Here is a 72,089-nt window from a genome sequence, read left to right as displayed (position 1 = left end):
TGAGAGAGCTCATGCAAACAACTTCCATAAGCGAGTACGTGAAGAATTTCACTAAACTCATTCTGCAAATTCCGAACTTAGCAAGCGATGACTTGTTATTCACTTTCATCGATGGACTTCAAGATTGGGCAAGACGGGAATTGCAGTGACGTCAAGTCCAAGACATCGATGAAGCTATCGCGGTGGCTAAATCCTTAAATGATTATAGGACAGAAGCCACAAAGGCAAGGGGCATCAGCTTCCAACTGAATGAAGACCATGGATATCGGGACAAGGGAAAGCAAGTTGCTGCCGCTGACCGCGATTCTAGAGAACAAGGAAACAAGGCGTACTGGCACGCCCGGTACACCCAAAGGAAGAAGGAAGCTGGTCCCTGTAATGGTTGTTACATCTGCAAGGATACTAGTCATGGGTACAAGGATTACCCTTCTTTGAAGAAACTCGGTGCCATAATTACGGTCGAGCGGAAGATAACAGTGGAAAGAATCCAAGCAGATGAACAAGCCAAAGAACAACCACCAGCTATAGCTCATCTTGGCAACATGATACTGGGCGCAGTAGTAGCCGAAAAGCCTGCTTTGAAGCAAGCCGCCCAAGGGAAGCATGACATTGTCAAACTGGTTCACGCGTTAAGCAACGATGTGATTGGCAAGGAGCCCCAATCAAGGGAGCCAGGATCACTATTCGTGGATGCACAATTTAACGGACAATCTGTCCGTATCATGGTAGACACCGGAGCGACACACAATTTTGTGTCCGAAGCAAAGGCTAATTCATTTGGCCTTTTGTTCGGTCCTAGCAGTTCTGTACTGAAGACAGTAAACGCCAAACCCACCAATGTGAAAGGGATTGCCCGCAATATGCAGCTCAACTTAGGAGCTTGGCAGGGGAACGTGAGTTTCTTTATCGCTTCCCTGGACGTATTTGACTTGGTACTCGGGTTGGACTATTGGGATGCAGTGAAGGCATTCATATGCCCATTTCTCAACCAAATCTACATTTATGACCCAAGGGGTCCATGTGTGGTACCGACAGTTCGGGTGCCGCAAGTTGTTAGTCTCTTGTCCACGATTCAAATTGTGAAAGGCTTCAAGGAAAAGGGAGCACCGGTTTTGGCAGTCGGGACAGAGACTAAGGAGGTCAAGATGGACAAAGCCTTGACTCCTTGTGAACAACGAATCATTAAGGGTAAGGACTTCATTCCGTGGGAGAAGCCGCCTGCCATGGGTCCGTACATGGTACCTCCAAAGTTGGAGGATTCAAGGAAGTAACCTGAAAAGTTGCTTGGGTCGAGGCATGTCAGTCCGTTAAATGCACCTTGTAGAGACAAGGGTGATATGGAGCAGAGGCAATCCAGGAGACCAAATATTTTCGTAACCCCTCTGGTCGTCGACAAGGAAGTAAAGACCATTATCAACCATCGGGTGATACAAGGAGTAGGTTGGGGCAATTCAAGTGCCCAATTTCTTGTCCGTTAGAAGGGGCAACCGCCAGAGGGGGCATCCTGGGAAAAATATGAGGCATTAGAGCCGTTCGAAGATCAAGTTCACGACTACTTGAACCGTTGTGGCGCCGCGGTCGTCGCCATTTCAAGTGGGGGAGAGTGCACCGACCCGCATATTTTTCGCCCAAATTTGCCGCCTAAAGGGCTGGAACACGAGCCAAACTTGGCTGACAAAGACCAGAAGGTATTTGTACATGGAGGCAACAATCCGACAGGCTGTCCGGGCCCTCCTAGAGGCCACATTCTGCCAGCAAAGTCACATGCAACACAACTGGGCAGGACCACAGTCTGCCGGGACAATCATGGAAGCATCTCACTGCCAGCAAGGGCATGTGCTGCACAGCTGGGTAGGGCCACATCCTGTCTAGGTGAACATGGGAGCAACAATCTGCCAGCAGGAACTGGCAAGTCAATTGGCACATGGGCTGCCAACACCTTCCTGGAAATCACATGAAGCTAGCACAAAGCAGTGCACCATAGTTGGGCGGGTCCACGGTCAGCCTAACTGCGTGTGGACATTTTCTGTATATATAGGAATGCTTAGGCCTTGTTAGAAGACAGATCAAATTTCCTTGTATTTCCTTCTTTTGTACATGAATTAAATCCCGAAAATTGGCCTTGGCCTCCCATCTTTGTGAGTCTTTCATTTCGTTATCCCTCCAACCTTTGAGTTTGTGTGATTGCCTTGGTCCAAAGCACGATATTGTGCTTGTTTGTTGGTTAGGGCTGAAGCAAGAGTAGTAGTCAGGCTATCTTGCTGCCCTCACGGGTTACCAGAAAAACGACCCCGTAAAAGTTAGTCATTTGCTCCTAATTGGACCGTGACAATTGTATATATTCAATTATTAATTTAGAGATTTAAGTGTCTTTCCTTATGAAAGCAGATTTAATGCAATCACGGCTTGATTTATTGGTCGTCGGGCATTCTCACGATACGAGTAAACCCTAGGTGAAAAATCAGTAGGACTTAAGAGGAGGACAAACTAATGGGCAAATTAGCATCTCTTATATATCGGTAAAAGACCTGATCAAGCAACAGTATTCCTCAGCAACAATTATACCAGAAAATGTGAATTAGTAAAATTATCTGCAGTAAGTCATATAAAGACCAATTAAAACAAAGACCTTAACATTTTGATAAATTTGTATACTTGTGAAAGTTATTTAAAAATAATGTTCAATAGTTGAAGAAGATACGGTATGTTGCAATAGCAAGGTTAGCAAACAACTAAACTATCTGCAAAATGATTAAATGTCTTAGCAGAGAAAACCAACATGATGGCAAGATCGCACTAAAATTCTTTAATTCTGTTTCTACTCATAATATTGTGTATCCTTAATTATTTTGTTTTGAAATCAAATCTGGCATTCCCCTTTCCCCATTAGATCTGCATGTAATCAGAGAAAGCCATCAATTGACTTTCATAACTCAGTATAATTACTACAAGCAAAAAATAGACTTTATAATTCTGTGGGCCAACTGTGTTTGATTTGTACACTAATGGTGATACCTTTCTATGTTTATACAACTCCTTTCTTTTTTCATTGGCCGAATTGCCTAATAAACATTTATATTTGTACCATTTTAATATTTCGGCCTCTCCACTCTACGAGTTTTCACCTCATTTTTTCCTTTACCGATTTCTTTTAACAACTATGGTTGCTTGCTAGGAGTATTTGCTAACTCATAATGGTACCTTTTTTATGGACTAACTACAATTTGTAAAGCTATTAAGTACAATTATTTGCAAATTGCAACCAAATACGTTATATGTATCATAATAGTTTGACATGCAAGTTGGTTTGTCACGAAAATAGTGTGATTCACTTTTTCTCTATATATTTTTATCAAACATAAGTAAGTATTTTCTCTCTATTAAGTTCTATTTATTCTTTTATTGAAAAGTTGGTTTGTTACATGCTTTAACTTGGTTCTAGAAGTTCTAATTTTTATGATAGGAGTCCTCCCATCATAGTTATATGGTTAGTAGTGATCCTATTCTCCCATCATGTTAAATAAGATTGAATTTTGACTAGGATTTGGGAGAAGGACTAGTCCTCGTTCTATGTAAATATTTTTTGAATGATTATACACAAAGTAGGAGTTAATGTCAAACCTCAAGCATCACATATTAGTATATATAGCTTAAGTGCATTAGAAAGTTAAAAGCTGCAAATAAAATGTTGTAGAAAAGAAAGAATTATATTAGGCACAAATTTAATACATTAGTGGTCAGCAAACTCAGTCAACAATTCAATCGAAAAGAATATATTAGAGTTTATTTTAAGACACGAAAAGCATTACATTGTCAGCAAATTCAGTCAACAATTCAATTGAATAGTAACAACATAAGATAAGGGCGTTTAACAACATAGACAAAGATAATTATTATAACATAAAGAGATCTAAAAACAAGTAAAACAATTAATTGAAGACCTCAAATGGGACACAAAGGACACACATTCATACTTGATATTTGATAGAGTACTTACCTTTGTATAGGAATCTTTTACCCATTTCCCCACAAAACACTATACTACAGTCTTCTTGTATAAATAAAGTACAATAGAAAAGCTAACACTAACTCATGTGCTTCCAACTATTGTTCCATCTTTTCATGCCCTCACCCACCCACCCACCCACCTACCCCTTAACCCCTTGAAGGTGTGGTCATATAAGATCCCAGCCATTGATCAAGTGGGTCCTACAAATAAATTAAATAATTTTAATCAATGGTTAAAGTGATGTTTTAGGATAAACCAAGATATACTAGCCAATCCTCCAGCCATGTGAAAAGTGGAGTTACTCAATCTGATGTAATACTTTTAAATTATTGAAGGATATAGGGATATGATATGATAGAATAGAAGCATTAATAGTTCACAAAACCCAAAAAAGGTTTTTTTATTTATTAATAGACATAAAATAGTTATATACAATAACATAATATCATTACTTTCTAGTTTCTACATAATTAAATTATTAAGGGGTTGTTTGGTTAGGAAATAAATTATTTCAGGATTAGTTATCCCGAAATTGTTATCCCACCTTTTCACAGGGATAACTATTACAATCCCAGAATAAGTATTCTCATAATTAGTTATATCGTAATTTTATCCCAAACAAACAGGGGATAAACTCATTTTAAATTTAATACGGAAATTAAATATTCCCTATACCTTGTATCAAATAAGCCTAAGAGGAAAAGAGACAATAATTGGAATGTTAGACAATACCAGAGTCTTACTCCACATAAAATAACTCTAGAAATGGACTATTTTTTTTCAACTCTAGAAATGGACCAAGAAAAGAATGGAACTCATAGAGCAGCCTTAATTAAAATATGAGAAGAATAAGTATAGAAAAAAAAGTTTTAGATATTCAAGAAAATCAAATTGATTTTTAGCAAAAGTACAAGAAAAGAGTCCAAAAGACATAAAAACTAGTATCTTAAAAGAAGAAAATGTAGGGCAAAATTTTTACTAGTAGTTGTACCACCTGACAAACCCCTACCCTAAATTCTAGGGTTTATAGGGTAATGCACAATAACATGTAAATACAAGAATGTTGGCCAAAAGGCAGAATGAAGGAGCCTTGAAAGGGGAATTATCATCATATTCATCATACCCTTAATGGGACACAAAGAGAATGGAGTGATTGGACCACAAAAGACCAATGGAATAAAGTGCAATTACATGGATCAATTTTGGCTTACACATTTCTAGACAAATACTTACTTGCACCCTATATATATTTACATAAGATAATATCAACTTATATGATTAAGTGAGTTAGTAATATATATTATATCATCAACAATAACAATAACATAGGTGTAATTTCATAAGTGAACATTGAAGATGATAGGTGTAATTTCATAAGTAATATTGAAGATGATAGTGTGTACACAAACTTAAATACTGAAGATGATAGTGTGTACACAGACCTTATTTATACTTTTGTGAAGATACAGAGGCTATTTTTGAAAATTCTCGACTCAAGAAATATGAAAAAAAGGGAGATATCAACACAATATATATATATATATATATATATATATATATTAATTATAATTAAGTAATAATAATCTATTAACTAGCACATATTATACATATATTTATTTGATATAAACAACAGGTATAGATAAGTTTTTACCCATTTGAAGAAAGAAAAAAGTGCCTTAGAACTTAGGGCATCAGGCATTACATTCCAAAGGAGTAGGATATATGGTGACATTTAGGGGCTCAAAGCATTATGTGACTCTCCCAAGAAGGAATTATCCATTAAAATACATGAAAAAAATAGATAAATTTGTGTGCCATTTTTTGGAAATTGTATCAAGAAAAAGAAAAAGCAAATAATGTGTTGTTTTCAATTCTTTGGGTAAGTGAAACTTTTGGTTTTGGTACCACTAGTGAAAAGCACTGCCCATGACTATGGAGGAAATTATTTGGATTTGAAAGCTAATCATTCAATTTAATTGACTATGTCGCGCTTATAAAATGAGACAGGTCAAGTTTATATTTTCGTGAATAACTGATAAAATTGATAGTTACGTTTTTGAAATAAATAGTAGGTAATTTGTGATAGACCCGATAGGTCAACTAGAGTTTTAACCCATAATTCTGTTTTTCGAGACCTCAAATAGCTCCTTTTAGACTTTTCTCAATTTGCATGCGCAGTCCTTATCTTTTTCCGGAAGACTTTTATGTGAAAAATTAATTAAAATATGAATTTGTGTCTTAAAAGTTTATTTGAGTTGATTTCGATCAATGTTTTGAGCAAACGGACCCGATTCTGTATTTTGACGGTCTCGGTGGGTCCGTATCCTGATTTTGGGACTTGGGCGTGTGCCCGAAATCGAATTTGGAGGTCCCTAGCTAGAGTTATCGCAATTTGCTAAAAATTTAAAGTTTAAAGGTTTAGAGAATTTATGAATTTGACCGAAATTTGACTTTGTTGCTATCGGGTCCGAATTCTGGTTCCGGAGCTTGGTATAGGTTCATTACTATATTTATGACTTGTCTATAAATTTTGGTGCAAAACAGAGTTGATTTGACGTGATTCGGACGTCCGGTTATTAAAATAAAAATTCTTAAATTTCATTGAAAATTTCATTTGTTTTGGTATCTCGTTCGTAATTCTAGGTGTTATTTTTGGTATTTTGATCGCTCGAGTGAATTCGTATTATATTTTGGACTTGTGTACATGTTTGGTTTGGAGCCCTGAGGGCTCGGGTGAGTTTCGGATAGGCTACGGGATAAATTTGTACTTAAAATCATAGCTCATGTATTTTTCCTTCTGGTTTCTATTGCAGATCTCGCATTTGCGAGATCTAGCTCGCATTTGCGGGCTTCATATTTACGAAAAAGACTTTGCATTTGCAAATATGGGCTAGGGGCTGGTTTCTCGCATTTTCGAGTACTCTGCCGCATTTGCGATAGAGGCAGGTTCATAATTGCGAACTACCGGAGGGAAGCTAATTCGCATTTGCGATCACTTTGGTCGCATTTGCGGTAAGGCCAGTTCGTATTTGCAAACAAATCATCGCAAATGCGATAATAACAGAGGTGTGGGTTATTTCACATTTACGAAGATAATCTCGTATTTGTAGGGTTCACAATTGCGAACCCCATGTCGCAATTGCGACATCTGCTCCTGGTCAAAAGCTGAGTTAGACGAGATTTTGGTTCATTCTTTCAAAACCCTTAGAGGCGATTTTCCCAATAACGTTTCTTCCTCAATTCATTGGTAAGTGACTCTAACCTACTTTCTTTCAATTACCCACTACATTTCATAATATTCAAACTTAAATCTAGGATTTTTATGGTAGAAATTGGAGATTTGAGTATAATTAGAATTTTTTATAAAATTGGAATTTAGACCTCGAATTGAAGTCGGATTTCGAAATAAATTACATAACTGGACTCAGGGGTGAATGGGTAATCGGGTTTTGGTCCGAATTTCGGGTTTTGACCAAGCGGGGCTCAGGTTGACTTTTTGTTGACTTTTCAATAATGACCTAAATTGAACCTCTTTCATTCCTAGGTAGTTCCTAGGGCTTATTTTGAATCGTTTGGTCAATAATTTGCTAGATTTGGTTGGTTCGGAGGCTTGTTGGAAAGGCAAAGTCGTGGTTGGACTTTGAGTCGATTGCGGAGCGAGGTAAGTATTGTGGTTAATCTTGTCTTGAGGGATTAAGACTTGTTTGCCTATTTGCTACGTGTTTAAATGTGTGGGTACAATATATATGTGAGGTGACGAGTACCTATGCGTTGTTGTTGGGTTAAAGCATGCAGGTGAGACTTGTTTGCTTGTATTTATTGTCTTCTTTGATTATGATATTCATGTTTAGACTAGTTTATTACTTAATTGATCGTTATTTCTGCATTTATGAACTATTTGTGATGATTGAGCGTTTTTTTGGAAGCTGAGGTTTGGTATTTTGAAATCGTTGTTGACGTAAAGTTTATTCTTGCTTATTCTATCTCCCAAATATTTATATTCATTGCTACACAGGGAGAGTGTTAAAGCACGAAGAGTGATACCTTGTCGTTTATTGCTTAATTTACTGATTAATACATGGTGGAAAAGAGAGTTAAAGCACGAAGGGTGATGTCGTGCCGCATTTATCGTTTCATAGAGAGGTTAAAAGTAAAAACACGAAGGGTGATGCCGTGCCAATATTATTATTTCATGGTAAGGTTGAAAGTTAAAGTAAGAAGAGTGATGTCGTGCCATCAGGGGCTGATGTATAACCCAAATCATGGGGCACATGAACACATTATCTTTCCATCACATTAAGTATTTTATGTACATATTTTCTAGAATTTGTCTAATATTATGTGTCGGCACGCATGCTTCAAAATGACTGAATGGTGCATTTGGTTGAATATTGGATTCTTCACCTAGAGGAACATGGATCAATTCCCACTTAATACTTTTTTAGTATTGCACCCATATTCACAAATTTCTAGATTCGCCTATGCGTGCCATTATTATTATTTCATGGCGAGGTTGAGAGTAAAAGCATGATGGATGATGACGTGCCATCTTAATTCATTATGTTTATCCGTTTTCATTTGTTGATGGTTTATTTGAATGTTTCATGTTGTCATTTCCCGTCGTAGTTACTGTATCTTGTACCCATGTCACATGTCCCCTCCCAATCTTACGTGTTTAATTTCTATTTGTTGTTATGTTGCACGTGTATCTTCGTTTGTACAGGTTTAATTACGTGTGTGTCCTGTCATAGTCTCGTCACTACCTCGTCAAGGTTAGGCGAGACACTTAGAGAGAATATTGGGTCAGTTGTACTCATACTACACTCTATATTTCTTGTGCAGACTTTGGTACTGGCCCCAACTGTACATGAGGTGCATTAGCTCAGATTAGCATATTTGGAGACTCGAGATAGATCTGCTGGAGTCCGCAAACCTTGAAGTCCCCTTCCTCTTTCCTTATTTACTGTGCATTTTATTCGAAACAGTTGTATTTATTTCAGACTCTATTTGTAGAATCTCTAGGGGCTCGTGTACTTGTGACTCCAAATCCGAGATGTATTTAGATATGCTGGTTATTATGGTACTTCGTACTTCATTTTAGTTTCATCTTAGTTTAATTGGTTTATTTATTTGAACTGTTTTAAGAAATTGGTTTAAGAATTTCTCTAACGTTGGCTTGCCTAGCGAGTGAAATGTTAGGCGCCAACACAGCCCCGAAGGTGGAAATTCGGATCGTGACATAATCAAATTATAACATTGATCAATTACTTCTGTCTATTTATTTATTTATTATTATTTTAAAAAAAATTACTTCAGATTCAGTAATGACTTAAATTACTACTTTTGTAGCGTGACACTTAAAATTGTAAAATTGGTATTTTTGCAAAATTATTAGATTTTGGAACTAACTACTCTGATTACCTAAAGTTATTAATTTGCTTAAATAATAATATCGTAATTAAAACTTAAGCAGGTCTAAAGAGAAAAATTGAGAATTATTTGGAATAGTTTCCTATGTATATTTTGGAGATAAATACCAATTAGAAGGTCTGAGATGACGCATAAAGCACTTGATCATATTATGATCTGATTTAGAAGCTATTTGGGTCTTGAGTACTATTATTTGTAAGAACAGAATTCTCTAATGGATAATTACAACTCCGTAAAAAAAGAATTCAGTCAAATTCTTGTTACATTGAATCATTGGTAATATGATACTTGAAGTCCATTTACCTTTCATTCTTAGCACCGTGACAAATATTTAAATATCACGAAAACAAGATAAAAGAAATTCAATTTCCTTATTACATCATATGTTTTTTTTTTCACTTTGATTTTTCTTTTGAAAACTTTGTTCTGGGAAGACAAGTATGAAGAGGAAGGAGCAGAGGGCCTGGTGAGAATATAAATTACTTAGTAGTGTTAATTACTCCTAGTAAGTTAATGATCACTCAATTTGCTACTTGAATATGTTTTGTTGTAAACTTGGAGAAGCCTTAGACCTAATCTTTTATAAATGACGGAGGGGTACTCGATTATTTTAATTGATACAAAGACTTGCCTATTCATAACATCAAGAGGTAAGATTGAAAAATAAGATCTTCCCCAACTAAAGAGTCATGTTTAATTAATCTTCTTCTTTTGAATAAAAGAGAGACACTTCTGGAATTTCAAACATAAAGTGCATATACATTCGAAAACATGTGAATATGGAGCTCACATAATCTCCTTCATATATCTCACTTTACTTCCATAAGAATAACCCAAATAACCATCCGCCCAGCCGCTAAATTAAAAATAAGCGACGAATATATAATATATCTATTATTCATGTATAATATATGTATAATCATATCAATGTATAACTTCTATATACTGACCAGGAGAAGTAAACAGTAAATCCGACTGATTATTTTCTTACGTGTATAATCGGATATAGTCAATATATAACTTCTATACACTAACTAGGAGAAGTAAACAGTAAATCCGGTTGATTATTTTAGTAAAGATCCCCTTCCTTCTAAATCTTTAGGAGTTCATAGTATAGTAAACTCGTTCCCTCACTATACTTGTGTATATATATCTCATGTAGTCAAATGATAATACAAGTCCTTTGCAATTTATCATTAACTCTTATAATGCATGCACATAAATATGCTAAAGATTTCAGTCTAAAGAGGAAAATTGGTGTCATGCAAAGACGAAAGTTAATTTGCATATTAACATAGGCACTATATGAAGAAAGGTATTACATCAAACCAAATCAGATTCTATCTAAATGGATTGAGTCGTCTTTCTTAGAAAGTGTTTTACCCTCGATGTAAAAAAATTTAGCGCGAAATTAAATTTGCGCCAATACAAATACGGAAGAGAAACCTCCAAAAAAAAAAAGTATGAACTGCTTATAAATTTTTGGTTAGTTTTGTATGTTACATATATCAGATCTTTGTTCCTTTTTTAAAAAAAATTCTCTGCTTCACTAACCATGGGCTGGTTATAAATTTTTGGTTAGTCTAGTATATTACATATTTATAAAATGGTTATTGTTTCCTCTATATTTAGACTGAATAAGGTGATTGAATGCGTTGCTTCATCATTTATTTCTTATTTTTCTCGTTTAATAATGTACCACCATTTGGTGACTTTCTATTTAAGAAAAATTAATTCCAACCTTCAATCCTAACAAGTAAAGAATATGAAAATGAGATGCATAGACCTACTAATGTATCTCACACTTCAAAAACATAATTATTACTTCAAAGTAGCTGGGCAATTCTATATTTGTCTTCATTGTTAGGTAACCATGATTTGCTTAGTAAATAATTAAAAATAGGATTACTGTTCCTCAGTAAACTTCAGAAAATTTTTGTACGTATACAAGGACAACTTCCCACATAAACAATTATTTTGCAATACGTAGAAAAATACAACTTCCTACCTAAACCTTAGAATAGTATTATAGTGGCACAAGCATGCTTATGCTCTAGTCAATACCAAAATTATTTAATGTGATAGATTGCAAATCTACCAAATCAATATTTTAAATAATTATTAACTCCCATTATTTCTCCGGATATATTGAATTAATACCATAGTCAGTATATCATCAGTACAAAATAAAATAAATTCTGTTGACTTCAATATTAAAAATTGATAAAAAATGCATATCTAGACCAATATTCTTACATCGGTTCTAATTAGTTAGACCCTTGTTTTCTTCTATCTCAATTTTTAAGTAATTTATTCAATAGATAATAGAGAATATCGATTATATCCAATATTCGCAATCGATATTTATTTATTTAGCTAGAAGTATTTGGTATTTAAAATTTATTGGCATTACGAATTTAAATTCATGTTGGATAATGGATAAGTTAATGTAACGACCCGGCCGGCCGTTTTGAGTATTACAACCTCATTTCCCTATTTACTGCTCAAATTGGGCTTTACAGTTGTTGTGTGACTTGACGGGGTAATTAGTTTGGGTCCAGTGAGGTTTGGAATGAATTGGAACACTTAATTCCAAGTTTAAAGCTTAAGTTAAAATAGTGACCGGATGTCGATTTATGTGTAAACGACCTCGGAATTTAATTCTGATGATTCCAATAGCTCCGTATGGTGATTTTGGACTTAGGAGCGTGTCCGAAAAATTATTTGGAGCTCCGTAGTGGAATTAGAATTGAAATGCCGAAAGATAAAATTTTGGGAAGTTTGACCGGGGGGTTGACTTTTTGATATCGAGGTCGAAATCTGATTCTATAAATTTGAATAGGTCTGTAATATGAAATGTGACTTGTGTATAAAATTTGAGGTCAATCGCACGTTATTTGATAGGTTTTGGCGTCGTTTGTAGAATTTGGAAATTTGAAAATTTATTAGGCTTGAATCTTGTGTAGTTCGTATTTTTGAGATTGTTAGGTATGATTTGAGGCCTCGAGTAGGTCCGTGTTATGGGACTTGTTGATATAGTTGGTTGAGGTCCTCAGGGCCTCGGGTGAGTTTCAGATGATTAACGGATTGATTTTTGAATTTGGAAGACTGCTGGAACTGAAGCCTTCTGGTGTAATCGCACATGCGGAAAAGTGATCGCAGGTGCGAGCTCGCAAGTGCGAGCAGGGGTGCGCTGAAGCGAGGCGCGCAGGTGCGGAAGGAGCTTCGCAGTTGCATAATCGCACCTATACGAGAAGGAGCGCATATGCGGGTAGAGGGCTGTGAGGCATTGGTCGCAAGTGCGAGGGAAAATTCCGCACCTGCGTCAGCGCAGATGCAGACGGATGCGCGCAGAAGCGAAAACTGGGCAAGCGAGTGGAGTCCGCAAATGCAACATTTTGCTCGCACATGAGTTGTCTGTGCTTATAGCGCTTGGGTTGTAGGAGCCCCTCATGAGTCTGTACACCTCCAGTGAGCGCAGTCGACTATAAACAGGGATCGGGTTGCACGCCGCAGCATGTATTGTATAGCGCTGAGTGATTGAGTGTGTTGAGCACACTGAGAGAGAATGCGACACAGTGAGATTGAGTACTCTGAGAGTGTGAGTACATGAGTACAATCTCTGAGATACATTGCATTGACATGCACACATGACATATATGCATAGAGAAGTATTTTCCTCATGCTGTACGGTATCACATTTTTCATGATTTATCACACATGTTGACAGATGGGCATAGTGATGCATTTGTTTTACACTGGTTATCTGGAAAGAAAATGAGATATTTTATTTATTATTGAAAGGATTGTGAAAAAATTTACGTTTTCAAACTTATTCACATTTTTGGTAACTTTGGCAAAAGATTTGGATTTTCACTGATGTACTTGAAAGGAAGAACTATTATTGATGAAATCATGATGTAACTGCGCATTTTATCTCTGAGTTACTTCTGGTATTATTTGCTTTATGTCGTTATTAACTGTTGTGGATTAGTGATTTTGGACCCAACCTTGGTAGAAGCTCGTCACTACTTTCAACCTAAGGCTAGGTTTGTTACTTACTCAGTACATGAGGTCGGTTGTACTGATACTACACTTCTGCACATTGCGTACAGATGTTGGCTGCTGTTGTTGATGTGGTCGATGGTTGTAGGATTTGAAAATGTAACTGCGTTCCTGTTGTAGCTGCCTCTTGTTCAGGGTAGCCTTAGATTTATATAAGCTCTGTTTATGTACTATTCAAACAGACTATGTATTTATTTCATTTTCGCTTTGTATACTCTATTCTTAGAAGCTCATGATTTATACTACCAGTTCTTGGAGATTGTATAAGATCAGGATCTTTATTCACTTAAATTGCTTTAATAATTATTATTAAAATTTGGTTAGTTGAAAATTGGCTTACCTAACGGGATGGGTTATGTGCCATCACGACTAGTTGGATTTTGGGTCGTGACAAGGTGGTATCAAAGCTCTAGGTTCATAGGTTCTACAAGTCATGGGCAAGTGTCTAGTAGAGTCTTGCGGATCGGTATAATGACGTCCATACTTATCTTCGAGAGGCTACAAGGCATTTAGGATATATACTTCCCATTTTTCTTTCCTTATCGTGCGAGATTGATTCAACTTGCGCACATGAGCGCTCGATATCAGTTGTGTATCACCGGCTTGTGATTTCAGGGATGACGTGCGAGATGTGAATTCTATGTTTTGGTGATGGGCCAGTCTGGAGGACTTGAGTCCATGGTTAGGTTGCAGTTTAAACTCGGTAGCTTTAGTTATAACTTGTACAATTGGATTCATATGTCCGGTAATGATCCTACAGTGGAATTTGTGGCTCGATGAGCAGTGGAATGGCTTTGTGATGAGTATGATGTAACTGCGGGATGTGTTAAGACGATTTGAATGTGACGAGAAGTATTTCCTTGAAATGTAAAGAAAGGCCATTGGGTGCTTGATTTTCGTTTTGATGTGAGGTACAGTCTCGAGTGTTAATGTTTTGAAGGATCTTTCATGATTGTTAAATTTTGAGACCAATTGAAATTCTCATGTCTGGTTAGTGAGTTTGGACTCAGATTGACTAAGTGATTGCATAGTAATTATGACTGCGAAAAGATATAACAAGATGCCAATTTAAGGCTAGGGAGGTGGGTTATCTCATGGAGAGTAATCTACGTAGGTGTGTTCCTTATATGTTAGTGGAGAGTTACTTTTCCGCAAGCAGGGCGTATGTGTGGAGATTTGAATTTGAATCTGGCTGAGAAAGTTGACTTGAGTGTCAAGAGAATGATTGCGAGCTTAGCAGATGATTTGGGGTATTTTGATGGTTCGCTTTGTATGAGCTTGAGAAGAATTTTTCGTTGAACTGACTGAAGTATTAGGGCAGTAGTAGAGTATGGATATTGTGAGTTATGGAGTGTTTAAATTTATGGCTTTGAGCCAAGTGGGGGAGTCTGCTGCATATGGCTTAATTTCATGGTTATATATTAAATTTTAATTTTGGTGTGAGGCATACTTGGGGATTAGTTATGACTTGCAGAGATGGAGTTCGAGAATGACTTGAGTAAACGAATTCTTGGATACGGGTTATATTGTACTTTATGAGTATGTGAAAATTATGGGATGAGTGAGTTGTTATTTTCAAAATATGTAGTACGCACGGAGTATGAATTTGATTGGGAGTATTAACTTATTTGAGTATTGTTGTGCTAATGGAGCACGTGTCTTTTGACCCATTAGGGCGGTGCAATTAGATTTGAGCAAAGTGGGCGACTCCCGAGAAAATTCTAGTGGGTTTGAGAATTTTATATAGCAATTGAGAATTTATCCGGACTTGTGTATGGATAAAAACTGAGATTTGTATTTGATAGTGCCTGGACTTACGAAAGTTCTGTATGACTAGGGATTCTACATTTTAGTATAAGGAAGGTAAGAAGAACAATTTCAAATTCACATAAGGTTTTCTAAAAGTGAGTGTTATAGTTGTGGTATTTTTGAAGGTGCTTAAGAAGAATACAGTTGCTTATGGGCCGTATGGCGTTGTGGTTCTATGCTAAGGTTTGTAGGGTGAGTTGTGTTTAAAGATCATGGTATTTTAGCAAGAAGAAGTATCAATCTGAAGACAAATTCGGAAGGGACTCGGAGAAAATAGGACAACTAGGTAGTAGGTTGGATTAGTATGGTAATGGATATGATCGGTTCTTTGGGGTGCTTATGATATGAGGGTTTTCTACATGTGCTTTGTGGCAATACACTTGGACTTGGCGACCTGCGTGGCTTGGTCGAGTTAGAGGAATTTAGTTTTAAGGGCTTGATTATGTGCAAATGGATTCCAAAGTATTCTTAATGGTTTCTATCGGTGTGGAGATTGGAGAACGTATTGTGTATTGTGATTTCCTCCTGAAAAGAAGCAAGAGAAAGGTTTCTAACTAAAATAGTATATAAATTATTGGTGACTCAAAGTTGATAATAAGATTCTTATGTTTTTCACATGATGGCAAGATAGATGTTATGTGTTGTACGGAAGCTAGATTTTCATGTACAAGGTGGCAGTACAGTCTTGAAGAGAAGGTAATAAATGTTGGACAACATGGACGGTTTCAAATAACTAGATGAATACTATTATTACTTGGTGTTGTATGAGAAATGGGCGGAATTCAGAAGGCGCATTGTATTTTGACTTACGGATGTATAAATTAGTATTACGGTACTCACATGGTTGATAAACTGCTGATATTCAAATTTTGTCAAGTGGCACGGAAGAACTTTTAAAGTATTTCTCGTGGGACGATTGTGTATGAGAGATGTGTTAGGCATTCGGGCGGTGGAGATGGAATCAAATATGGTGGTTCGCGTGTTCTATGGATTTGGAGACTGGGAGTTCACATGAGCAGATTGTTTCATGGTTGTGGACTGTGAAGTTATGGCCGGAGCTAGCCAGATGATAAAATGTGTTATGATTAAGTCATTATAGATTTTTGAAGGAATTTTTATCTATTTGTGGGTAACCCGAGTTGATTTAGGGGTCCATAGGTAGGCCCAATTAAGATGTGTATTCTACACTGAGCGAGAATGGTTGGCTCCATACTGCTATTATTGAGGGATGTGTCATTCGGTTGATGTTGAACTTATTCGTATTCTAAATGATCTGTGAGTTACTCCTTTATGCTACGAGGAGTTGCGATTCATTGGTTATGTGCACAGATGGTGCGGTTCTATTTGAGCTTTATAGTGGAATTTGAGTGTGATGAGTATTTGGGTATTGCATGATCGATAGCGTAATGGTTATGTCCTTTCAGGTTTTGTGTGGTATTTTTGTCATTGCCTCTCCGTCGTTATTAATTTGGAGTAGGGTGGCTCGGAGTATATAATATGAACCTCGTGTTAGAATCGGGTGATGGTTCTACGGTGTATGATGAATTTTCAGTATTTCGTTGTGGTGGTACTTGTTAATCTTGTGGGCAGTTCTCTCATTTGAGTCATTTCCATGACTGGTTACATTTGAATGCTGCGTATTGGTGCACGGATGGCACGGTTTGTGGCTCCGAGTTATATTGGTGCAGTATGTCTATGGAACAGTTATGTTTAGAAATATAAGGTCATTGGACCTGGAATGGGTACAACAGATTTAATTTCGGTATATTCAGGAGTATAATATTGAAAGTCGGCTCAGAAAGTGATTATGGTTCTGGTTGGGGCGAGAGAGCTCCATGACTTATTGATCTGATAAGGGGTTCTGAGATTTCTGCGTGTTTCTTTTATTATCAACAATATACGAAGGGTTTGGGATGAAGTTTGGTTCGATATGGGGTTTAATACTAGTACTTGGTTGGTTTTAGAGTAGTTAGTGTGATCAGGAATGGTGCTACGAGCATACGAGTTATGTAATATGCTGGGTGATTATATCCGTGGTTATAATTATAGCTCGATGCAGCTTGTTCGGACTTATACAGTGTGTAGATGTGAGATTCATGTCTTGAAAAGAATTTTGGATGTTAGAAATTTTGCTCCATGGGTTTTGGCTAAGGTTAAATTAACGATTTTCAATTATATTGTGTGGTCAGGCCTATATAGAATAGGGTGACGTGAGATCACCCCGAGTACATGTGTGTTAAGATGGAACAGTGATTTGATGGCTTGGAAATAACTCTTGGCACGTCCGAGGATGAACATATGTTTAAGTGGGGGAGAATGTAACGACCCGACCGGTCGTTTTGAGTATTAAAATTATGTTTCCCCATTTACTGCTCAAATTGGGCTTTACGGTTGTTGTGTGACTTTCTAGGGCAATTGGTTCGGGTCCGGTGAGGTTTTAGAATGAATTGGAATACTTAGTTCCAAGGTTTAAAGCTTAAGTTAAAATAGTGACCGGATGTCAACTTATGTGTAAACGATATCAGAATTTAATTCTGATGATTTCAATAACTCCATATGGTGATTTTGGACTTAGGAGTATGCCCGAAAAATTATCTGGAGGTCCGTAGTGGAATTAGGCTTGAAATGCCGAAAGATGAAATTTTGAGAAGTTTGACCGGGGGGTGACTTTTTTATATCGAGGTCAAAATCTTATTCTAGAAATTTGAATAGGTCCGTAATGTGAAATGTGACTTGTTTGCAAAATTTGAGGTCAATCGCACGTTATTTGATAGGTTTCGGCGTCGTTTGTAGAATTTAGAAATTTGAAAATTTATTAGGCTTGAATCTTGTGTAGTTCGTATTTTTGAGATTGTTAGGTATGATTTGAGGCCTCGAGTAGGTCCGTATTATATTATGGGACTTGTTGATATAGTTGGTTGAGGTCCTGGAGGCATCGGGTGAGTTTCAGATGGTTAACGAATTGATTTTTGAATTTGGAAGACTAATGGAAGTGAAGCCTTCTGGTGTAATCGCACATGCGGAAAAGTGGTCGCAGGTGCGAGCTCGCAAGTGCTAGCAGGGGTGCGTTGAAGCGAGGCACGCATGTGCGGAAGGAGCTTTGCAGTTGCGCAATCGCACCTACGCGAGAAGGAGCGTAGATGCGGGCAGAGGTCTGTGAGGCATTGGTCGCAGGTGCGAGAGGAAATTCCGCACCTGCGTGAGCACAGATGCGCGCAGAAGCAGAAACCGGGCAGGCGAGTGGAGTTCGCAAATGCGATATTTTGCTCGCACAAGCGGAGGCGCAAGTGCGCAAATCTTGTCCGCAAATGCGGAAATCGCTGGGGCAGAATCTTAAATTCGAGGGTTCGACATTTTCACCCATTTTTTCGGATTTTGAAGCTGGGGTTGGGCGATTTTGAAGAGGAAATTTTACACACAACTTGGGGTAATTGTTCTTAACTCCCTTGTGATTATATTCCATGAATTAATCTTCATTTTTGGTGTAAGATTATTGAATATTCAAGAGAAATAGAAGAAAATTTCTATAATGTCACAAAACGAATTTTTCAAGTTTGAATACCGATTTGGAGTCGGATTTGAGTGAAATTAGTATGGTTGAACTTGTAATTGGATGGGTTATCGTATTTTGTGAGTTTCGTCGGATTTTGAGATGTGGGCCACATGGGTGATTTTTGGGGCGCAATTTCGGAATTTTAAAAAATATTAGTATTTTGATATGGAATTAATTCCTATAAATTGTGTAGACTTAATCAAATTAATTGTGGTAGATTCGAACCATTCGAGAGTTGATACGCGCATAATGGGATTTCTGGAGCATTGTGTAGCTTGCTCGACATTGGACTTGGCTTGTTCGAGGTAAGTAACTCTTCTAATCTTGGAGTTGGGGGTATGAACCCTGAATATATGTATTATGTAAATCGTTGGGAGGTGACACACATGCTAGGTGACAAGCGTGTGGGCGTGCACTATTAAAATTGTGACATAATTATTTCTGTGGAATTTTGTAGTTAAATAATTCTTGGCATTTTTCATGCAATTTTATGTGTTAAAGAAATTGAGTTGAAAAGCATATTAAAAATCATGTTGAGGTTATGTGCTAGTATTATTGGGACCCACGGAGGTCATATTGCTGTGGATTATTTGTTTAAATTGAAAATTTACACTCAGTCATATTTATTTCATTGCATATCATATCTCAGTCTCCGTTGTTATTTATTGATATATCATATCATCATTTTGGGATATTCTCATGATATTGCGAGCCCATGAGAGAGAGACTGGAGAGATTGATGACTGAGGGAGGCCGAAAGCCTGATTGTGAGGATATTTTATTGATCGGGGCTGCCTGCCTGCAACAGGCCTTATTGGCTTCTTATTGCACGTGAGTTGGCCGTACGGATCCTTATATTATTATTGCACGTGAGTTGGCCGTGCAGCACGTGAGTTGGTCGTGCGAATCCTTATATTATTATTGCGCATGAGTTGGCCGTGCGGATCCAGATATTTATATTATGGAACGTGAGTTGTCCGTGCTTATAGCGCTTGGGCTGTAGGAGCCCTTCATGAGTCTGTACACCCCCAGTGAGCGCAGTCGACTATAAACAGGGATCGGGCTACACGCCACAGTATGTATTGTATAGCGTTGAGTGATTGAGTGTGTTGAGCACACTGAGAGAGAATGCGACATCGTGAGATTGAGTACTCTGAGAGTGTGAGTACATGAGTACAATCTGTGAGATACATTGCATTGACATGCACACATGACATATATGTATAGAGATGTATTTTTCTCATGATGTACGGTATCACATTATTCATGATTTCTCATACATGTTGACAGATGGGCATAGTGATGCATTTGTTTTACGCTGGTTATCTGGAAAGAAAATAAGATATTTTATTTATTATTGAAAGGATTGTGAAAAAATTTACGTTTTCAAACTTATTCATATTTTTGGTAACTTTGGCAAAAGATTTGGATTTTCACTGATGTACTTGAAAGGAAGAACTATTATTGATGAAATCATGATGTGACTGAGCATTTTATCTCTGAGTTACTTATGGTATTATTTGCTTTATGTCGTTATTAACTGTGGTGGATTAGTGGTTTTGGACCCTACCTTGGTAGAAGCTCGTCACTACTTTCAACCTAAGACTAGGTTTGTTACTTACTCAGTACATGAGGTCGGTTGTACTGATACTACACTTCTGCACATTGCGTGCAGATGTTGGCTGCTGTTGTTGATGTGGTCGATGGTTGCAGGATTTGAAGATGTAACTGCGTTCCTGTTGTAGCTGCCTCTTGTTCAGGGTAGCCTTAGATTTATATAAGCTCTGTTTATGTACTATTCAAACAGACTATGTATTTATTTCATTTTCGCTTTGTATACTTTATTCTTAGAAGTTCATGATTTGTACTACCAGTTCTTGGGGATTGTATAAGATCAAGATCTTTATTCACTTAAATTGCTTTAATAATTATTATTAAAATTTGGTTAGTTGGAAATTGGCTTACCTAACGAGATGGGTTAGGTGCCATCACGACTAGTTGAATTTTGGGTCGTTATAGTTAACTAAAGAAATAGAGTTACTCCATTTGCCAATAAGCGTTTTTGCTTTCAGGATTTCAACGGAGTAATAGAGAATATCTATTGTGTCCAATATTCGCAATCGATATTTATTTATTTAACTAGACTAGAAGTACCTGGTATTTAAAATGTATTGGCCTTACGAATTTAAATTCATGTTGGACACGTTAACTAAAGAAATAGTGTTACTCCATTTACTAATAAGTGTTTTTGCTTTCAGGATTTAAATGAGACTGTTAATTAAAGATAATGATTCTACTGTTTGCATTATATCCTTTGTAGTGTTACATAAATTCGTAAGATTTTGTGACGTACTAACAGATTTAAAAGAGGAGGATGTTGATATATTTTGCTTTAAATGCAGATGTAATCTCATTTTCTGACTGTTCAATTTTGTTTTAGCCCAGTTTTTCATTTCTTTATTTCATCTGTAATTTCTGTTTTACCCTTAAAATAATTTAGTAATTTAAAAGAAGAAATTCAACAAAAATTATACAAGTACTAATAATGACAGAGAATTGGCGTCATGATCAGTGGCAATAGGTGAAAAAGTAGTCAAAGTGAGGGGTAAATACGGAATACGTCATCCTGACAGCAATACCCACTATGAGAAACACCCTTTGCTGACTACAGTCTCTGAATAACCCCTCTGACTTTCCCATTAAAAAAATGTAAAGAGTTTGGAAAAATAAATCAATTAAAAGAAAAGAAACTTAGAGGTCCCAAGATACATTGCCCCCACTGAAAAGTAGGTTGCTTTACAAATAATCCACCTCTTTCCACCAAAATAAATAAAAATAAAATAAAGAAGTACTTTTAACAACAATATTTTAACGAAATGCCTAAAGAATAAAAGGGTAAAAGAAAATCAAGATTTTACTTTTCTTGTTTAGGAAAAAGATTAGACTTTATACAATATGATTATGTGGTACGTAAAAGTTTTTGCCGCTTTCATGTATAATAAGATATTCTAAGGAAATTAGACCAAAATATTGTTTTTGGATAAGACATTAGAAAGAGTAACCTAATTTTCGGAACGACATTTTATTAGACATGTAGAAGTTAAATACTGAATAAGCTAAATGTAAGAAAATAGAATATAGAATACTCTATATTAATTGCGATTAAGAAGAATATCAGATTATAGGTTATTGGTATTGAATTATTGAGCATAAACTAAGACAATATAACTTGAATGATTTTAGTGAGGTAATTTGAATACATACACAACGTTAATGTATCACTTTCAATGTATGTGAAGTAATTTAATTGGGACAGAGTTTTATAGAAAAATAAAGATTTTTAAAATTTATAGCCTCAAATATGCTATGAAATTTTGTGACTATAAAAATATATTATTAAGGGTTAAATAAAAATTTTAAAATTAAATTATTTTTGAATTCAAAAATGTGTCATAGTAATAATATGTCAAAATAGCATAGGCTAACCAGTTTCTGAATTTGTAATTAAAAAATGGCCAGCATTTGCAAAGTTATTCAAAAATAACCACTATTTTATGCGGAGATAAAACTTGGACAAAAATACCCTTGCTGAAACACGAAAAGTTTCAACATAATATGTTATATGGAGTTCCTGCGTATAAACTTTCAGCATATTATGTTAGGACACCAACACATTATGAAATTCCAGCACACTAGGCTCGAATCTCATACGTATGAAATTCGAATTCCAGCATACTATGCTGAAATTTTTCTAAATCCTTAAGGTCATTTTAGTTTAGATTTTATTTTTACATGAAAAAGTGGCTAAATTTTAATTATTTTTTAAATTGTGACTAATTTTCAATTTGGAGTTATAAATCAGGCTATTTATGATGTTTTCCCTAATATTATTGCATAAAAATGAAATAAGATGGAGTACTATTAATCTCATTTTCCTATTTCTAAGTCAATGGAGTCATTAATTAGTATTAATAACATCTTTAACTTCACTTTAACAACTGAATATTTTTCATAGTCATTCTCGTAATTAATATTGTGGATACCTATCTCTTTAAAGTTGTTTATCATACTCCAGTCATATCATTAATGTATCTTATTACTTTAGTTTTCCGTTGAACTCGTGTCCTAAAAAACTTTTCTCCAAATAAATTTATCTACCCCTTCTAAATAATTTATATTCTATTAAACTTTGAAGATGGAATATTTTATTATAGATCTCTTTACAATTCTTTCACGCATAAAATAAACTATCAACACCCATATTCATAATAATACAAAAATTATTTTATTTAGAAATATAAAAATCTATTCCTATATAATTTTGATTATAAATTTTATTTAAATATAAATTAAATAAATTATAATACCAAATCATAAATAATTTTAGTTTACTACAACAACTTTAAATTAATTTTTCAACAAACTTTGCAAATTAATGGCTGGTCCTAAGATTTCATTTATTTTAATTTGAAGATTATGGAGTATTTGTTTTTGCATTTTTAAGAGAAAGCAAATACCAAGATTCTTTTGTGTAGTCCCAATGCACAAAACACAAAAGCACTGAGCCTCCCCTGAATTGGAAAGAGACCAGAAAGCCGACAAGAAACTCCCACAGTGGCAAAAACCCCGTAATTCTATACTATTCCCAAGCCTATTTTTGTCAAATAAAAATTAAAAATTAAACTACAAATTCTTTTATTAATTACTCGTTCTATTCCAATTTACTAATGTATCTTTTTTTAGTTTGTCCCAAACTAAAAAATTTTATATTTCGAAATAATATAATTTCAAATTTTTTATTTTATCTTTAATAAAATAATTTATATTATATCTACATAAATAACAACAACAACAACAACAACAACAACCCAGTATAATCTCACTAGTAGGGTCTGGGGAGGATAGTGTGTACGCAGACCTTACCCCTACCCGGGTAGAGAGGCTGTTTTCAAATGACCCTCGACATACTTCCCTTCAAGAACTTTCCACCTTGCTCTTGGGAGGGTGCTTACCATCAGAGCAACCCACCTTGTCGAATTTTATATCAACATAAATAAATACTGCGAATTTTATATCTCTTTGTACTTCAACTTTTAAAATGTATCACATAAAATAAGAAGGGGAGTAATCATTAGCGTATTTTAGCAAAACCCCACCAGACATGAGCGTATTTTAGCACACTCCCTACCACCTATTTTTACCCTCCTCCTCCTTCCCTCTGCTTCTTCTTCTTCTGATGAACACAGAGCAAAACACTGCAAACACAACAACAGCCCCACGAAAAATAACCATTCCTTTTTGCCCACTAAAACACACAATACACACAGTGAGTAAACTCTAAAACACCAAAAGATTCACTTTTTACAGCCCCAAGAACCAAGAATCCAAGAACACTCATCAAAGCTCTGATCTTTAACTCCTTTCAATTCTTAACATTCATATCTTTTTCCCATTTTCTTGTTTTTTTGTAAAAAATGGAGAAAATTGTAGTTGTTGTTAGCTGTGAACTTAAAGCTTGTGGTATAGTGTAGTTTTCTCCAAAGGGTTGTCTTCTCCATTTTTGGCTCTAAAAAAATCTCCCTTTTTTTCACTTTAACTTTTTTCAACCCATAGAATGGGTTGCAGGGATATTATAGTACAAAATTTGGATCCTGTGAGAAAAAGAAGTGGTGGATTAAGAACTAAACAAGCTGGGCGTGGCTCTTGCAGAGGAAGTTAGTTCCTTTAATCTATATTTTTAGCTGAAAAAAACAAGAAAAGGAAAGAGAAAACACAGAAAGTGTTTTTTTTCTCTGTTTGAGATATTCACAAACAAAAATTAGTGCAAATGGGGTATTTGTTGAAAGAGGTTTTGAAGACACTTTGTGGAGTGAACCAATGGTCTTATGCTGTTTTTTGGAAGATCGGTTGCCAGAACACTAAGTGAGTTTTCTTATTTCAATGAATCAAATTCTCTTTTTTTTTCATGTGGGTTTAGTTTTTTTTTCTTTTTTCAAAAGTAAAAAATTAAATTGAATGTAGAAAAATGTAATATTGGCTTGTGTTTTTTTTAAGTGAAATTTTTTCCATGGTAGTGAAAAAAAAAATGATCTTGGCTTGTGGGTTGATTTCATTTCTTTTTTGTGGCATTTTTGTTAGTTTTTTCATGCGGCTTTAGCTTTTTTATTTTTTCTTTTGATTTTCTTTCTCAAAAGAAAAATTAGAAGCTGAAAAAAATGTAATCTTGGCTTTGTGGGTTGAGTTCAGATTTAATGTAAATTCTTCTTTTTATCTTTTTTCAAGTTGGGTAAGGCTTTTTTTAAAATTATTTTTTTTCTTTTTAAAAACGGGGGAAGAAAATGAAAGTAGAACAAGGAAATCCTCCTGCTCAAAAATAAAAAAATAATAATCTTGGCTTGTGAGTTGAGTTCAGATTTATGTGATTATTCTTTTTTGTTGGGTAAATGGAGAAAAATGTATTTGCCTTTTTGTTTATTTTGTAGAATTTCTTTTTCATCTTTTCGTTTTTCTTGTTGTTTTGGATTTTGTACTGACAATTGTTTTCACTTTGCTGAGAAAATGGAGGGCAAATGAAAGTAAGAAACTGAAAAAGTGTAAAGTCTGATGGTCCTTTTGTTGTTCAGCACTTCAGCTGCTGGAAAACTGTAAACTGAGTTTCACTGATTCTATTGTGCTCAGTTCCTTTCTTTGACCAAGCAAACTTAGAGCTTTGTAATGTGTAGCATAATACTGTGCTACACATTATTGTTTATTATGGTATTACTTTACATGCTATGGATTTACAGAATATTGTTTCATTTTCTGCTTTTGGCTTTGTAATCTGGAAAATGTCATTTTCTGCTTTTGGAATGTTGTGGTTGTTTTAGTCCATTTTGTCTTGAAGAATCTTTGTGGAATGAAAAAAAAATGAAAGTGATTTGTTTTAATTTGCTGAAACCCTTATGATTTCCTGTATGCAAACATACTCTTTATTTTATATACACACTTCTCCAATAGTCTTGCAAATAGGAACACAGAACTGTCACTTTCTTTTTAATGACACTGAATTTTGGCTTATCTGCTGGTATTTTGTTAACCCCTTCACTAAAGTTTTTTCAAGTGATTCTTTAACAATTTTTTCTTTTACTTATTGACAGGCTTTTAATTTGGGAAGAATCCTATTATCAACCCTTAACATTCTCTGGAATTCTTGGAATATCTGAAATTGAGAATACTGAACTATCATTCCAAGATTGGGGTGTTTGTAATTCTCAGCTTATGAATCAGGCAGGGGAGAGAGTGCATTTACTCGTAAACAAAATGATGACGGAAAGTCAATTCAATCTAGTAGGAGAAGGGTATAATTTCTTAATTCAGTTTATTGATTCTATCTTTTTAAAAATGAGTATCAGCAAAGAGTTCGTTTACTCGTACCATGTCGTTGATATTCATAATTTTTCTTCTCAGACTAGTCGGTCGGGCTGCAGTTACTGGGAATCATCAGTGGTTTCATTCAGATGGTTTTAGTAGAGTAGCTCATCCACCAGAGGTACATATTGAGATAATTCCTAGCTTGCTGTGGTTAAGTTTTCTCCCAAGAAAGAGATATGTGGCCTGTATTACATATTATACATGATCTGTACTTTCTCCATTGCAATTAGTATTTGAATAGCTGTCCCTTGCCCATAATAACTTGTGTGGTAAAAAGTTAATATTTCACAATTCAACTTAATTCTGTCAAAGTTAGATACAACGCTTTTTTTTTGGTTTTTTTTCTGTAAGGTTAACGACAAACTTAAACTAGGTTATCTTTTTTATGCAACGATGTAATGTAATTTGTGTCTCATTGCATCTTCTGGATGCATTAACTGATACTTACTGGTGTATCCATACGATGTGGTTCTTTTAGGTACTGAAAGAGCTGACTCAACAATTTAATGCTGGCATCAAGGTACAATCTGTTTGAATTAACGCAAATGCTGTGTGTGTTTCTTTTGCGGCTCACTGATTCTTTATGTTTACTGATATGCAGACAATTGCAGTTGTTCCTATTCTTCCTCATGGTGTTGTCCAATTTGGATCATGCTCACATGTAAGTTCTTCATTTTTCTTTCCCATTTTAAAATCTTACTTGGTGAAAAATAGTCTTGGGCACTAAGGTACTCGAATTATATCTACCATCATTGCGTACAATAATTTGTTCTCAAGCTAGATCCCTTAGTTGTTGCCTTAAAAGAGAACTTATGTTGATGAATCGGGGAATGAATAGAAGAATAGGGGATTCGTATTGCGGATCCAACTAGTTTGGGATTTAGGCTAACTGATTGATTAAACTTTTGTTTTTCAATTTTACTATCATAAATTATGTAAAGTAAAATGGTCATTTTTGCTGCCTCAGATAATGGAGAATATGGGTTTTGTGGAGGACGCGAGGATGCTGATAAGTCAACTAGGATGTGTTCCTGGTGTCTTGTTATCCGATGAAAATGCAATGAAAGATCCTGCAGTTAACACTGCACCAGTTTCTCTAGATTCTTATGGGAGAGCCAAATCGATGAACTCCACTCCAATTATTGCTAGCTGCAGTTATCAGAGTAACTCAAGTCAGACTGACAGTTTCGTTGGTCAAACTTCCTCTCTGGCTTCACAAGTTCAGAATAGAATCCTGTCTACTGATGCAACATTTCGAGCCCCCAATATGTCCCAAAGTTTTGTTGATTCTCATGATCGTCAGTTTCACAAAATTGTTCCAGAGGTGAAAGCAAACCTGTCTCCTAATTGCCACCTAATAAATAATGTGATTAAAGCAGAGGTAATTTCTCCAGACTCCAACATATGGACGAGTCAACAAGCTTCTTTGCACATTCCGAGGCCTCCCTTTCATCAGCATTCTATTGATTCATTAACTGTAGATAGTGGCAGCTTAAGGTTGTTTGAACAGGGGATCACTTCAAATGCTGGTAGCCATGATTTTGGCAAAATCAACTCTTGCACAAAGTCTACTGGAAATGGGCTTCAAATCACTTCAAAATTGGACGCATCTTCTTCGTCTTATGTTGGGAATGATGTGATTACCAATAATAATTCTGATGGTCAGAGTTCACAATTTATGTGGGATGAGAGTAACGGAATAGTAGAAAACGATTTGTTTCAAGCGCTCGGTATTATGCTAACACAGAATGAGCACCCGTGTTCAAGCAAGTACATGCAAGAGGTTTATGGTGAAAAACATGAAAACATGGAGCATAATGCTTTACTTGAAAATAACAAATATGAAGATTCCTGTGTCCAAGGTCACTCGGGGGATGACCTCTTTGATGTTCTGGGTACCGAATTAAAAAATAAACTACTTAATGAAAGGAATAGTTATCAAAGTAACGGACCAGACTCGAACACAGAGGATTGGATTAAGAATAACTCTACTTCTACTTCCGTAATTAGTCAGTATGCTGCTTCTTCGACAATCAATCAAGGAATGTCCGATAGTGGATCATTTTCTGCGGCTGGTTTTGAGCGTCTTTTGGATTCCATAGCATCCAAGCCTTCCGCCAAGCAGAATTTGGATGATGATGTTTCTTGTCGGACAACAATAACGAATTTGAGTAGGTCCTCTGCTCCAAATGCTGTATCTTCCTACGGCCGAGCTGGTTTCTCTAGTCAAATTCAAGGAGAGGTATTTGGCCAGCCCAAAACTCTTGCAAAATCAGGAGCAATGGTTTCTCGTTCATTTAGATCTGAGTGCTCCAATGAAAACACAGGAGCCTATTCGCAGAGTAGTTCAATTTATGGGTCACAAATTAGTTCATGGGTGGAACAGGGTCATGAGACAAAGCCAACTAGCAGTGTTTCTACTGGATATTCTAAGAAGCCTGATGAGACGAGCAAAACCAGCCGCAAAAGGCTTAAACCAGGAGAGAATCCTAGACCAAGGCCAAAAGACCGGCAAATGATCCAAGATCGTGTCAAAGAACTGCGAGAAATTGTTCCAAATGGGGCAAAGGTTATACTTAGTTTTGAACTCTTTACCATTTCCTTTAATATATTTTCATTATTATTATGTATATATATTTCTTTCCTATTCTGTAGGATGAATAATTTCTCTTATAGACGCTTTTTCCTTTTTGGATTTTTTGATTTCAGTGTAGCATTGATGCACTACTGGAACGCACAATCAAGCACATGCTTTTCTTGCAGAGTGTCACCAAACATGCTGACAAATTAAAGCAGACTGGAGAGTCAAAGGTTTGCTCCTAACCATTTAATCTTTTTGTGATCCCGTTGTCAAAACTTGGTTTTCTAACTATGTCATGAACTTAAATTTCTGCTCGTGGGACTACGAAGAGATGGAAAATTTTCAAGTTTAGAAGATTAACAAAGGAATCTTATAGCATCACTACTGTTAGCATAAGTTTCTTACTTTACATTATGCAAACATTTTAGTACTCTCTACAAAATGTTAGAATGATATGTTGTTAGCAAGTGATACAAGAAGCCTGAATGTACTTGAGGATTACTTACTACTTTTCCTCTTTGTGTTGTGAACCTGCAGATTATCAGCAAGGAAGGAGGACTGCTTTTAAAAGATAATTCTGAAGGTGGAGCAACATGGGCATATGAAGTTGGTTCGCAGTCTATGGTCTGCCCTATAATAGTTGAGGATCTGAATCAACCTCGTCAAATGCTTGTAGAGGTTAGAATATCTGTTAAATTACGAAGTGTTGCTCTTCTTTGAACTCGTTTATGGTTCTAGCAATAGACAAGGTGTCATTATTGTTAGGGAAATATATACTGAATTTGTTTGTTTTCTGCAGATGCTTTGCGAAGAACGAGGTCTGTTTCTGGAAATAGCTGACATAATAAGAGGATTGGGCTTGACAATCTTAAAAGGGGTTATGGAAACGAGGAATGACAAAATATGGGCAAGGTTCGCCGTAGAGGTATATTTCTACTTATCAGGATCCGGGTGGCAGTTGCTTCTTGCATTAGAACAATAGTACTTTGCACTTTTGTCATCTTCAACACAACATAAATATTTGATGTTTAAATATAGGCAAACAGAGACGTGACGAGGATGGATATATTCATCTCACTTGTTCGCCTCTTGGAGCAAACATCTAAAGGTGGAGCAGAATCTGCTAATGCTATCGACAATAATAACACAACGATGGTGCATTCATTTCACCAAGCAGCTTCAATACCTGCAACAGGCAGACCATGTAATTTACAATGATGAACGGGCTATGATCTTCGTCTGCACGTGTTAAGAGTGAGCAGTCAACCATTACTCGCCATGACTAACATGTGTACACGGCTGATCCTTTTGGTTTACAGCTAATCCTCATTTTTCGTCTGCCAAGTTCTTGAATTATCCAGAACTCCCGAGCTTGCCAAGTTGTATCTAAGCCTGTTGTTCAGGACAGTAGATACTTTTAATTACTTTCACAATCCATCAATGTTGTAATATCTGGCAATCGGACGCTTTTTTATTTTATATTCTTACCTTGAAGTGTACTAATTTTAATTAGATAAAGGGAGAAGGGAGATGGTTCATGTGATGAGGAGAAGATTCTTGGTTTTACTGTTGTATAGAAAAGATGGAGATGATAGGAAGTGAGCTAGGGTGTTTAGTTAGGTGATGTGTAATATATTCTTCCATTTTCTCTGGACATGTTTCTCTGGCTTTCAATTGTGTTTTTGCCAGCTGAATTCTTCTGGTTTGCCTTGTCGACTTGTCTTCTTCCATTTCCACTTCATTATCCTTGGAAAAGAATGTTTTAAAAGTCTAATCCATCTCTTATTTAGCTTACATACAATCCTTTTTCTTCACCACGTTTACTTAATAAATATAGGAAATAAAAATCATTACAAAAGTAGGAAAAATATTTCTTTGTAGAGGGTTCGTATGGCATTTCACTTTATCCATCAGGCAATGTCGAGCTATCCTATTGCGCACAAACTGATTCGGACACTACAGTTGTTAAAAAAAATGTCAGACTAGCCATTTTGAGTCCATTGATCAGCTGATACGTTCATCTATGCTCTAGTACCATACAAAAATAACTACTCCTATTTAACTGAGTTTTCAAGTAATAAAACTCTTTTGACTTTGATCAAATCAGTAATTCTTCCTCCACTACATTCAACTGGCCCTTATCTGCTCCTTTGAGAATGGATCCTGGATCTAATATTTTCCAAGCTATGCTTTGGGCTGTTTTGACGATCATTGTTGCAACACATTTGAAACTCTTATTAGAGCTTAGCCCACATTTTGGAAAGGGAAAATACCAGCTATGTCCATTTATAAGTAGCTTATTATAAAAATTAGTCAATTCATAAAATATTATTAATATTAGCCAATTAGCTATTTGTAGCCAAAAAAGTCAAATTTTTACTTTCTTTTGAGTGAGTGTTGTTAGAATAGATTGGGTACATCTTAAAGAGCATGAATCTTAGTTTTGGGATGATTTTTTGTAGTTTTGAGGTGGTTTGAATTAAAAATTCGAAGTAAAAGATGAACATAAAAAAAATGATAGGTGTATCACACTGTGTATCACTTTTGTATCACATATGTATCATATTTGTATCGAATGTGTATCACATGTATACCTGCGTGTGAGATACATGCGTGATACATGTTTGATACATGTGTCGCAGAAGAACTTTTTTAAACTCGATTTTAACTACGAATTTTGATACCAAATCAGTCCAAATCACCTCCAATCTTCCTCAAATTTTGTATATTGACTTATCTATATGTTTTCAATGAATATCAACCCTACCCATTGAAAAAAGTCCATATTTGCTTAGATTTTTGAGATATTGTATATATATTTTCTTTGTATTTCTTCACTTTATTTGCTACCTCATCCATAAAATTTCCTTTCCGTCTTGCATCTAATGTTGCTAATCACTCTTGAAAATATGAAAGGAGGTCTTTGTGTGTGATTCTTGGAGAGAAAGAACCTTATTTCTTTGGGTTTTTAATTTTTATATGTGCTTAGCTAGTTTTGATATGTCTATAATTAGTGGCTAGAGGTTGGTAAGTTGAGACTTTTTGGGATATTTATGTAAGATTCTCAAGTTAAATGGTCCACTATGATCCAAATTGAGCAGCCGAAATATTTGGGCGAAGTGTACAAACATCCATTTTAGGGCTACTATTTATGGATTAGCTAGTAATGAATTGAAAACATTAATTTCGGGACAATTCAGGACATTTGTGTCTCAAAAATTGAGCTGAAAAACTGAAATTCAGGATGCATTGGCTAATTCCTAAATAACAGCCCTTCAGAGTGACTATCTGGTGTCATTTTTACGAAATATTTGCAATAACAACATACCTAGTGTATTCCCACAAGTGGGGTCTGTGGAGGGTAGAGTGTACGCAGACCTTACCCCTGACTTTAAAATGTAGAGAGGCTGTTTCCGAAAAACTCTCGGCTCAGGAAGGGGAGAGGGGAAGGGCAATAACAAGCAAACTGATCTGACAACCAAAGCAAAAAATACAAACCTAGCAAAAGGTAATGCAATCGGAAAACTAAAACACAAGACAACAACAAGTAGTAACAGGAGACTAGGGGTACAAATACAAAAAAAAAAGAAAAAGAAAAAGAAAAGAAACGGAAGGCACCAAGTGGTGTATCAAAGCTACTGCTACAAACAAGGACAACACTCGACCACCTAACCCTTTACCTTAATTCTCAACCTCCACACCTTCCTATTCATGGTCATGTCCTCAGTGAGTTGGAGCAACACCATATCTTGTTTAATCACCTCTCCCTAATACTTCTTTGGCATGCCTCTACCTCTCCGTCGACCCTACCATACCAACACCTCCTCACCGGAGCATCAATGCCCCTCCTCTTCACATGCCCGAACCATCTAAGTCTCTCCTCCCGCATATTTTTCTCCATAGGGACTACACTCATCTTATCCCTAATAACTTCATTTCTAATTTTATCTAACCTGGTATGCCTGCACATCCACCTCAACATCCTCATCTCCGCCACCTTCATCTTCTGGACATGGCATGTCTTGACCGACCAACACTCCGCCCCATACAACATAGGGCCATGTTTCAACTACTCAGTAGTACTCCAATGAAGGATAAAATTTCACAAATAGTCATTTTTATCCCCTATAACTAAAAAATAACAATTGTTATAAAGTTTCAAATTCTACGAGTGAAACTTCATAACAATGACTATTTTTAAATTATAGGGCTAAAAAGTTGCTAACTCGCACTATTACTTCCTCCTATGGAAGTTAGTATAAATAAGTCTCATTTTACAGTTGAAACAATAACAGACCCTTAAATAGGTCAATTATTGATTCGCTTAAAAGTATTCGGCAGAGACGCACAATTAATAGTGAGAGAAATTCCAGGAAAGAATTAAGGATTTAATATATCGCGATAGTGCAAAGAACTTCTACATTGTAGTAGCTTATCTTATTTTTTAGATTACTAATTTCACCTTTTATAACAGTTATATATGTTTATATTAGGTGACGTGACACATTAAAAATGCTTTTACCGTATTGGGTGTTAAAATAATGATTCTTTGTGGAAGAATACTAAGCCATCATATATTATAGAAGAGGATTTGAGAGAAATGATAATCATGTGAAATCAAAAATTAATATTTTTTACGGGCAGTGAGTATTGTAATCATTATTAAATATGAGTTTTAATGATAAAAAATAATATTATCACATTTGGTGCTGGATCACAAGGAATAAAATAAAGAAATCAAGACTCCCTATCATTCAAGCATGGACTAGGGAAAATAATCCATCAACGAAAATAAAGGAAAGAAAACGTATCAATGACTAGCTATAAAATAGGAAGAAGCACGGGAAATCCGGAAGAAGAATCAATCAATGATTTGATAGATATTTGACGGAAGCTAGTATATGAAGGTCCCAAAATCAAAGGAAAATAAGAGTGCAAAGTTCTACACTGGATATCATCAAAGCCCGAAATCAAGGATCCATCATCAATCACTCACTCAAGTACCGGAAAGATATGCCTAGCAAAAGAAATGCCTGTCAAGGACACAAGTCAAGGAAGATCAACAAAAACCTAACCTTATTCTTGGAAAGAATCAATTTGCGATTCGGTTCAAGGATCAATTCCCTTGGGTTTGTAATCTCTCAAGATTCGCTTAATCAAGAGTCAAGAAGACCTCACGAAGTATATATACATCTGTTACATGCTTGAAGCAGACATACTTTGAACGAACCATTATCACTCTTTTTGTTCTACTCCAAACAGCATTGTACTTCGTTTTAGATATGCTGTGTAATTAGTGAGAGAAGAAAAAGAGATAAACACTGGTGAGACATTATATCAAAAAGGGAAAAGTGACATAGAAACTATGTTGTTGGTGTAAAGCCACATCAACCAACTTGTACTCGAGATACTTCAAATACTCAAAGAGATCACCCTTGCAACCCAAGGGGACTGGACGTAGGATTCACATTGAATCCTAACCAGTATAAATATTCCGGTGTCTTTATTTCCTGTATTTTATTTCTGTATTATTATTGTTCTGTTCTTATCTCTAGTTGACTAATTGGTAAACTAGTCAACTACTTAGAATACTGAAAATAAAAATTTTCATTCACCCCCCATCCTGTAGTTTCAATTGGTAGCAGAGCTAGTCTCACACTTTTTGCTTAATAGCTTGTGAGAAAAGATCATGGCAAATCAAGTAACTGTTGGAGCACTCTTTCAAGAAGGAACGTCGCAAGTCAGACCACCATATTTCAATGGACAACACTTTTCTCACTAAAAAGTGCCAATAGAATTATATGCAAAATCCTATATTGTCAAAGTATGGCGCGTTATCAAAAATGGTAACTATCCACTACCAGCAACAACTCAACCACCCGTTGATTCGAAAGATATAGATGAATACACAGACGATCAAATGCCAGTTGTTCAGGTCAATGCTAAGACATAAAATTTACTCTATAATGCTATAAGTAGAGAAGTGTGAGAAAATCTCAAGTTGTGATACAACCAAAGAAATGTGGGATAAACTGGAAGTTACTTATGAAGGAACTAATAAAGTGAAAGAAACTCACATAAACATGTTGGTTCATGACTATGAACTTTTCCAGATGAAAGAAGGAGAATCCATTGAGGAAATATTTGCAAGGTCCAACAAAATTATTAGCGATCTAAAAGCCTTTGGTAAACCCTACTCAAGTGGTGATTAAGTTTGAAAAATTCTAAGGAGTCTACCTACCACTTGGAAGACAAAAGTAGTTGCACTTGAATCTTAAGATCTAAACAAACTTTCAAATGATGAACTACGAGGAGATCTTATAGCATTCGAGAAAACACATCTCAAGAAAACAAACTAGGAAGAAAAGAAGAAAACAATTACTTTCAAAGCTACAAATGAAAGACCTGAAAATGATATTGATGACGACCCAAAAACTCTCCAAGCATGATTTAATTATTGGTCTTCCTAAACTCAATTTTTCTAGAAATCATGTATGTGATACATTTCAGATTGGTAAACAAACCAGAAACTCCTTCAAAAGCAAAGACATTGTGTCTACTACTAAGCCCTTACAATTGTTTCACATAGATTTATTTGGACCTACCAGAACTGCTAGCATTGGAGGAAAACAATATGCTTTTTTTTTTTTTTTTATTGTTGATGACTACCCATGTTTTACATGGGTGATTTTCTTATCTCATAAAGATGAAGCTTTGAAATACTTTGAGATATTCTCTAAAAGAGTTGAAAGAGAAAAAGAGTACCTTATTACAATTATCCAAAGTGATCATGGAGGAGAATTCGAAAGCAGAACATTTAAAAATTTCTGCAATGATCAAGGATATACTCACAACTTTTCAGCTCCAAGATCACCTCAACAGAATGGAGTTGTTGAGCAGAAAAATCGAACTATACAAGATATGGACAGAACAATAATATTGAAACATTCCCTGCCAAATCATTTTTGGGCAAAAGCAGTAAGCACATCCTGCCACATTCTCAACAGATGTCTTATAAGGCCTATCTTGAAGAAACATCATATGAATTATGGAAAGGTAAACGGCCAAACATAGGCTATTTTCATCCTTTTGGCAGCAAGTGTTTTATCCACAACAACGGTAAGGACAATCTTGGAAAATTTGATCCAAAAAGTGATGAAGGTATTTTTCAGGGTTATTCTATAAATAGTAGATCTTTTAGAGTTTATAATAAACATACTTTATCTGTAGAAGAATCATTACATGTCATATTTGATAAAAATAATACTACGGCCGAGAAAGGAATTATTGTAGGTGATGAAGATATCAGCCAAGAAACATCACAGACAATCAAATCACAAAAGTCAACTGATAATACAGACGATGTCACAGAGTCAACTAATGAACCTGTCAATAATCAACCAGAATCATAGAAGGAGTCAACTACTCATACGATTGCAACACGTCCAAATGAGTGGAGAAGTGAACCGGAATATCCTCAGAAGTTTATCATATGAGATCCAAGTGAAGGAATGAAAATCAGGGGAGCTCTCAAGAAAAAGGCAAGTGCAACACTCATCTCTCAGATCGAACCAAAGAAGGTTGAGGAAGCCTTAAATGACTCCAATTGGGTACAAGCGATGCAGGAGGAACTCGATCAATTTGATAAAAATCAAGTTTGCGAACTGCTACCTAAGCCTGCAAATGCTATACTACTGTAATTGGAACCAAATGGGTTTTCAGAAATAAACTAAATGAAGATGGAAAGGTTATGAGAAACAAAGCCAGATTAGTAGCCCAAGGCTACTCACAGTAGGAAGTAGTCGACTACGATGAAACCTTTGCACCAGTAGCTCGACTAGAGTCTATACAGATTCTTCTTGCATATGCATCCTTCAAACGATTTAGACTTTTCCAAATGGATGTCAAAAGCGCTTTTTTAAATGGCTTTATTGATGAGGAGGTATATGTAAAACAACCTCCTGTTTTTGAAGATTCAAAATTTCTTTACCATGCGTATAAGTTGACTAAAGCTCTGTATGGACTCAAACAAGTTCCACGAGCCTGGTACGAAAGGCTTAGCTCATTTCTACTTGACCATGGCTTTACAAGAGGTAAAGTAGACACTACATTATTTATCAAAAGATCATCAGGAGGTAATCTTATTATTCAAGTCTATGTTAATGATATTATCTTTGGAAGTGCTAACCCTCTTTTATGCAAGGAATTCACTAGTCTTATGCAAAGTGAGTTTGAAATGAGAATGATGGGAGAGCTTACATTTTTCCTTGGACTTCAAATTCAAAAATCTGAAAAAGGAACTTTTGTGTGCCAGACAAAATATACAAAGGAATTAATTCAAAAGTTTGGCATGAGCAGTGCTAAAGCAATTGGTACACTAATGGGCCCGTCAACAAGTCTCGACAATGACGGAAAAGGAAATCCAGTTGATGAAACTAAATATCGTGGACTGATTAACTCTTTGATTTACTTGAATGCCAGTCCCAGATATTATGTTCAGTGTGTGTAAATGTGCCAGGTTTCAGTCAACTCCTAAGGAATTGCATATGACTTCAGTAAAGAGAATAATTCATTATCTCATCAGAACTATATCATATGGACTATGGTACCCACGTTCTAATAATTTTAAGCTTGAAGAGTTTTCAGATGTTGATCTTGCAGGTGATAAGGAAGACAGAAAGAGCACCAGCGAAACATGTCAATTACTGGGAAAGACATTAGTATCATGGAATAGTAAGAAACAAGGCTCAGTTGCATTATCTACAACTGAGGTAGAATATATATCCATTGGGCAATGCTGTACACAGTTACTACGGATGTCTCATCAACTGGGTGACTATGAGCTATTTTTTAAAACCTATTCAAATATTTTGTGATAACTCTAGTGCTATATGTCTCTCAAAGAATCCCGTGCATCATTCTAGGGCTAAGCATATAGATATTAAACATCATTTCATTAGAGATCATGTCCTTAAGGGAGATATAGAATTATCATTTGTTGGCACCACTGATCAATTAGCAGACATTTTTACTAAGCCATTACTTGAAGATATATATTGCTCCCTAAGAGAACTACTTCGCATTATTTCGCTTTATCATAAAAATTAGGACCTATGTGTTAATTTTAATTCTTACGCGTCTAATGTTTTCAGTTTTACTTTCTCTGTAAGTACACATTAATTAAGCGCCTCCGATTTCCCTCTCTTTTCCCATCAGTTGTAGCTTTCAAGAAAGGAAAATCAATCATCATGAACCTTCACTGATACCCTTTCCTTTCCAGTATTCAACCGTCAAAATCCTTTCTTTTTAATCCTCTGAACCATCCTCCCTTGTCTTCATTGTTCTTATCGCTCAGAAACCCTTTTTCAAAATTCTCCAATTGCTAAACACTCTAAGAATCCTTCTGCCTCCGCTAGAAAAAGTACTCGTTCTAAGGGAAAACCCTATTCTCAGCCTCCCGAACAAGTAGACCTAGGGTCTGACCACTCAGAAGGGTTTGCCTCTTCTCAGGCAGAACCATCTGACCACTGTCAATGAATAGGAGAAAAAGCTCTTGGCAAAAGGCCCATGGAAGACTCCCTTGAATCTTTTACCCCCAAGAAATCCAAAGTAGACCTCTCAAGTTCTCTAGAGTCCGACCTCAATTTTTGGGATATCCCAAATAGGAATTCCTTTGTTGCTCTAAAAGAAAAGCCCATTGCTCACGACAGAGTAATCGATCTTGATGACATGGAGACCCTCAATTGTAAGGTAAAAAATTTGTTTGTTTTTCAAGAACCATCTAAATTCATCTCTGTACCCCCTCCCAAAGTTTATGAACCTTTAGTGAGAATGTTTTATGCCAATCTTCGTTCTAGCAAGCCTGATAAGTTGGAATCCCTAGTTCTAGGAAAACGCATTGTCCTAGATTGTGCCATGTTTGACTCAATTTTTCAGTGTAAGTGCTTTGGCTTTCCCATGCTTTTCAAAAGTACTTGTCCTGATGACTTTAAAATTTCTTTTGATCAAGAAAAATATTATATTGCTGAGTGTCCATCTTATTTCCTTCCTAACCAGTTAGGTTCGAGTGATGTTAGTTTCGAAACCCGAGTTCTGGAACACATTATTGCAATTACTGTTCTTCCTCGCACTGGCTCATTCTCCACCTTCTCTCAACGAGACACCTTTCTTGTCTACTGTCTTGTGACCAAACTTAAGGTTAAAATGTTCTCATGGGTCATAAAATTCATGATTGAAAGTGCTTATGATCCCACCAGTTTACCCTATGGTATGGCTATCACCCACATCTTGGAAGCCCACAATATCTCTATCTTAGAATACCCTTTTGTCTCTGTTTCAAAGTCCTACAACTCTAGAGCCTTTTTGAGTATGGGGTATATGTGTACTAAGGGTTCCTGGGTGAAGAAATAGGAAGGTGAAGTCAAGAATGTTCAGCGTGATTCTAAGATCAAAGCCTCTGTTTCCCATCATAGTGTAGCTGATCCTGATCTTGTAGAGAAATTGACTACCATTGACAACAAGTTGACCATCATCAAGGACCTTCTTGCTGCAACTCAATCAACGGTTAGGGACATCCATGCCATCTCCAAAGAGACTGGGTCCGACGTTTCAAAGATAAGGGTCAAAATTCTCAAACTTGCAGAAAACGCAGTCAAAGCCTTCAAGGAAGTACATGACAGGATTGATGGGGTGACAGTTTCAGCTAATGCCAACTTTGACCGTCTAAAGGAGGCGATTTGCAACACTTTTACTTATTTCTTACGTCGTTAGTTGTGGATGTTTCAGACAATTGTTTTTCCATTTTGCTGTTTTGGACTGAATAACCAGTCGCTGGATACTTTCTTTACTTTTGCTAAACTCTCCATGCCTATAATTTGCAAATATTTGCCTATGATGTACTTGTTTCTACTTAATTTCAATTGTATATATGCATATTCCCTCTTTGCTGATGTCAAAAGGGGGATAAAAGATAGTCATATATTGCAGGACAAATAGCAGCACTTGTTAAGGGGGAGTCAACTGAAGCATATCCAGCACCTGTTGAGGGGGAGTCGACTGAAGCATATGCAACACATGTTGAGGAGGAGTCGACTATGCATCAAACCAACATGGAAGTAAACTGTTATTTATATATATTATTTTTGTCATCATCAAAAAGGGGGAGATTGTTAAATATGAGTTTCAATGATGAAAAATAATATATCACATTTGGTGCAGGATCACATGGGACAATACAAATAAATCAAGACTCCCTATCATTCAAGCATGGACTAGGGGAAATAATCCATCAACGAAAACAAAGGAAAGAAAAAGTATAAATGACTAGCTATGAAAAAGGAAGAAGCAGCGGAAATCCGGAAGAAGAATCAATCAATGATTTGATAGATAAATGACAGAAGCTAGTATAGGAAGGTCCCAAAATCAAAGAAAAATAAGAGTGCAAAGTTCTACACTGGAGATCGTTAAATCCCGAAATCAGGGATCCATCATCAATCACTCAAGTAACAGAAAGATTTGCCAGCTGAAGAAAAGCATGTTAAGGACACAAGTCAAGGAAGATTAACGGAAACCTAACCTTATTCTTGGAAAGAATCAATTTGTGATTAGGTTCAAGGATCAATTCCCTTGGGTTTGTAATCTCTCAAGATTCGTGTAAATCAAGAATCAAGAAGGCCTCACGAAGTATATATACATCTGTTCCGGGCTTGAAGCAGACATACTTTGAACGAACCATTATCACTCTTTTTGTTCTACTCCAAATAAGTATTGTACTTCATTTTAAATCTGCTGTGTAATTAGTGAGAGAAGAAAAAGAGATAAACACTGGTGAAGCATTGTATCATGAAGGAAAAAGTGACATAGAAACTAAGTTGTTGGTGAAAGCTACATCAACCAACTTGTACTCGACACACTTTAAACACTGAAAGAGATCACCCTTGCAACCCAAGGGGACTGGACGTAGGATTTACATTGAATGCGAACCAGTATAAAAATTCTGGTGTCTCTATTTCATGCACTTTATTTCTGCATTATTATTATTATTATTATTATTATTATTATTATTATTATTATTATTATTATTATTATTATTATTATTATTATTATTATTATTATTATTATTATTATTATTATTATTATTATTATTATTATTGTTATTATTATTATTATTATTATTGTTGTTGTTATTATTATAATTATCATGTACTTATAATACTGAAAATAAAAATTGTCAATTCACCCCCCCCCCCCCTCGTACTTTCAATCATGATTTGTTAATGTTTTTTTACTAATTTTAAATTAAATGTCGAGCCTTGTAATGGGGCTTGTAACCAAGTGTGGTAACCCAACCTATGTGATTGGAGATTCCATGAAGTAGGTTCATATGGGTAATAACAAGTTATTAGTTGATCAAATGTGTACTATTAAATTATGTTTCTTCGTATAGTGTGTGTATATTGTGCAAGACTGCAAAGAATGTGAGGTTGATTTATTAAACTCTTAATCCAATAATCCATAGCCTTTTACGGGTGGTGTATTGCACTGTAGAATACACTTGATGGATGGACCTATATAAGTATGGAGTGACGCTGCTCCTATGAAATTTGTGGCAAAAGTTTTAGAGCACTCATGAATACCAGACGTGCGCATGGCCTATTAACGCAAAACCGCGGTAACAACAGAAATTGTGGGGGGGGGGGGGCATAATATGATGAATAAGATCCCTAGCTTACAACAAGAATTTTTATGGTTCATAGAAGTTGTCAACTTCACTAATTATTCTGTAAGTTAAATCTTATTTTATCTATGTCTGATTCATAGTCCATAAGACACCAGATGAATTTTATTACACCCGAAACTCAACAAATTATAATCTCTCTCTTTATTATTATATTCCCTTTGAGATATGTGGGGGATTATTGGAATTTGTGGGTATCTCAAAAGGAAGTGTCCCTTATTTTTATTTAATTTCTCTCATCTTGAAATAGTCAAACTAGCTGTTACAACTAGCCGTTGGAAATTAGTCGTTAGCAAGCCATTGGAAACTAGTCGTTAATTAGCCGTTGGAGCAGTACCACATAAACATAGTTTTTGGAAAGTTAAATACACACTTTTCTCAAACTTCTTTCTTCCTCCTATGCAAGACACTCTTATGAATAATGACAAAGATTTTCCAACTCCTTTCTATTTATCCTCCTCCTTCTATGCTGGGTTTTTTTATTGAATTTTCTGCTAGTTCTGTTCCCAGTTTAATAACCAGAGGAGTTTGTTGAATCCTGGGGGATACACCTAATTTTATTCCTTATTGTGTAGGTAAAATATCTTTAAGGACAGTATCCTTGACACGACTCAAGCTTTGATAAATCTTATTCTCCATAATCAAATATTTTTCCAACATTGGGGTTTGTGGAAGTTAAACTTCATAACTAATCACCCAGTTGCTCGACTAAGCAATGCATGCAAACAGTCAGAGGCGGAACTGAATTTAGACTTGATGCGTTCAACTTTTAAAATTCTTAACATTGAATCTATTATAATTTAAATTTATGAGTTCAGATCTATTATTTGTTGCAATTTTAATAAAATTTTATATATAAATTTATAATCCGCTTCGAAAGTGATGGATTCAGATGAATCCGATGCTATAAGGATGCGTCTGCTGCGAACAGTGCACGTTACCATTAACAGTTTTTCTCAAATAAAAATCTGTGCATCTAGGATAAAATTATGCTGGCTTCTGAAAATGTATAGATACGTCTATTCTTTGTTAAAAATATTCTCTCATTTCAAAGCCATATTCTTGAAAGATCTCTTCACAAGCTGCATGATGAAACTGGAAGCTAGCTAGAACCACCAAATATTTGTTGTCAGGACTAAATTTTTCATAAGAAAAGCAAGAAATGAAGTGAACATAAAACCTGAAAAGAACATATTCAGTAAAAGATGCCATTTGATATGAGAACTAAAATATTTTACTAGGAGAAGATTGGGCTCTTTGAAGTCTCAACCATTGGCAAGATTAATGGATAGGGAGGGACAAAGGAAAAGCAATTGGAAAGTTTAATGTGCTCACCTAAACTGTTTTCCACTGATTTTATTTGCTTTTTTTTTTTGGTTCTAGCATTGATTCCTTTGTCAATTCATATGTTCATTTTCATGACTCTTATGTTGTTCTATTTCGCTTTGGGATGGCAAAACGAAATAAAATTTCACCCCAAATAGAATATCTGGATTCTATGATCTCTAGCTGGATCACTTTCCCCTTCACTCCAAGAGCTTATATATTTGTTTATATGCATGTATAATCATAGGATTTAAATCATATAAACTGACCAATAGCGTAAATATTTTTAAACACATATCATGCATGACTTTATCAGTGCGTTTAATCATAGATTTGATTTACATTATCAATGCGTTTGTGAGTTGCTCTAGTGGTAAACATCCTCCACTTCCAACCAAGAGATTGTGAGTTCGAGTCACCCCAAGAGCAAGATGGGTAGTTCTTGGAGGGAGGGAGCCGAGGGTCTATCGGAAACAGCCTCTCTACCTCAGGGTAGGGGTAAAGTCTACATACACACTACCCTCTTCAAACCCCACTAACGAGATTATACTGGGTTGTTGTTGTATCAATGCGTTTGTACTTGTGGTTGCCATTTTTACCAAGTTGCAGTTGTTAATCATATACATTTATTTGTAATTAACTTATAAATAATGTGATTGTATAAATATTTTTTACACAGTGAATGAATGCATTGAATTTAAACACACATATATATATATAACGATTGTATGGACATGTTCGTGCGATATCATGCATGTCTCTCGTATATATCTTCGTGTAGGAAACTTCAAACACTTGTAATATTCTTTTGAGGATAAATAAAATCTCGGCGGTATCAACCTTTTTTTTTTGTTTGTTTTTTTGTTTTTTTTAATCATTTAGTATTCAAAATATGATTAATTCGGATTTATATCAGATAGGCCTATTAAAGGGCAAAATTGCTCCCTATCAAAAAGTTCTTTATTTCTAGAGCTCAAACCCTTTTTTTTTTAATTAGATGGAGGAATCTTAACCATCTCACCATACTCCTTTTTTTGGCGCTTCAAAAAGACTGATATAAGGTTCCTCCGTCGGGGTTATGCTGTTGAAATGCAACTTGGTAATGACAAAAGAAATGTGAACCATTTATTTCTTGAACAAAATTTGTGATCTCTTTCTCTGTCCCATTATTCTAGATCTGTAATTTTATTGGGGAACTTAGAAGAATTTGGTTAAAGTTGAGGTGACTTAACAAAGATTTTGAATATTTACAGAACACTCGGAACAAATTCAGATTCGGATCATGTGTCTCAGTACACTTCAAACCTGAAGAATCTTATCCATGATTCCATGAAAATCTTCAAAGTAACACTTATTGTAAAAGTATAGATGTGTTAGTGATTTAGAGTTTAAACTAATTAAAGTAATAAAATAATATTATCATCTCAATAAATGCAGTATTATGCTAATGGGAATCAAAAGACATGAAGAAATTCATTCCAAGATATATACCTTAAAATAAAGGGACTACGTGAAAAGTTGAGGCATTGATTAACTAGTAATAAACCCGAATATGCTAAATCCTGTAGACATTAGAACACTACATTAACTGAGGATATATACATATACATGACCTTTTTATTTTTTTTGTTGTGCTAAGTCAGCTCAAATACACTTTTTGGTGTAATGTTATTCGCTTTAAATAAAATGTGTACAATTTTCCCAAAAGACCTCTTGTCATTAAAGAGATTTTTACACCTTATACACCGTGATCGCGGTACTAACACTAGCTGATGATTTTCAAACATGAGATTAACCTTGTAACAAACCTTTTGGGTCGCATCTCAAATAGTGGCAGAGCCAAAAATACAAATAAGGGTATAAAAAGGTTCTTGTGCAAAGGTAACTTATATATAAGCAAAAAAAAATAAAAAATTACCCTAATTACATAGTATAATTTTTCGACGAAGAAGGATCAATTGAACCCCTGCACCCCTCTGCCTCTGCCCCATCCTTGTTTAATCAAAGAATTAGATTCTCAGTCAAAGCCTATTTTTAAAAGTACTCGGGTTACTGATAATCAAGAAATTCAATATTCTCTCAAATATAAAAAAGGAAATCGGAATCAGAAATGGCAAAGTAATAAATAGAAAGCACAAGAAAGTAATTATATTCCAATGTTTATCAGAACGTGTCCTTACAAGTGAAATTCTCTTCCCTTATATAGGAATTTACAAATATAACGTTTCTTTCCTTTTATGACAGAATCATTATGAGCATTCATGACATTAATGAAATGTTATAATTGGCAACCGTAACTGTTCATGAAGATTCTATAACAGTTTCGATTCTTCTTCCATATTAATTTGAGGTTCATGAATCTTCCCTCTTTACTGTCTTGATTCATCCTGCCTGTGCCTCTTCACCGAATAATTTAGACTCGGGCAACCGTACCTTTTCGTCTCGTGAGTGATTTGCTCGTACCTATTGTAAATCGTGACTCTTTTAATGCGACACTCCAGTTGTCATCTTCTTAGTAATCCATGTATCTTGCCCTATCATCCTCATATAATTTCACGTGTAATATTTATTTTTACCAATACAGATATTCCCCCACTTGTCGAATATTCTGCAATAGAATATTTGGGAAGTGGCACGTATTTATGGCGGGAATGTTTTGCCGTCGTTTCCCATATATCATTGCATCTTCTTCAGAACCATCGCTTCGCATATCACTTCCATTTAATGTATGTGCTACGTGGCATTCGTCGATTGGGTCTACGATTCTTCAGTGGTTTTTAAGGCTTTCTTGCGGCTGCATCATTCACTTTTAGTTTCACAAAACTTTCAATCTACAATGTTCTTCTTCTTTAATCGTTTTTGTTCTTCAGCACGTATTATTTTCTCGTATAACCATGTCTTCATCAAACCCCGATCCTCGCAGAGTAGTAATTGTAGATGAACTTCCCCTTTCAACTGCTCTTATTAGGAGTAGAAGTGGCGGTAGATTACGTAGTTTAGGATCTATATCCATTCGTGGTTCTACTTCTCAAACTAAAGTTGCTACCCCTTCTTCTTCTAGAACTAGGGCTTCTTCAACTCATAGATCTTCTGCTAGAAATAGGGATTCGAGTGAACCTATTCGAGAACCAACTGTTGATGAAATTATTCCTGCAGAATTTTCTTTCTCTACTGATCGTGAATCAATTAGAAATCAAGTTACTTCTATGACTTCCCATGATCGTGCCGATGTTTATCCTTCCCAGATTACCGAGGGCTTGATTTCTCTTGTGCGAAGAGAATGCCATTGGAAATTTGACTTTCCAATTTTAGTTCCTGGTCCAATCCAAAGGATTACTTTATTTCAAGCTGGTTACTCTTTCGTTTACACATATCCTTTTACGTTAGGTTTTAGACCACCTATTGACCCAGCCATCATAGAATTTTATCGTTTCTTTAACGTTTGCTTAGGACAGATTGGTCCTACTGTATGGAGAGCTGTTGCATATTTAAGATACCTGGCTAATTCGGCCTCTTTACCCTTCACCTTTCAACACTTGCTTCATCTTTATTCCCCTAAGTTGTTTCGTTCAGGGGTGTTTACTCTCGTGGCTAGGAGTAAAAGGATTTTGGTTAGCACTGAAGATGATAAAGATCATGGCCGATATGCCCATTTTGTTGCTGCTCCCACAAGTGATTTAATGGGTGAAGAGAACATGCCTTTTTCAAAAAAATGGAACTTTGCACGTAAGTGTTTTTTTAGATATCTTTCTTTTCTTTTATGAAGGAAGAAGAAACTTACGATCCTGTGTTTTTTTCTTTCTTTTTAGCAACCATGGAAGTTATTGAAGAAATACCAGACTTCCGTGTTTGGGTAGAAAAATTGTTGTCGGTTACTCCTATGGAAGGAAGGTCTTGGAAATACCTTTCTCACAGGTTTGGTTAGAAAGTTAAAACTCATGGTATGCTCCCCTTTAACTTTCTACCTTTCTTTCATATTTATTTGGAGATTTACTAACTTCTTCTTCTGCTAGGGTTTCCCATACGGGGTGTTAGTACCGCGTCTATTACTTCATCAATACTTTCTTTGTCCATGGCTCAAGAGATGATTTTGAGTTCTTTATCAAAGAGAAAACTAGAGAGAGCTCATGTTTCTGAGGGTGAAGAGGAATGGGAGGAGGGCTCTTTAGTGCGTAAGCCTCGGGCTAGGAGACGTGTTATTTCGGATGATGAAGCCACTCCTCCTCCAAGTTCAGTTCCCATGAATGAGCCTGAAAGTGCCACTTTGGTGAGCTCTGATGAAGAGATGATTGCTGCACCTCATAACTCTACAGAGCAGTTGTTTTCCCATGGGTTTGATAGCGAAGATTTTGGATTAGTTTCTGATGAAGCACCCCTTGCCTCCTTTCCAGTGTCTGTTCCTATTGGTTCTCAATTTCCCGCACTTGTTGTTGCTGCCACTGCTCCTCCCGTGGCTATTTTTACTTCCTCAACTATCCCTATTGCTACCACTTCTCATGTTGAAGTTGGTTCTCCCAGTAGCAGTAGGATGATGAAAAAAGTTACCATTGAAGTCTCCGAGGATGGTAATCTTTTGAAAAGGTTTGGCCAAGCTGATGTATGGCTAAAACCGCTGATTGGCCCAGTTGAGAAGTCTAAATTGGAAAATCACGGCCCTTTGACATGGATGAATGACATTGTCTATTCATCTTTAAAGGTATAAGCCTTAGCTTTTTATTTTACATGTGATTTCTTTATCTTTGTTTGATAATCACTTCTTCCCTTTCTTTTGTAGATCAACCTGATAGGCACAGAGTTGATGAAGAGAATTGTCCATTCTGAGCAGTTAGTCAACAACTATCATACAGAAGCAGACAACTAGAAAGAACAATTTGAAGGCCTTGAGTTAGAAAAAGAAGTTTTAGATGAGGAAACTTGTGCTTTGGAACAGCAAGTGAAAATGATGGCAGCAGAATTGTCGATTGAAAAAGTCTCTTCCAGTTAAGTGGGCAAGGATAAAGACCTCCTTTATTCTTCATTTGACGAGCAACTTTCTAAAGCTACTGAGGAAATTAGGGGTCTGAAAGAACTGCTTAATCAGAAGGAAGTCTATGCCGGGGAGCTTGTTCAAACGCTCACTCGGGCTCAAGAAGACCTCCGTGCATCTTCTAACAAGATCTAGTTCTTAGAGAGATCACTCGCCCCTTTACAGACTTCTTATGATGCTACTTTGACTGAAAAAGTAGAGTTGGAGTCCGAAATTGAGCAATGGGAGAGGAATTATGACGCCTCTGAGGATAAATTAACTCTTGATGTAAGCTGGGCTTTCTTGAACACGCGCCTCGAGACTTTGATGAAGGCTAACCAGGATGGTTTTAACTTGACTGCTGAGATTGCAAAAACTAAGGAAACCATTGAAAAAACTCAGCAGAGTCAAAACTTTTCTTCACCTGAGGTCGGCATTCCCGAGGGTGAAGAACTTACTTCTGGTGAAGTTAGTGTTCAAATCTCTCCTGCTCAAGTCGAACCTTCTGCTGCTGCTGATGATGCCATCTTGACTTCTCCCGCTGCTGATAGTACTACTTTAGAATCTGCCCCATAGTGAACTTATATCTGGAAAATTTATTGTGTTTGTTTTTTATTTGTGGAATGGTTGGCAAGCTTTACCCCTGATCTATTTTGGGGTTTAATATCAAATATTTTGGTTTGAACTAAGTTTACACTTAGTTTTAACCGGGTTTATATAATATTTTATTTTGAGTTTCTGTTCTACTCTGCAATTAAAAATGCTTCAATACTCCGTGGCTTTTTGAACATGCACGAATTATAAAAGAGGGCCCTTTTATAAACGACACTTAATAAAGAAGACGTTTCAACTTCATAATGGTATAAACATACGAAAGAAGAAATAGGAACACATACGTTTCTTTGAATAACTTTGAGGAAGTTTTGTATCATTCGAACTTTTAAATTGTATAATACTTTACATGTATTCAAGTATCATCTATAACTCTTTCGTAACTGTTTTCTTTACAACAGATTTTGTAAAATGCAAGGGTATATCTTGCAACCCATGACTAAATATTTTCTTTAACCTTAACATTCATAAGATTTTAAAATTTACATCCACGAGTGTATTCTTCATAGGTTTTTGAATCAGGCTTGCATTTTTTGCTCTTGATTTTGCTCTTAACTTTTGATTTGTTGGGTAGATCATAGGCTTGACTTGAATTCTGACTTTTCCAGTCTTCTTTGCCTTCCTTATATATATATATAAATATATATATATATAGTCCCCCAAGTGTTTGAGCTTTGAAGTATGAAATTTCGAGCACTTGATTATTCCTTCCATATGGTCCATTTCCTGAAAAGTAAAAACATACGGGACTCGGAGGTGTATATAATTAAGATGATGACTGCTTAACCCTTTATATTTCCATCAGAAAGGTTGCAACCCTAGACCGGGAATAATGTTGCTTCCGCGTGTCCTTCAGGTCTAATATCATCATTTGGTGTGTGCTAGCTTTTTGCCTATCATCTAAATTATTAGTATAATTTTAACTGTACAAAATAAAAATCGTAATTGAACGATACCTGACCATGGGTATTTTCTTTTCTCTGAAATAGTATTTGTTTAAATGAACAACATTCCAACTCAAGGATAAAACCTTACCATCCATGGTTTATAACTCGTAGGCACCTTTTCCAGCAATACCTCGAACTTTATAGGGTCCTTCCCAATTTGGATTTAACTTTCCTGCTCCTGTTGTTTTCGTTAATTGAAAAACCTTTTTAAGAACGAAGTCTCCAATTTTGAAGTACCTGAGGTGAGCCTTTCTGTTGTAGTATCGTTCTATGATTTGCTTTTGTGTTGCCATTCGTATTAGAGCTGCTTCTTTTCTTTGTTCGAGTAAGTCCAAGTTTGTTCTTAACTCCTCATCGTTCGACTCTTCCATTGCCAATGTGAATCTCGTGCTTGATTCTCCTATTTCAACTAGGATTAAAGCTTCTGAACCGTACTCAAGCGAAAATGGAGTTTCTCCCATGGTTGTTTTTGCTGTGGTTCTATAAGCCCATAATACTCCTGGTAATTCTTCAGGCCAATTCCCTTTTGATTTTTCTAGTCTCTTCTTCAAATTATTGATGATAATCTTATTTGTTGACTGAGCTTATCCATTTGCTACAGGATGGTAAGATGAAGAGGTTATTCATTTGATTTGCCAACTTTGAAAGAACTCCGTGATTTTCGAGCCTATAAATTATGGGCCATTATCACATACGATTTCTTTTGGAACTCCACGGCATATGGTGTTTCACCAAATGAAGTCTTTCACCTCCTTTTCTCCTACCTGTTTGAAAGCTCTTGCCTCTACCCATTTTCAAAAGTAATCTGTTAACACTAATAGGAACCGTACCTTACCTTTAGCTTGTGGTGAAGGCCCTACTATATCCATTCCCCATTTTATAAATGGCCACGGGGAAATAATTGTATATAATAACTCTGCAGGTCGATGCATATTGTTGGCATATCATTGACACTTATCACTACAAAATTTTCCGCATCCTCTTTCATTTTAGGCCAGTAGTATCCTGCCCTGATTAGTATTTTAACTAAAGATCTTCCACCTGCGTGATTTCCGCAATGTCCTTCATGTACTTCCCTCATCACGTACTCCGTTTGATTGGGTCCAAGGCACCTTGCTAAAGGACTGCCAAATATTTTTCGATATAAATTATCTCAAATTAGGCAGTAACGAGTAGCTTTCCATCGAAGCATTTGAGATTCTTTCTTGCCTTCAGGTACGATCCCGTACTGCAAAGAATTAACAATTTTGTTTCTCCAATCCCAGGTTAAATTATTAAAGCTTACCTCATGTTTATCCTGGTCAAGTGATGAATGAAATAAATGGATTACAATAGCATTTTCCTCACTCATTACTTCTGTAACTGAAGCAAGGTTAGCCAACGTGTCTGCTTCTGCATTTTCTTCCCTGGGTATTTGCACGATCTTCCATGATTGGAATTGCCTGACCAGTTCTCGTACCTTTTCCAAGTATTGTTGCATTCGTGGCTCTCTAGCAGTGTAAGTCCCCTGCATCTGATTGACTACCAGTTGAGAGTCACTTTTAATCATGATTTGCTCTATGGAGAGTTCCCGTGCTATTTCCAAACCTGCAATTACAGCTTCATACTCTGCTTCATTATTAGTAATAAGGTAACATTTAATTTCTTGTCTTATACTTTCAACTGAGGATGGGATTAAGACAATACCTAAACCGACTCCTTTGACATTTGAAGAGCCGTCAGTAAATAAAGTTCATGTACCTGGATTAGCTCCAGTAAAATTTGTAATTCCTTTTCTGCTTCAGGAATTATTTCTGTATTAAAATCTGCGATGAAATCTGCTAAAACTTGAGATTTTATTGCTGTTCGAGGTTGATAATAATGTCATATTCACTTAGTTCTATTACCCACTTGGCTAGTCTACATGACAATTCTTGTTTATGCAAAATATTTAGAATAGCATTGAAAATATGGTCTCAATTTTCTAGGTGCCATGACTAATGCTAAAGCTAGTTTTTCCAGATGAGGATATCTAGTTTCAGCATCTAATAAAGATTTACTAACATAATAAATATGATATTGTTTACCTTTGTCCTCCCTTACTAAAACTGCACTTACAACTACTTCTGCAACTGCAAGATATACAAATAGTCTTTCTCCATCCCTTGGTTTAGACAGTAGGGGAGAATTTGTTAAGTATGCCTTCAAATCTTTGAGGGCTTGTCGGCATTCCTCAGTCCATTCAAACTGATTTTGCTTCTTCAAAACTGAAAAGAATTTAAAGCTTTTCTCTGAAGATCTTAAAATGAATATTCCCAGAGCTGCAATCCTACCTGTCAATCTTTGTACTTCTTTTTGCTTGTGAGTATATCAGGTATTTTTTCAATAGCTTTAATCTGTGCAGGATTTACTTCAATTCCTCTATTAGCTACGAGAAAGCCCAGAAACTTACCTGAAGTTACGCCAAAAACGCACTTTTCTGGGTTCAGTTTCATACTATATCTGCGGAGGATCTCGAAGGTAGATGAAAGATGTTGAAAGTGATATTCCGCTTGTATAGATTTGACCAACATATCATCAATGTACACTTCCATCATCTTGCCCAAGTGTTCTTGGAACATCTTGGTCACCAACCTCTGATACGTGGCTCTAGCATTTTTCAAGCCAAAAGGCATGACTTTGTAACAATAAGTCCCCTTGTTTGTAATAAATGAAGTTTTTTCTTTGTCTAAGGGGTCTATTTTTATTTGATTATAACCGGAATACGCATCTAGAAAGCTTAATAATTCGTGACCTGCAGTAGCATCAATCAATTGATCTAATGCGGTAAAGGGAATGAATCCTTCGGGCATGCTTTATTTAAGTCAGTGTAATCCACACAAACTCTCCATTTATCGTTCTTTTTCGGAACTACCATAGTATTAGCTAACCAATTAGAATATTTTACCTCGCGTATTGAATCGATCTTTAAGAGTTTCTGTACCTCTTCATCCATCACTTGATTTTTGAATGATCCTTGCTTCCTCTTCTTTTGTTTAACAGGTATGAATGATGGATCTTCATTTAATTTATGAGTCATCACCTCCGGAGGTATACCTGTCATATATGAATAGGACCATGCAAAACAATCCGTGTTAGCTTTTAAATATTCAATTAACTTACCTCTCCTATCTGGGTTTAACCTTGCTCCGATATAAATTCTTCGATCTGGCCATTGTTCGAATAGTGGAACAACTGCAAGCTCCTCAATCGTTGTTTTAATGTTTTCATTCTCCTATGGATCTTGAATTACATCTGGTCTGGAATCCACGTCTGTTTGTTTTGATACAATTTCTGTTGAAATTTGATTTATCGCATCTTTCTCACTTGCACCCGTATCTTTTTTATTTGCACTCATATCTTTTTGACTTGGCTATATCATCGAATTGATGCTCCTTGAAGTTTGTTGATCTCCTCGAATCTGTTGAATTCCCCATTTTCAAGGGAATTTGTTAACCTGATACAATGTGGATGGCACATCTTCCATATCATGAATCCACGGCCTCCCAAGAATCACATTATAGGCCATATCTGTGTCTATCACTTGAAATTTTGTTTCTTTGATGACCCCCTCTGCGTATGTGCTTAGTTCAATCTCGCCCTTTGTAATAACGGTTGAGTTATCAAACCCAGATAAGGAACGTGCTTTTGGAACTACACGATCGCCCATCAACATTTTGTTCACCACTCGTAATAGAATAATATTCACAGAGCTACCTGGGTCAATCAAAACTCGTTTTACGTTAGTATCATGTATAAGTAAAGATATTACCAGTGCATCATTGTGAGGAATCATTAATCCATCGGCATATGCATCATCAAAGGTTATGTTGCTGTCTTCCAGAGTTTGGCTAGTTCGCTTCCCGTGAGTTATTATGAATTTTGTTGTTTTTCTCGCGGCTGTATAGGTTACGCCGTTGACTTCTTCTCCGCCGTTTATCACATTTACTGTTCTCTTTGGAGACGAAGGTTTTGGGGGCTCTTGCCTATTTTTCATGTAAGCTTGTTTGCCTTTCTCGCTGAACAATTCTGTCAGATAGCCCTACTTTAATAAATGTTCCACCTCACCTTGTAATAACCTGCAGTCTGATGTTGTATGGCCGTGATCATTATGGAACTCGCACCAAAAGTCTGGGTTTCTTCTATTTGGATTTGATCTCATCTCTTTAGGCCATCTTAACTTATCTCCTATGCTTCTTAAAACATCGACCAACTCGGAGGTACTCACGTTAAAATTGTAGTCCCCAATCCTTGCGTTTACATTAGCATCTCTATTACGTTCATCTTGATTTTTTCTGAATCTTGATGACGAACCTGAATCTCTATTTGCGAACCTGTGATCCACCCGCACGTTTTCGAATTTGGAACGAACTTCTCACCCCGAAGGTCCCATATAAGGCTTGTACCTACTTTTATCAGACCTCTTCTCAGATTCTGACCGCTTCAAACCTATATTTTCTTCAACCCTTGACTGAGCTATGGTATCTTCTTCGATCCGTAACTTAGTGCTGTACCTATTATAGACATCATTCCATGTCGTGGCAGGGAATTCTCGTAGGCTCTCTTTAAGCCTCCTCGTAGCTTCTGAACTTTTCTCGTTTAGATTGCTTGTAAGTGCCATGGCCGCCCAATTGTCAGGTACTCTTGGAAGCAACATTCTTTCACGTTGGAATCTGTCTACAAATTCTCGAAGCAATTCTGTATCTCCTTGCTTTACTTTGAATATATCCTCCATTCCCCTTTCAACTTTTTGTGCACCCGAGTGTGCTTTTATAAATAGATATGCAAGCTCAACAAGAGAATCAATAAAATTTTCAGGTAAAAGAGAGTACCATATTAACACTCCTTTAGTAAGTATTTCCCCAAACTTTTTGACCAGCACAGATTCAATCTCCTGCTTGGTTAAATCATTGCCTTTTACTCCCGTGGTGAATGCAATAATGTGGTCACGTGGATCGGTCGTTCCATCATATTTCGGGATGTCAGGCATTTTGAACTTTTTGGGAATTGGTAATGGAGATGCTCTTGGTTTCCATGGTTGCCGTGAATATTTGTCGAAATCAAATCCTTTGATCACATGTGGTACGCTGGGTATTTGCTCAATACGGTCGTTTTATTCTTTCACCTGTTTCTGCAAGGTTAGTATTAAAGTTTGTAAATCAGAATTATTAGACATAACTGGTCTCCCATCACGTGACTTGTTAGGAGTTCCTCCGCCTCCAGAATTATCCAACCCTGATCGTGGAATTTCCACAATTACAGTATTGTTTGGTGCAGGTATGGGTGGTACAGTTGGTAATCCCCTCACGAAAGCCCGGAGGGCATCATTCACGTACTCAGTAATTAACTGCTTCACAGCATCCTGCTCGACAGTTTGTTCATTTCCATGTTGTTCATTGTTATGAGTAGTGGATCTTTCTGGTGATGCTTCTATTGAATTGCGTGGGCTTCCTTGAGGTGACGGAACTGGGGTTCCTTCCACCTGCTGGTTGTTGTCATTGACATTCGACATAATTCAGTTGAGAGAGAGTGATTTGAAAAGTAAGAGAAGATTATCAGATTCCCGGCAACAGAACCAATTTGTTTAACCAAAGAATTAGATTCTCAGTCAAAGCCTATTTTTAGAAGTACTCGGGTTACTGATAATCAAGAAATTCAATATTGTCTCAAATATAAGAAAGCAAATCGGAATCAGAAATGGCAAAGTAATTAATAGAAAGCACAAAAAAGTAATTATATTCCAATGTTCATCAGAACGTGTCTTTACAAGTGAAATTCCCTTTCCTTATATAGAAATTTACAAATATAACATTTCTTCCCTTTTATGACAGAATCATTATGAGCACTAATGACATTAATGAAACGTTATAATTGGCAACCATAACTGTTCATGAAGATTCTGTAACAGTTTCGATTCTTCTTCCACATTAATTTGAGGTTCATGAATCTTCCCTCTTTACTGTCTTGATTCATCCTGCATGTGTCTCTTCACTGAATAATTTAGGCTCGGGCAACCATGCAGTCTCGTGAATGATTTGCTCGTACCTGTTGTAAATCGTGACTCTTTTAATGCGATACTCCAGTTGTCATCTTCTTAGTAATCTACGTATCTTGCCCTGTCATCCTCATATAATTCCATGTGTAATATTTATTTTTTACCATTACAATCCTTTCAAGTGATAAACCGCGATATCATGCTCAAAATAGAGACCGTAAAGCAAATTAATATTCAAAATGAGGAGTTGGGTTGTAAGAGTAATGTGCTAAGAGAATGGTGACATTTTCAATCTATCCATCATAAAGTTTATATCTGGTGATCCATATAAGAGAATTCAAACATGAACTTACTAAAAACATGAAAACAATCTAGCCTTTATTTCATAATCGAGCCTAAGTCTGTAGATTAGGCTATGTATTTACTCTTAAAACAGATAACAATTAAATTTGTACGCGGTTTTAAGGATATGTGGATTGATTCAATACAAAAAATCAAGAATGTTAGATAAACGAATTAAACATAAAATGAATAACCAAACCAATTGCGACGTTAAGGTCGGGCTCAAACTTGAGCTGAACAATAGTTTTGTCCTCGACCGGGCCCTCGATACGAAGCCAAATATATATAAAGAACAGTGATTAAAATAAAAACTTTTCAATAGCTAGAAAAATAGAGAAGTAGGTTTGTATTGCCTTGATATGTGTGTTACAAACTGTCTATTGAATAAAAAACTTCCTCTTTATATAGTAGAAAAGTTTCATCCCTAGTACAACTCTAAAAAAAGTAAAAATCCTCATTTCACATCAATTAGTGATACACTACCGACATCGGACGAGATCCGCGCTGAGATATCCAGTTGGGTGCGGATATCACGGCCCTCTATTAGTCGTGTGCATCCGTTTGTAGTGCTTTCTAAGGTCTTGGAGCTCGTTCCGGCTTCGAGGAGTGTTGTCTTGTCAGGACTGGTGGCGAGTACCCCGTTCCAGCCTCGATTCAAAGAGTTCTCAAATTCGGTCTCTATCTCATACGTTCATACTTCTTACTTCATTTGACTTACTGGTAAGTCAGGGTGTGTACTAACACCAAGTTCATCCTTATACAGATAGTCCCCTTATTTCTCATAGAGTAGGTCCGTTAAAACGATGGGAAATGATAGATGAACCAGGTTCCTTCCTTCGTACGTTACAACCGAGATGATGAATAAGCCGAAACGTCCTATAAGTTGCGTTGTTCTGATTTCGGACACGTGTCGATCATCGACTAGTCGCCTCCGAATGTGAAACGTCGCGTATTGATTACATTTTATCCTATAAAAACTTCGCCCTTTTGTACTTTATCTACTTTCCGATCCTAGATTTTACCTTCGAATTCTGTAGCGGCTATCAACTCTTTCAAATCTTCATATCTTTATCTTTGATCTTCAAATATTCATAAGTGTTCTTTGCTTTCTACCCAGATCTCCGTCCTACCTTCAAACCTTCATACTCTTTTATTCAAACCTTCATAACTTTCCTACAAACCTTCTTACCTATCCTTCAAATCTTCATATCTTACCTTCAAATCTTCGTATTTTCCAGATCACGATGGCTAAGACTTCCAAATCAGTTCCTCAGCAGGCTGCCTATTCATCTTCCCACTCGGCCACAGATACCGAGGCTGCTATTACCGAGGTAGTCACTCTTGAGGCGGCTGCTACCGAAGTGGTTGCTCCCAAAGTCACTGCTCCCGAAGTGGCCTCAGAGCCCCCCATGAAAAGCTTTACACCCGGGGGTTGTTCAATGATGACTTCAAGGTCGAGAAAGCCTTAGCCAAACAAGACTAAGCTGAAGGGGCATCGAGATACATATGCTCCATTACCTAAGATACCCTTCCCATAGTTTTATAGGACATCAAATGGGAAGGCAAGGACGTGGCAGTCCCCGGGCCTATGGACGATATTAATACCCATATGGAGGGGTACTTAAGTGTTTATACTTACCCCTTCACGCTGGGCCCGATATACCTAGTAGTTCTGGCTTTTTACAAGAGATTTGAGGTGTGCCTCAGGAAATTCCACCCGTCTGTTTGGAGGATCGTGATCCTCATACGTTATTTTATGAGCAACACTGAATCTCCTCGGTTCACCCTCTACCACCTACTCCGTTTGTACAATCCCTAAATTTTCCGAGGGGGACTAATCAATCTCGTTTGCCGGGCCATCAAGGATCCCTTTTTGAGCATCGACAAGGATCGAGACCGAGGCTAGCAAGGGCGCTTTGTTCGGGTAAATACTGAAGATTTGATCCCTCCCGAGTTCCTACCATTTCTCGAGAAGTGGAATGCATCTCGTAAGTATAGGCTTTCCTTAAGTGTCAAGTTTCCTTTGTTTCCTTCTCATCATCAGTATTTGTGGTCGTGCAGCTGTTGCCCAGGTTCCAAAACGGTCCCCCGACTCAAGGAGCGGATTGAAGGCATCTGTAAGTAGATGTCATACTTTGAGCGCGCGTGGCGCAAGCTTTCAAAGGGCAGATGGGAGGCTCGTTCTCATGGTAAGGTTCTCCTCTGAATAGTTATTACTATGCCCCAAACTTACGTAATGCTGACCTTTTCTCTTTCCTTCACAGGTTTGCCTAAAACCACCGAACCTAGGCCTCTAGAAGGGGATGAGGATGGTTCCTTATCCATTAATTCCTCTGTTACGGGACAACACGGGGCTGCCGCGGGGGAGAAGAATAAGAGGAAAAGAAAGTCCTCGGGTTCCTCGGGTCCCGAGGAGAAGCCTAAAAAAGAGGGCGGCTTCCCGAACTTGTAAGATTAAAAAGAATACTAACTCCCGGGTGCCGGACTCTGACTCGCTTCACTGACTCAGGGATGTGTCTGAAGAAGACGACATCTTTGTCGCACACGGATCGACCCCTGCCGAGGAGTAGGCGACAACCAAGGAAAGGAGCCACGAGGCCTATCTCCTTCCGACTCGAGAGGCCAAAGTGGAGACGTGGGTTGAAACCTCTCAAAAAGCTACTTCTGTTCCGAAGGAGGTGACATGTGTGATAGAAATCATTGAGACACCCACCTATACCGAGTCCATGTTTGAAGAGGCCCAAGAGGGTAAGGAAAAGTCAAGTGAAGGAGTTCACATCGTAGACGACCCTCTCCATTCCTTCGATAGCGTGGACATGTCCACTTTGGAAGACTTTTTTGGGCTGGGCGACCTGTAGATCCCAAAGAAGGATGCACATTCGGAAGGTGGCGGGCCGAGTTCAAGCCCAAAACTGGTGAAGCAGTTTCCCACTCCGAGTGTGGATCCAGCCACAAGAGAACAATCATTCTTATGGTCCCGGAGGATGCTCAGGTTCTATCCACTCTAGTGGGCATAGCAATCTACCTCCAATTCCTGGTAACCGAGGAGGACCAGGTAAAGATGAACGAGGTGGGTGCGTCGAGTCTCTTCAACGAGGCGCAACAAGCGCTGAACTGAGTAAGGGATCAATACTCCCTTGTGAATTCTACTTAGGTTTCGATATCTCTTACTGTGTTCGTTGTTTTGCAAGCCTCGGTGCTCCACCATGAGAGCTTCCTATGGTACCGCTTTGAAATCAACCAGGTCGAGTTCGAGCTCAGGGAGCAGGTTCGAAAGAAGGACAAGTACATGCTTCTCAGTGAGCAACAGGACAGGGCCGCCAAGGATCTTCAGGCCGAGCTGGAGAGGCTCAGAAGGAAGCTTCGACCATGAAGCGGGAGCATGACGACCTGGTTGAAAATGTAAAGGTCTTTAAAGCTAAAAACAAGGAGCTAGTCGTGGTGACTAACAACACAACCTCGAAGGTCCAACAGAATATCGACCTGATCGACCAACTCTGAGCCGCGATGAACGAGGTCCAGGCCATGGCCGACGGGTGGAAAAGCAAAATGGATATGCTGGCGTCGGAGAAGGAAACCGCTAAGGCGGAGCTAACATCGGTTGAGAACCAACTTCGGGTGGAGAAGGACAAAGCTCACAAGTGGTCTTAGCTGAATGATGATCTCCGAGCACAACTGAGCTCGGCCGTCGTAGAGCGGCACGCCTTCGGTAGAGAATATGAGGAAGTGAAGTCCAAATTAGATACAACCTCCGTAGATGCTGAAGAAATGGTGGCCAATACAAGGCCGATGTGGAGGCAGTCGAGATCCGCCTGAAGGCAAAGCCGAATATATGAAGTAACTGTCCCGAAGAGAGACCCTCGAAGAGATCCACGCCCGAGATTTTGACCTGTCGGCTGAGATCGAGGAAGCCAAAAAGGTCGAGGCCGAGGCGAAGAAGCTTTACGAGTTTGAAGGTGTCGAAGGCTTCGAGGGTTCCGAGGGATCCGACGGTTCTGACGATGAGTCGGGGCCCGGTAAAGATCATGCATAGATGCCTTAGTATTTTTTTAGTTTTTGTCTCATGTGTGTATGTGTGTGTGTATATATATATATATATAGAGAGAGAGAGAGAGAGAGAGAGAGAGAGTTTATTTTGAGGCCGTTTTTATGGTCCTTTGTAAGTATATTCCGGCCATGGCCATTTTAAAGAAATTTTCCCTTTCTGGCAATATCGTATCTTTACTTTTCTAGCATCTTTTCATAATTTCTATTCATGTAATATTTCTAATGCCTTAGAATATAATCAAATTTAGTTATAGGGCATTCATTTTTCAGAGGTCCGAATAGGGCCTGACTTCGATACAACTTTGTTTGCTCGAGCCTTCGAAAACTCGGTGTGACCGAAAGTTTTTTCAACATGCTTAAGCGAATTATAGACGATGTTTTTGCTGAGACCTTTTAGCAGGCTTCGAGTTCATATAAAGGCCTTACTTTATGATTAAGAGCTTCGAACGTCTCCGAGCCATTTTTAGGGTGGCCGCAGCCTTTTGAATTTTGGAACCGCCTAATAGGTTTTGTGCCTCCAGAATTTGGTAGCCCATGTTGCCCGAACTTTCTTTGGACAACAGTCCCTAAATAGGGGTAGCCCTTGGGCTTGATAGTCCCCGAGTAGGGGTAACCCGTTGGCTGTTAGGATCCGAAATTTAAGGGTAAGGAAAATGTGTAATAAAAGGCAGAACTTTCTTTCATTTCTTAGTGTGTAAAGTACATGATCGAAAATGCATAAAAACTTATATCACGGCTAGGGTGGACTATGTGAGCACGGTTCATACGACCGTTTGGCTCTTACAATGAATCCTAACCACCAAGCCTTAGCTTCTAGCATACAAAGTATTTCCTTTTTCCTTGCTAAAAACTTTAATCCGAGGGTAATATAGTCCTCGAGTATTCGAGGTCGAGCTTGAGAGGGCTCAGATACCTTTTACATGAAGTGAACGATCATTGACTCTGGTTTGAGATCAGTCTTCGAATCTAAGTTAGCACATTTTACTATTGCCTCGTTAAAAACCTTGCCAAAAACCCATTTTGGGACAAAATCGGTTAAAGGGAAAAAGAGTGCAACGTGTGCTTTCAGACCTAATAGCCACATCCATCCTTGGCCATTGCCTGCAAGTGTTAGTCTGATTCATAATATTATTAAAGAGTAATTGAGATCGTACCTTAGAAGTAGTACCGTTTTAAGTGTGTCACGTTCCCGTTGTTCTATAGTTGCACACCATTTCCTACTTCGAGTTTATATGAGCCTTTGCCGGTAATTCCAACCATTATATATGGTCCTTCCCAATTCGGTCCCAACTTCCCCTCGTTCGGGTTCCGGATACGTAATGTTACTTTTCTCAACATCAAGTCCCCAATCTTGAAGTGTCGGAGGGTGGCTCTTTGATTATAGTACCTCTCTATCCGCTATTTTTAGGTGGCCAACCGGACTAGGGCAGCCTCACGTCTTTCATCCATTAGTTTCAGGCTCGTGATCATGGTCTCGCCATTTGACTCTTCACTCACATATTGGAACCTGAGGCTCAGTTTTCCCACTTCGACTGGTATTAAGGTTTCGACCCCGTAGACCAACAAAATAGAGTGGCCCCGGTACTAGACTTCTATGTCGTGCGATATGCCCACAGGACTTCAGGCAGGATTTCCTTCCATTTCCCTTTTGCATCGGTCAACCTCTTTTTAAGGTTTTGAAGTATGGTCTTGTTTGTTGATTTCGCTTGTCCGTTCACACTAGGTGGTAAGGTGTTGATAGTATCTTCTTAATTTTATGATCTTCAAAAAATTTATTTACCTTGGTGTCGATGAAATGTTTTCCATTATCGCACATGACCTCGGCTGGTATCCCAAATCGACATATTATATGGTCCCAAATGAAGTCAATGACTTCTTTCTCTCGGACCTTGTCGAATGCTTGAGCCTCAACCTATTTGGAAAACTAATCGGTCGTGAATAGTATGAATTTTACCGGGTGCCCACGGTAGGGGACCAACTATGTCCATTCCCCACTTCATAAACGGCCACGGGGACAGGACCGAATGGAGTAGCTCTCCCGGTTGATGGATTGTCCTTGCATGTCTCTGGAAGTCATTGCATTTTCATACGAAGTCCTTCGCATCATTCTCCATTTCGATCAAATAATATCCGGCCATGATTAATTTTCGCACCAAAAATTCTTCCCCCAAATGGTTTCCGCAAGTGCCTTCATGAACTTTTCTCAATTCCTATTTGGTACCTCCCGATCTAGAGCATCTGGTTAGCAGGCTGTCGAACGTTCTCCTGAACAATATCCCTTTGACCAACCTAAATCTAGCAACCTTGGTGTGCAGGGTTCTCGATTCTTAGGGATCCGAGGGCGATTTCTAAGTTTTCAAGTAGTCTATGTACTTGTTTCTCCAATCCTAGGTTAAACTCGTTGAGTTTATTTCGGTACGGCCTTCTTCTATCACCGATTTTATGAGTTGTACGACTATTCCCGAACTGAATTCATCGTCATCAACCGATGACCCCAAGTTAGCTAGACCATCGGCCTCGCTGTTCTGATCTCGGCGCACGTGCTATAGGGTCCATTCCTTGAATTGATGTAGTGTTACTTATTTGTCTAAATACCTTCGCATTCGTTCCTCTTTCACTTTGAACGTCCCATTGACTTGATTTACCACGAGGAGGGTATCACACTTGGCTTCGACTACCTCGGCCCTAAGGCTTTAGGCCAATTCAAGACTTGCAATCATGTCCTCATACTCGAACTCATTGTTAGTTACTTTTATAGTTCTAATAGACTGCCTAACTACATTCCCCATAGGTGGTTTCAGCACGATGCCGAGCCCGGACCCCTTTGCGTTCGAAGCACCATCCATAAAAAGGGTCCAAATTCCCGAGGTAGTCCCCGAAGTCAGCAATAATTCTCTTTCGACTTCACGCACTTAGGCCGGCGTAAAGTTGGCCACGAAGTCAGCCAAAATTTGAGATTTTATGGTAGTTCGGGGTCGTTACTCGATATCGTACCCACTGATTTCAACGGACCATTTGGCCAACCGGCCCGAGAGCTCGGGCTTGTGCATAATGTTCCTCAGTGGGTAAGAGGTTACGACACATATGGGGTGGCATTGAAAGTATGATTTTCACTTTATAGAGGCGCTTAGCAGAGCGAGCGCCAATATTTCCAGGTGAGGATACCTTGTTTCGGCCTCACCTAGAGTTCTACTGATATAGTAAATAGGGAATTGCGTACCTTCCTCTTCCCGGACTAAGACTCCACTTACCTCCACCTCACAAAGCGCCAAGTAAAGGTACATCTGTTCATCCGTCTTGGGAGTGTGGAGCAGGGGCAGACTCGAAAGGTACCATTTGAGTTCTTCCAAAGTTTGTTGGCATTCCGGGGTCTAGGAAAAGTTATTCTTCTTCTTCAACAGTGAGAAGAACCGATGGCTTTTGTTTGAGGACCTTGATATGAACCGACCCAGGGAGGCTATACGCCCAGTCATCCTCTGAATGGCCTTGACGTTGTCTACCATGGTGATGTCTTCTATGGCTTTGATTTTATCGTGATTGATCTCGATCCCTCGATTGGATACCATGAACTCGAGAAATTTTCCAGATCTTACCCCGAATGCGCATTTTTCCAGGTTCAGCTTCATATTGTATCTCTTCAATATGTCGAAGGTTTCCTGCAAATGTTTCAAATGGTCCTCTGCTCATAGGGAACTGACTAACATGTCGTCAATATAAACTTCAATGGATTTTCCTATCGGCATTCTTTAATCGGAATGGCATTAAGTTATAACAATAGGTGCCGAATTTAATGATAAAGGAAGTCTTTTCTTGATCGCCCGGGTCCATCCGAATTTGGTTGTACCCGGAATAGGCATCGAAAAAACTGAGTATCTTGTGCCCGACTGTCGTGTCGATCATCTGATCGATGTTAGGCAAAGGAAAACAATCCTTAGGGCATGCCTTGTTCTGATTTTTATAATCCACACACATTCTTAGCTTATTTCCTTTATTATGTACTACCACTACGTTAGCTAACCAATCCAGGTATTTAACTTCCCGAATGGATCCTATTTTAAGGAATTTAGATACCTCATCCTTGATGAATGTATGCTTGACCTCGGACTACTGTCTCCTTTTCTACTTAGCCAGATGGAACTTCGGGTCCAAACTCATCTTATGAGCGGTTACCTCCGGCGGGATCCCTGTCATGTCAATATGGGACCAAGGGAAACAATCTATGTTAGCTATAAGAAATTCAATGAATTTTTTCCTGAGCTTGAGAGTTAATCCCCTGCCCAAGTATACCTTTCGATCGGGTAAGTGTTCGATCAATATGGCTTGCTCCAACTCCTCGATCATCGATTTGGTGGCATCGAAATCATCAGGAGCTATGAACGATCTAGGAACTCCGTAATCATCCTCCTCGCCTACTCCTCGCTCGTCCGGTTCGGTCGTGGCCGGTATCGGTGATTGCTATTTAATTTCTTCCTTCCTGGTCAGCTCCGTGTTCTTTGATGTCGAGACCACGGGCACTGGGATCACCTCGTCAACTGTGAACATTTCCTTTGCGGCCGGCTGCTCTCCGTAGACCATTTTGATTTTTCCCGGCGTTGGGAACTTTAGTGCATGGTGTAATGTTGAGGGTACTTTCCTCATGTTGTGAACCCATGGACTTCCGAATATGGCGTTATACCTTATGCCCCCTTCGATCACGTAGAATTTTATATCTTGGATCGTCCCGGCGGTATTCACTGGCAGGGTTATTTCTCCTTTAGTAGTTTCGCATGCCATGTTAAATCTGTTCTACACCCGGACTGCCGACACTATTTGGTCTTGTAACCCCAACTGCTCTACGACCCTCGATCTGATGATATTAGCCGAGCTACCTGGATCAAACAACACACGTTTAACCCAAGATTTGTTGATAAGTACGAATATCACTAGTGCATCATTATGAGGTTGTACGATGCCCTCGGCATCCTCGTCGTTGAACGAAATGGTTCCCTTCGGTACGTAATCTCGGGTGCATTTTTCCCTCGTGATGGATACTTTAGTGCGCTTTATCATTGGCTCCTGGGGGACATCAACCCCTCCAATGACCATGTTGATGACGTGCTAATATTTTTCCCGTTTGGTCTGTTTATTGGAGTCCCTGTTCCTGAAGTTATTTTTGGCTCGATCACTCAGAAATTCTCGGAGGTGCCCGTTATTAAACAACCGGGCAACTTCTTCTCTCAATTTTCGGCAGTCTTCGGTCCTGTGACCATAGGGGTAACATGTGGGCCGTTCCGGTCCATAAATGGGCCAAGTGGGCTGGTCTCGTGGGCCGTGGTCCCAGGCTGTTTCCGGGCCAACCAGAGACCGGGCCCACGAATGCATGGTCATGGGCTAAACGGGCCGGGCCCGCAGGCTAAGTGGGCCCAACGACTAAATAGTGATTGAAAAAAATATTAAATAGAAATTAGAGACAAAAATATGTTAAAAAAATATCTAAGGCAATGCCTTATAAATTTATTATAGAATTGTGATCTAAATTGTTTAATTCAAATTTAAAGACAAAATATTATAAAAAGATATTCAAAGCAATGCCTTATAATTTTATTATAGCAATAAAAAAATCTCAATATTTCACCAACTTCAATTGTTTCACAAATTTTAACAACATCAATATTTTTTACTATATTTGGGAATAAAGTAAGCAATAGTAGCAAGTATATAAGAAAATTAGAGAGAGATTGTGATAGATTGATATTGATTTTGTAAGAAAAATAAAAGAATGAGGAGGTATTTATAGTTAAAAATAGGGAAAAAGTGTAATTATAAAAAGTTTGGGATTAAAACTAAGTTGGGGGGTTAAATGGCTATTTTCTAAATAGCCAACATCTATTTTTTAAAGCCCAACAACTCTTTTTTTTAAATAGCCAAACGACTAGTTTTTTTTTTAAAATACCATTGGGCCGGCAAGGGACCGGTCCGGTCCTTTGGTGGACTAAACGGTCCCGGTCCTAACAGTTCCTACTCAAGAACCGGCCTACGAGATCGGCCCAAACCCACCTCTAGCGGTCCTACCTGTCCCGATCCCGGCCCACTAAGCCTACTTAGCCCGCAGTCCCGGGTCGGTCCCGGGCTCGGACCGACCCACTTGTCACCCTTATGTGACCATGAGTGCCATGATACTTACACATCAGGCTAGGATCTCTCTGGGTAGGGTCGGACTGCAATGGTCGAGGCCACTTTGTTTCCTTGGGGCACCCAATGGTTGATACGATGCTGGTTGCATCAACGTTGAAGTTATACTCTGATAATCTTGGTGCTTCCCTTCCCCCGAGCGGCCTGTCGAAACTATTTTTGCTCATCAGGCCTCGGCTATTGGGCCCTCGATCGCTTCTTTTTTTGTTCCTTGCAGAGTTGCGTCCGTGCCCGTTTCCCCTTCGATCTGCGTTGTATGGTTGATGCCGATCTCAGACCAGCCTTGATTCATGATCGACGAATCTTTTAGATCTGTCATCGGTTCTGATGGGATAAACGGAAAAAGAAGGGGGCCCGAGCTGGTCGTGTTCGACTCTGATTTTTGACTAGTACCTGTTATGGACATCGGCCCAAGTTACCACCGGGTACTCTACTAAATTCTATTTTAGCTGCTATGAAGCCAAGGAGCTTTGGGGGTTAAGTCCTTGAGTGAATGCCTGAACGGCCCAATCATCCGCAATCGGAGGCAAGCCCATTCGTTCCATTTGAAACCTTGACACAAACTCCCTGAGCATTGCGTTGTTTCTTTGCTTAACCTTGAAAAGGTATGATTTTCTGGTCTCGACCTTGATGGCTCTGGCATGAGCCTTCACAAAAGCATCCGCGAGCATAGCTAATAAGTCAATGGAATTTGGGGGTAAGTTGTGGTACCATACCATTGCTCCTTTTGAGAGATCTCCCCAAACTTCTTTAGTAACACCGACTCGTTTTCATCGTCTTCCAAGTTGTTGCCTTTGATGGCACATGTGTAGGAGGTCACATACTCATTCAGATCCGTGGTTCCATTATATTTTGGAATATCGGGCATACGAAACCTCTTCGGGATTGGCTTTGGTGTCACGCTCGGAAGGAAAGGCTTTTGGACAAATTTCTTGGAATCTGGTCCTTTTAATATCGGGGGTGCTCCCGGGATTTGATCGACCCTCGAATTGTATGTCTCCACCTTCTTGTCATTTGCCTCAATTTTCTTTTCACCTGATTCTACCCATTTCGTTAATTCTTCCACCATCTCCATCACTTCGGGACTGACACCGGACTAAGCTTCACCCGTTCTTTCAGTTATCTGCTCATTTCTTCAGGTGTTTTTCCGGGACGGTTCGGGCTCAACTTTGCTTAGGGCATGGCTTTGATTTTGCAGCTGCGCTATCGCCACCTGTTGAGCCTGCAACATTTCTAAGATTAACCGTAGGCTAACACCGTCGCCTTCGCCTTATGGCGCTCCTCGAGTTGTTGGTCAGGCTCCTCCGGGAATGCTGTTCTCGGGATCGGTAGGGAGGCTGGTGTCGATGGCCACCTACGAGTTAGCATCGACTGAGTCTGCAACTGGACTCCGTTGGGATCAGCACGGGGCATATCGTTGCTAGGTACTAGATTGTTGTTCTCGCCATGATGGCCAGACTCAGCCTCAACGTTCAAGTGAGCATACTGAGAATTTGACATTTTTATGATGACCTGAAATTGAGACCTCAAAGAACAAGCGGAAAATAGAGTGTGTTATAGAGATTTTGTATTAAACCACCACTATTATCCTTAGCCCCACGGTGGGCGCCAAACTGTTTACCCTTAAAACGGATAACAATTGAATTTGTACGCGGTTTTAAGGATACATGGATTGATTTAATACAAGAAATCAAGAATATTAGATAAACGAATTAAAGATAAAATGAATTACCAAATCAGTTACGGCGTTAAGGTCGGGCTCGGACTTGAGCTGAACAATAGTTTTGTCCTCGATCGGGCCCTCCATACGAAGCCAAATATATATAAAGAACAATGATTAAAATAAGAACTTTTCAATAGCTAGAAAAATAGAGAAGTAAGTTTGTATTTTCTTGATATGTGTGTTACAATATATATATATTGAATAAAAAATTTCTCCTTTTTTATAGTAGGAGAGTTTTATCCCCAGTATAATTCTAAAAAAGGTAAACGCCCTCCTTTCACGCCAATTACTGATACACTACCGACATCGAGCGAGATCCGTGCCGAGATATCCGGTTGGGTGCGGATATCACGACCCTTTGCTAGTCGTGTGCATCCATTTGTAGTGCTTTCCGAGGTCTTGGAGCTTGTTCCGGGTTCGAGGAGTGTTGATTTGTCAGGCCCGGTGGCGAGTACCCCATTTCAGCCTCTATTCAAAGAGTTCTCAGATTCGGTCTCTATCTCATACGTTCATATGTCTTACTTCGTTTAACTTACCGGAAAGTCGGGGTGTGTGCTAACCCCGAGTTCACTCGTATACAATATGAATGACGAGAAAGGGATTATGATCATGCAAGAGGAACTCAATTAGTTTAAAAAGATTTTTTTAAATTAATTCCAAGCTAGCTAATTATGCAATCACTACAAGCAAAATGCTAATTATATGGGAAATATTTGATTTATGAAATCCTTAATTAATGCATCCTTTTTCAAAAAACAAAAAAAAAAAAAAATTTAAGAGGGAAACAATAAATAGTACTATGTTAGAGAGAAATTACCACGGGGCATCCTTGTTCCACATTGACCAAGTGATGTAAGATTCTCCACTTTATAAGCTCAGCACATTTGTGCGTCCAGTGGTAATGAACTTCGATGGCAGAAGCTTTTGGTGTAAGTGATAAAGTTATATATGTAGGTTAAAATAAGAAAATTATAAAATACAAAAATAAGAGGGGGTGGTTATAAATAAATTTAGAAAATTAATAGTTAATAATAAATAATACTAATTAGAAATTAAAAAAAATATATGTTGGGGAGTTGCCTTTAATAAAAATTAATTTGAATAATAAAATACAATGTCAGTAATTTAATTCATTAACTTTCATTAAAGTTTTATAAAATATTTCATATGAATTTTTAGAATTTTCTACGAAAAAATCTACTAGTAATTTATATGCAGATTTAAAAACTCAGTACATACGGATACAAAACTTCCCAAGTAACGTACCTGGGAATTTATAAATTTCACATGTAATAATTAGCCACAGATTTTTCCTTCCACTTTTTTTCGAAAGGAAATTCGCATAAAACTTAATTTCCTGCGAAATTTTCTATATATATATAATCCCCAGAAAAATATCATGTAATACGTGATTTTCTTGTAGTGATTAGTAATTAGAACTCGATTGGTATTATTCGACCGGCTAGATTGGATGCTAAGGTTGTGAGAAATAAGCCTAGACTTGTAGTCTTGAGATTTCCACAACAAAGGTATTAATTTTGATTGAAAGGCAGCTCCCGCAGCTAGACTTAAACGTAATTAATATCAATTTGAAATAATTAATAACCTTTGAATGTTACTTATATATATATATATATATATATATATATATATATATATATATATATATATATATATATTCCCATGGGTTTGAGCGGAGTTGGGAATTGTTTAAATTGATTAATTATGGATATTAGAATGTATTTTTATTGATTTGCATATTGTTTGAATAATTTTGGATCGACGGGCTTTGGTTTGAGGTGTTAGGGAGGCCTTGGAGCCGGTTATGAAACTTCGGAGCGAGGTAAGTCTCATGTCTAACCTTGTGAGGGGGAAACTACTTCTAGGTGAGATTTATTGTTATGTGCAACTAGTTGTGGGTGCTACGTACGCACGAGGTGAGGAGAGTCCGTACGTAGCTAAAGCATATTTATGTCCGGATAGACTTAGGATCTTATTTCGTAATATTTGAATTATTCGAACTCAATTGGCTGACTTAATTAATTGAAGTTATAAATGAAATTGATTTAGAAAAAAATATATGTATACTAGGCCAAGCCTTAACACTTTGAGTTGTGGGCGAGTTATTTGATAAACGGTAAGGATTATATCCATTTTGTACTCATGTACGGTATTGTAAACACGTGTCTCGTAATTCGGTAACTTCCTTCATTTTCTTGTGGAGCGGGCCGAACGCCTCGGCAGTATATAGATGCATCATATATTTGAGTCTCCATTGTACTAATTATTTTATTCTGTCTTATTACATTTGGGACAACCGTCGTATTGTTCTTGTACTCCTTAGAAAAATGCTCATACACTTGTGACACCGGATTTTGGGGGTTCCTACGGGTTGTTCGTTTTTGTAGTTGTGTAAATATTATCACTTACTCTGTAATAATCTATTTCATACGAGTTAATTAAGGAAATTTTTTGAATTCAATTACTAAACTTGATAATTAAGTTGATCAATTACTATTGGATTTTCTGACGGTAATGTTAGGCGTCGTCACGACTTTCGGTGGATTTCGATTCGTGATATTAACATAGCCCTTTACCTTTGAAAGTCAAGCCTTTCTTAATCATGTTTCTCAGTACTAAAATTTCTCCAAAGATTTGTGACAAATATCAGCCTATCCTCAACCAAACTCTCAAAGCCAACCCTATATCACACCCTAATTTTCTTTTTGAAGTTTAACTTTTCCTAAATCAGGTGTATATTTGGAAAAAGCATATTGCCAGCTAGAATTAGCTAGTGATCATCATTGTAACCATTGTTCATTTCATCGTAAAGGAATTTGCTTGCCATCTTGTCAGAGAACGTAGGCATAAGTCATAACTGATCTCTGTTAGATCTTTGTTCATGTATCTAATTTCCTCTAACTCGTGTGTCATACATTCTGTATTATTTGTCATAAAAAACATTGCGTGCTTAGTCAGAGGCGACTCCAGAGTTTTGAAAAGATTGGTAAGCTGTTGCAAAGAAGTGGATCTATAATATAAATTTTAAGAATTCAACCTTTAGTTCTCACTGTTGCACCCATTGCAGGGCTGAAATTCTAAGTTGAAAATTAATTTTTTAAGATAGTACTTTTCTCACATCTATATCGATACTCCGTGTCAAAAATATTGGGATCAGTTGAACCCATTGACTATATGCTACATCATCCGCTGCTACTAGTTTTAATATACATACTTCGTTTAATCATATAAGATTTTACTGTGACAAAAGAAGACTAGAAATTTCAATGTGTAAATTTTTTGAACAAAAAAAAAAGTATTTAATTAATATGCAAAAATTGACACCATACATGCACATCTCCCGAGGGGCCTAGTTCTAGAAAAAAAAACAAAAAAAAATAATAATAAGATTGACATAAGATTTGAACTCACAATCTCTCTTATTAGAGAAGTGAAGCCTATAAGCGTTGCATCATAGGATACTTTGAGTTTGGGTGTATACACATATATTTAAGTATTTTTAAAAAAGTATAGCGTTACTATACATGAACTAGAGAGGGGAACATCAATGGCGAAGATAGAATTTTTGCTAATGGGGTTCAAAAAAAAAAAGGTTAAAAAATTAAAAGAGATTGTGGCCGGCGGAAGTTGAACCAGTAACCTTTAATATAGAGGCACAAAATGAATTTTACCTTATATATACAATGTAACTTTTCGATGAAAGTATGGGTTCGCGTACCCCATGGAAACCTACCCTAGATACACCCTTGTGCTCCTTAATTCTTCAAGATCTCATACCTTTTGGCTATTGAGATATCGTTTAACCGGACGCGAAGCCATCTTTTATGACATCCCTTTATTAGAAGATTATACTGTGTAGTTAGATATAATTTTATTTAATTATGTATATATTGTTTAAATTCTTTTGATTTCCATTATGTGCTTACTTTACTTTTTTATTTGTTGATATTGTTGATGAAAATCCTGACTCTACCACTGTATTTATCGTCTCCAATAGACTCATAAATTTTCACCCTTCCTAATTAGTGGATTAACTCCAAGTCAATGCCATGTCAGCCACCAATATGAATAGTCAAAACATCAGTAAAAATTAACCTCAGGCAAGAACTAAGGGAAAAATGCAACTATTCCAACTAAGCTTTAAAGCCAAGGATACCGTGTCTGATATGATCGCACGATAATATGTATCAAAATGCATAACAGTTCATCACAACACTTGAAAAACCTTCAACTTGATTATAGTACAATGATCTCAACCAATTGCTATATGGCCAACCACTTCCAATTTT

The 72,089-nt window shown here is 37.3% G+C and overlaps 2 protein-coding genes across 2 annotated transcripts; one reads left to right on the top strand and one right to left on the bottom strand.

Moving 5' to 3' along the window:
* Nucleotides 1-23,996: 23,996 nt before the first annotated feature.
* On the top strand, nucleotides 23,997-30,531 carry LOC104119630 (transcription factor LHW-like). The gene is made up of 10 exons (XM_009631184.4): nucleotides 23,997-24,788; nucleotides 26,003-26,203; nucleotides 26,313-26,394; nucleotides 26,755-26,796; nucleotides 26,878-26,937; nucleotides 27,244-28,845; nucleotides 28,986-29,087; nucleotides 29,395-29,535; nucleotides 29,657-29,782; nucleotides 29,896-30,531. Exons 1-10 carry the CDS (start codon nucleotides 24,694-24,696, stop codon nucleotides 30,073-30,075), a joined length of 2,631 nt encoding a protein of 876 aa, XP_009629479.1. The 5' UTR covers nucleotides 23,997-24,693; the 3' UTR covers nucleotides 30,076-30,531.
* A 22,409-nt stretch (nucleotides 30,532-52,940) lies between these two features.
* LOC138901912 (uncharacterized) lies at nucleotides 52,941-54,491 on the bottom strand. The gene is made up of 2 exons (XM_070189711.1): nucleotides 53,912-54,491; nucleotides 52,941-53,530 (listed from the first exon to the last, which is right to left on the bottom strand). Exons 1-2 carry the CDS (start codon nucleotides 54,489-54,491, stop codon nucleotides 52,941-52,943), a joined length of 1,170 nt encoding a protein of 389 aa, XP_070045812.1.
* Between the last annotated feature and the right edge of the window lie 17,598 nt (nucleotides 54,492-72,089).

This window comes from Nicotiana tomentosiformis, chromosome 11 (assembly GCF_000390325.3).
Source record: "Nicotiana tomentosiformis chromosome 11, ASM39032v3, whole genome shotgun sequence".
Classification (NCBI taxonomy): Eukaryota; Viridiplantae; Streptophyta; class Magnoliopsida; order Solanales; family Solanaceae; genus Nicotiana; species Nicotiana tomentosiformis.
Note: the sequence above shows the minus strand (reverse complement) of the source record. Positions and strands in the feature narration are given on the sequence as shown.

What these genes read in the sequence shown, in the direction of transcription:
- LOC104119630 (XM_009631184.4), top strand. Translation starts at nt 24,694, where the DNA reads ATGGGGTATTTGTTGAAAGAGGTTTTGAAGACACTTTGTGGAGTGAAC. An exon ending in AATTTGGATCATGCTCACAT is followed by an intron (nt 26,938 to 27,243) that starts GTAAGTTCTTCA and finishes TTGCTGCCTCAG; the next exon opens with ATAATGGAGAATATGGGTTT. An exon ending in CTCGTCAAATGCTTGTAGAG is followed by an intron (nt 29,536 to 29,656) that starts GTTAGAATATCT and finishes TGTTTTCTGCAG; the next exon opens with ATGCTTTGCGAAGAACGAGG.
- LOC138901912 (XM_070189711.1), bottom strand. Translation starts at nt 54,491, where the DNA reads ATGCCTGACATCCCGAAATATGATGGAACGACCGATCCACGTGACCAC. An exon ending in TGAGAAGAGGTCTGATAAAA is followed by an intron (nt 53,531 to 53,911) that starts GTAGGTACAAGC and finishes GCTATCTGACAG; the next exon opens with AATTGTTCAGCGAGAAAGGC.